The sequence below is a fragment of the Neolamprologus brichardi genome, chromosome 12 (assembly GCF_056152115.1).
Source record: "Neolamprologus brichardi isolate AB-2024 chromosome 12, ASM5615211v1, whole genome shotgun sequence".
NCBI lineage: Eukaryota > Metazoa > Chordata > Actinopteri > Cichliformes > Cichlidae > Neolamprologus > Neolamprologus brichardi.
In genome coordinates this window covers 28,279,764-28,347,126 of record NC_142115.1, presented here as the reverse complement: position 1 = coordinate 28,347,126, position 67,363 = coordinate 28,279,764, and the positions used below count along the sequence as shown (strand labels likewise).

At 38.5% G+C, this 67,363-nt stretch overlaps 3 protein-coding genes and 1 non-coding gene across 5 annotated transcripts; all 4 read left to right on the top strand.

Annotated features, from left to right (window-relative positions):
- Window positions 1-8,742: 8,742 nt before the first annotated feature.
- Window positions 8,743-8,815, top strand: trnar-ucg (transfer RNA arginine (anticodon UCG)). Its single transcript has one exon. It is a non-coding gene; the product is annotated as a tRNA-Arg (tRNA).
- Window positions 8,816-22,979: 14,164 nt separating this feature from the next.
- On the top strand, window positions 22,980-29,336 carry LOC102787253 (uncharacterized). 2 transcript variants are annotated; one of them, XM_087849287.1, is made up of 9 exons: window positions 22,980-23,364; window positions 25,346-25,375; window positions 25,464-25,613; window positions 25,727-25,847; window positions 25,936-26,148; window positions 26,315-26,398; window positions 28,054-28,195; window positions 28,395-28,557; window positions 28,687-29,334. In XM_087849287.1, coding segments are annotated over exons 2-9 (1,149 nt in total). In that variant the 5' UTR covers window positions 22,980-23,364; window positions 25,346-25,373; the 3' UTR covers window positions 28,961-29,334. The 2 variants fall into 2 exon arrangements, with proteins under 2 accessions (XP_087705413.1, XP_087705412.1); XM_087849286.1 differs by lacking the exons at window positions 22,980-23,364; window positions 25,346-25,375; window positions 25,464-25,613; window positions 25,936-26,148; window positions 26,315-26,398 and adding an exon at window positions 27,335-27,827 and having other exon boundaries at window positions 25,761-25,847; window positions 28,687-29,336.
- A 6,372-nt stretch (window positions 29,337-35,708) lies between these two features.
- si:dkey-193c22.1 (uncharacterized) lies at window positions 35,709-38,463 on the top strand. The gene is made up of 8 exons (XM_006790095.3): window positions 35,709-35,767; window positions 35,856-36,005; window positions 36,134-36,254; window positions 36,388-36,591; window positions 36,806-36,889; window positions 37,243-37,384; window positions 37,872-38,034; window positions 38,160-38,463. Coding segments are annotated over exons 1-8 (1,101 nt in total). The 5' UTR covers window positions 35,709-35,765; the 3' UTR covers window positions 38,395-38,463.
- A 1,434-nt stretch (window positions 38,464-39,897) lies between these two features.
- cspg4ba (chondroitin sulfate proteoglycan 4ba) lies at window positions 39,898-66,881 on the top strand. Its single transcript, XM_006789989.3, has 10 exons — window positions 39,898-40,143; window positions 43,688-43,851; window positions 47,169-50,738; window positions 51,012-51,485; window positions 51,987-52,163; window positions 58,978-59,176; window positions 60,266-60,397; window positions 63,223-63,395; window positions 63,812-63,995; window positions 64,603-66,881. The coding sequence occupies exons 1-10, from the start codon at window positions 40,053-40,055 to the stop codon at window positions 66,642-66,644; spliced, it is 7,206 nt and encodes a 2,401-aa protein (XP_006790052.2). The 5' UTR covers window positions 39,898-40,052; the 3' UTR covers window positions 66,645-66,881.
- The last annotated feature ends 482 nt before the right edge of the window (window positions 66,882-67,363 follow it).

The following is a 67,363-nucleotide window of genomic DNA, read 5'->3' as shown; positions in this document are numbered from 1 at the left end:
GTATGACATACACATCAAAAGTGAAAAGGAATAGGGATGAAACAGAAAATGTGGCAACTTCTGACTCCACCTCACCCTTACAACAACCCTCTGTATTTCTTCTTTCACTACATTCATTTCTCTCATCTGTGGTGTTTTTTTTCCTCCTGCCTGGCAACTCATCCACCTTCCTTACCTTTGCTGCTTCAGGGAAACTTTCATTTTGTCGTGTTTCTCCTGACTTTAATTGCTCTTCTCTCCAGAGTATATCTCCACCTCTCTGAGCCCTCTTCCAGCTGCTCTTACTACAGATCATCTGCAAACATCATAATCCACATAATCCACCCTGCCTGATCTCCCCAGTCAATTTTTCCATGATCATTGGAAATAAGCAGGGACTTAAGCTGACCCTCCCCTTGAACACATTCGTCACTCATACTGCACACCTAACCACTGTCTCAATGACCTCATACATGCCCTGCACATCCTCACAAGCTTCTCTGCAACTCGAGACTTCCTCATGCATTCCCACCGTTCCTCTCTTGGCACCCTATCAAATGCGCTCTCTAAACAGATACACAAAGTCACAGCATAACTCCCTTTGATCTTCTCTTACTTTACAATCAACACTCTCAACCCAAACATCACATCTATAGCATGAAGCCATACTGCTGCTTACTGCTTGTCAGCACTCTTCTTAGCCTAGTTTTAAAAAGTCTTCCCCTTATGGCCCATGGTATGGCTCATCAACTTTATCCTCTTGTAGTTACTACAGCTCTGCACATCTCTCTTGTTCTCAAAAACTGGTACCAGTACACTCCTTCTCCATTCCTCAAGCATTTTCTCACTGTCCCAGAATGTCTTAACCTCCTAGGATGTGGCGTCCACATATGTGGACATCACATTTTGGGATGTCTAGACCAAAATACTTAATTTTTCTCTACAAGGGCCTGATATCCACTTACGAGGACATTATACTGCCACTGTTCTATCAAAATTTAAAACAAATGTCTTCATATGTTGATCTAATTTTTCTCAGAAACAAAAAATTAGGTAAAAAAAAAAAAAATCTGGTAGTTCTTTGTTTTTTATTCATCAGGTCCCAATCAGCCCAGATAGCAAAGAAAAATTGAAAATGCATCAGAACTGACGTCTGAAGGCCAACAAAGATACCCAACGGATTTGCTTTACCAAGTGGATCATCCGTATTGGTCCATTTGATCGACCTTTGTTGTTGTTATATATTTTCGTTTATTTTAGTTTCAGTTCTTACATATGGGACAGGCATGGCTGGGGGATAGGAAAGGGAGAAAGAAAGATGAAGGAAAAGAAAAACAGAGGGGAAGAGGGACAGTGAGAAAGGGTGCTTAAAAAGAAAAAAGTCTCCCGGATCACCTGTTGAGAGAAAAAAAAAAGCAAAAAAGAGAAAACAAGCAAGAAAAGAGAGCAACATGATAAACACAACACCATTGAATTAATCTAGCTAAGTGTAAATAACAGTAAATACTTAATATTGAATGTTGTTGTGCAGCACGCAAGACTGACAGCGCACAATGTGCTTTGAGGTAGCAGCCAAGAAAAATGTAGGTTGTGTCTGTGAACAGTGAACACCTGTGTGCACACCCATGTGGATCAGCGCGCTTGTATTCAAAAGGTTTCTCCATGTAACTATCTGCTAGAGCAGGGGTAGGGAACTCCAGGCCTTGAGAGGTGGTGTCCTGCAGGTTTTAGATATCACCCTTGGTCAACACACCTAAATCAAATGATTAGTTCATTAACAGGCCTCTGGAGAACTTCAAGACATGTTGAGCAGGCAATTTAGCCATTTAAATCAGCTGTGTTGGATCAAGGACACATCTAAAACCTGCAGGACACCGGCTGTCGAGGCCTGGAGTTCCCTACCCCTGTGCCCCCAGGACATGAAGCATTAATGGAGGAGATCCAGTCCCCAGACATCCAGAGGCCCCAGAGTGTGAGAGCCCAAGGAGGACCACCAGAGGGGCATCCGTGCCACCCTCCTGGGAAGAGCTGAGGAAAGCCTCAGACGATGGGTCACCCAGCAGCCATGGGGCAGAAGCCAGAGGGGGCTGCAGTGACGTGCCTGCGGGCTCTGCCGGCAGCCAGCACATGCAGTTTTTTAATTAATGAGTTAATGAGATCGTGGTTGGAACTGCCAAGACAAAACAATACCCATCTGTCACTCAAAGATCAGACGCCTTCTATTATTATGCATAAATCAAAGCTGAAATACAGTTGAAACAGTGTATAAAAATTCATTTCACTAGCAGCAGTACAGTTGTCATGAAATGGAAATAAGATACAGAGACCAAAGACCTTTTTTTAAAATTACTATTATTATCAGATTTTGTTTATTTCTGCTGTAAAGCTTCTGTAACATGGGAACCTTCAATGCTTGACTAGCTTTGGAGAAAAACTACAAAGCCTGCATTTTTTGGCATTTTATTGCAGGCTTCAGTTTTCTACCCTGTAGCATTATCTCTTTCTCTACTGTGCTCATCCATGACCAGAGTATCCAACAGTGCATCCCGAGTTGAAGAATTTCATCAGATTAGATTTCACTTTAAAAAAAAAACTAAAATAAAAAAGAAATCACTCACCCAAGCAGTACACCAAGGTCATTATAGTTTACTAAAACTGCGGTAAAAAAATAAATAAATAAAAAGGTGTGGAAAAAACATTGTAATTAACTTAAATGAAAATAGGATGTAGACTTTTGGAAAAGTAATTGTGATCTTTTTGGAAAAGATCACAATTACCAAAGGTTACACAGCATGCTTAAAAAGTAAACTATGAATGAATACAAGCAAATGCAAGATGTATTTTTGAAATTGTAAAGCTTTAAGGCAAATGTATATCTTGCAAATCTCATTAAGTAAACCAGACTCGGCTTTTTCTTTGTTCTTATTTTTCCCCACCACAAGTTCTTGCATCTGTATCAGATTAAAATACTTATTACAAAAACATTATTTTATCCCAAAGAGCTCCTTCAACTAAAACAATGACTTATTATTAGGAGAAGCTCATCTTACAACATTCCCATCATCCTGACATATGGGAACAGACCACCTGAGCTTTCACTGCATGTTATGGTATTCTGTGGGAATCTGTGCAGAGTAAGAAGCAGTCTTGTCTTTACTTGACATGGTTTATGCAACGGCTGATGTCAGATGACGGTGTCCCAGCCTCAAATTACACCTTACTAAGGACGTCTGCACACATGCCTCTTTACACTCGCACTCACACACAGCTCCTAAACTTCTCCAAAAACGAAATGATCAAATGGAATAAATGTCTGTCCACTGAAAACACAGACATGGTCATCAGCAACAGACTTAGGGATTTCCCCTTTGTATTGTCTACTTTGTCAATGAATGAGTAGCAGAGACCATACAATGGCATGCAAGCTTAAGAGGCATAAGAACAAGGAGGAAAAAAACTGCCTGAGTGGCAGACACCAAAAAAATGGTAACGATTTCCGCTAGGGCGTTTAGTTGTTAGTCATAAAATACTATTTCTAAAAGAATGACAAAGAACCAGAGAAAAGTGGGAGAGAAAAAAACACAAGTGTGTTGATTGGCTGAGTGCAGGGTGCCTGATCCTAGACCCGCTGTGATTGGCTGAGAGGTATGGCCTCACCTTGAAAGAGGGTTACTCCAGTTCATTGACATTGAGATTTCGTGTGTGTTGGTGTGGCTGAGAACCTACATTCACTACAAAGACATGCCATTCTCATAAGCAACAATCATTGTGGCATGTGCAAACGTTGATCAGTTCATACCTGAATATTTACTCACTATTATATGCCCGTCTTGTTTCATCATACACCCAGTACAAACAGTTACTTATTTTCCTGAAAGTCTGATTAAGTAATAAAATAATAATAAAAAAAAATAAAAAATCACATTAATCTTTAGATTAAGGCAGTGTGATGCCCCCTGTTCTCTTGTTTCACAGACAACCTCTCTCTCATCTGCCCTATCAGGCACTCAAACGTGACTGACCATGTGTCAGAGAGATCAGCAATGGCAAGGAAGCTAATCACTAGGAAAACACTACCAAGGGACCATAAAAACAGCATTCAGGCTAAATTCATTTGTAGGCATATACGCATTCCTGCTCTGTGTAGTCGAGCCAACCCCCCATGCCAATTCTAACCTTAACCCCCTTAACCCTCTCGCTCCTCCATCCAACTTTTGAAATGACCCTAATCCGGGAGCTGTGACACCGTGCTCCCTCTGAATGTTAGCCATTGAATATGTGGCACTTGGTCAAACAAAGGGACTTTGTGTTATATCTAACTGGAGTGCGTGGTGGGAAAGTGGCTGTGATCAGTTATTTCCCCACCAAACCTTTTTTTTTTTATCTCAAAACTTACAGAAAAATGTAGCGTGACTGCTTGAAGAAGAAAAGAAGTTCAACAATGAATCACTGGGCACTGTTTCAGAGTAAAACCTTTGTCCTCGGCCGTTAAACTTTTAGCTCACATTGTGAACAGAGCATATAACAACAGCACAGCAGAATATGATTTAAAAAAAATGTGACTGAGAAAGACGTCAGCTGTTGTCAAGATGCTCTTGAGCGCATTGTTTTGTTGGTTTTGTGGGACCTTTTAACAATGGAAATATGATCATTTTATATTGCAGATGATGAACACTTGAGACCACAATGACTTGACTTTACTACGTATGAAAAACAGATGGTAAGCTAGTATCCAAATAACAACATAATGTTGTTTACTCTTTAAAAAATAATACTTTACATGTGCACTGAAAACTAAAATAAAAAACACATTTCAAACAAAAAATGTCCTGATATGTTGATATTGATGCCCATCAACCTGCCTGCCTTTTTATAAATATATAAATTATATGAAAATATATTTTTATTGTTTTATGAACTTTGTAAGGAATCTGTCGTCAGTCTTTTCATCCTTTTGAGAATTGCTTTATGATACGTGGACAATCAAAAAGGCTTCTTGCTGTGTTTGTTGTGTGGCTTTTTCTTTCTTCCTTGTTTTTCTGGTAGGGGTGGGTTTGGGGGTGGGTAGCAAAAGATTGCAGTCAGAAAAAAACTACACACACATCTAGATTACAGTAGTAGCTACTCAAACAGCGTTTTTCTGTTTTTTAAATTATCCTTGGCTAAAGGTGCCCTTAAAAAATGCCCAATTCTTATACAATATTTGGAAATCTGGTTTTCCTGCCAGTTGAAACCTGCATTGTTTACTTGCATGTGAACTAGCTTGTAGCCTTCTTCTGACCTACTTCTACTGGCACAGTGCTGTATTTTGATGCAGTGCCAGATGCCACAGGAATTGTGCGACACTATTGGTGAGAAACTGTGTTGCATCAGCTGTGTGCACATATACGTGCATTTGCAATGTGGGGGGCTTGAACAAGCAAAGCAAAATAGGAGCTCTACTGTTAAGCAACACCTCAGTGGTGTATTATAGGGTGAAGCTTTTGCCTTGCAAGGCAGCTACATTCTTCTGCAAATTGCGAGATCACCATTATCCAACAGCACATCTTTACCAAAGATGCCGTGCTATTCTACCCACAATTATCTCAGATCGGAACTATTAGTCAATAAATTTGCAGTTACAGGCATGTTTTAGATGTGACCATGTGGTGCTCATCAAATCGCTTTCACAATTCTTTTAACGTGACCGTTTGTAAAAACGTCTTATGCCATGTGTAAGCCATAGATAGTGGATCTCTTCCAAACACCTGTGCTGCATTCTAAACTGATTGGGTAACTTCAGGTTAGGGGAAGAACTTAAACCACAGGTTTGCAGATTTTCAGACTTCCTGACATGTCTATGAAGGCTTCAAATCCTTAAAAAGTGAAGCTTATCTGACCACGCTTCACACGTGAAGACTCTGAAGTGGACTATGTCTCAAAAGCAACAGGAACATAGTCCACTTCAGATGGATCTTCTCCAAGATGCTTGTAAGATGAGTCTGAAATAACACAATCTTCAATGCAAGTTGAATCATGCCAACAGTTGCAAAGAAAAAATTTACTTGCCTGAAGCCATAATATCAAACATCAATGTTTCCTTCAAAACTGAAAGCGAACACTGAAGCATAGGCTCAAATTTACCCAAGGCTTATTTTTATTCGATAATAAACACACCCTAATCCGAAAAGATAACCCTTGAAATAATCCATAATTTGGTTTATTGCCCCCCTCCTCAAGTTACCAGAGAAAATCACTGTTTTACACACATCTTGGTCTGGGGTATTTCCCATGAAACACAAGAAGCCCACACAAACAGGATGTCTTTACAAGGACTGGGCTCGTGCAGGCAAACGTGATCCTGTAGTGTAGCATGCTAGCACGCATACCCAGTGATTCAAACATCAACACACCTATGTGTGAAAATGCGAAGAGTGTTTGATGTCAGGATGTCATCTGAAGTTTAGAGAGAGCTGCAGGACCTTTCAGGGGGAGCTAGACAGCACAGTTAGACAGCCTGCTGCTGCCGATCTCTGCATATGAATGATCCCCACATTTCACACACGAACACACACTTCAACAAACAGATGGTGCTAAAAAAAAAAAAAAAAAAAAGCAGTACGAAAAGGATCAGCTATTTGCAGCTTTCCTCCTTGGCATGTGGAAAGGGGACTAGCTGAGCTTTCTGCATGCCCAGAAGGAAATGTTCTTACATGATTAAAGCATTACTTTAGCATTACATCCATCTTTACTGTGAAAGCCCCATGTATGCAACAAAAGAAACAGTAAGGAAATAAAGCTACACTCACAGCTGCTTAGGTGGGATAACGAGTCAGTGAACAGGAAACTGAACTTCATACAGCATTTTGTTCATTCATTTACAATGGGGAGACCCTTAAACACACTGAATGACGTCAGAACTTTTTTGTTTGAGAGCAATTCAGTCACAGACTTGGACTTCACAGCCCTTTGGATCCACTTCGGGAGCCAGTATTGCAGGAAGATGTCTTAACTTGTCCAAGAATGCAAACAAACACATAATAAGGTGTCAAAGCTCTATTCAAAAAAGCCTTTTGTCATGAAAGGGGCCACTTTAGTTTGAAGTTGCATCAGGTACTTAAACCCTGTCACTCCTATCTGCTAGTGTAGCTGTAGGTCAATACACAACCAGCGCTTCAGTCCTTATCATGCCGTTGAATGGCCATTAACAGTTCTAATCACTTCCACAGATACAGAAAATAAACACCCTTTTCTAATTAACGATTAACAGAAAGCTTCCCAGATAACGCAAATGAATACAGTTGTTGTGTGATATGTGTGAATATGGGGATTATTATAATTGATAATGGCCAATCAGTAAGTTGCTAACATTTTAAAACATTTTAAAGGGTTGGGGGGAAAAAGTAATAGGCATTACTGGAATGCCTACTGAATTAGACTAACTTTGCCATCTTCCTAGCTGCATGGAGAAGAAACAACAGTCAAAATACTCAAGTAATAACAACATGTAAAAAAAACTTGATTGTTATAAATGTTCTGGCTTCTTTGGAAATCCACAGAATGTAACTCATCCACCCTGTTTAGTGAAACACTACAAGTTTATATGTATAGAGAGTTTTATGTCATTTGAAACAGAAACAAACCAAAATAAAATGCAAATTTTTTAGACAGGCTGACTCACAGCAAGCCATATCAGACGTCAGATAATTCAAAGGAACTGCTCCAAAACGAGATGATCCGAAATGGGGATCCAGTTCAGTGACTCCAGTTATCAGAGATCAGGGCTAGCAGACCAGCTGCATCTGTTAGCATGCTTGAACACCTCTAGAGGAAGTAGTTTCTGGCATGTCCGCATTGGCTTCATTTTCCATTCCTATAGAGGTACTGCTTGTAAATGACAGAAATATCTCAAAGTCATGAGTAAAAAAAGTTAGCAAATGTTTAACTGGAACGAAAGACTAACTGAAATAGTGCCAGAGCGAGTAACACTGGATCTTCATGTGCAACAAAAAAAAAAAATCTTTCAGCACACATTCACATGTACAACCACAAACCTGTGAACATTCACAATGTTAAAGAATGTTACCAGTTACGTTTGAAGTATTATCATTTTAATCCATGTTGATTTTACAAATGTCACCACGTGTTTAAAAGTGAATGAGATAAACTGAGAGGGTTTATATGAAGTGTAGAGTTCATTCTTACATCATGCACTATCACATGCAGGTAGATCTAACCAAAATGCAAACATACAGGCGACAGACCTCATTAAGGTTAATGCATGCACTTTGAGCTCCTGGTGTTTTCTTCAGTGCTATAATACACAGGAGAGGAATTTCACAATAACTGCATGGTAAACAATGCCTGGCTACTTCCGCCTGAAGGAAAGGTGACATTTGCCATGTGGACCAAAGGACAGTCACTTTGGTTTTAGATCACCTGGAACACAGCTGAGAAAGCTCAAACATCCTTTTCCCCAATCAACTTCCTGTCCTCGTCCTGGGGAGACTAAAGACAAACAGGAAAAATGCAGCACTAAAGGGATGGAACAACCATGCTCAGGCTATCAGCTCAGCTCTTGCAGGAACTGACTTAGTTGCGCTAAAAAGAGAGCATTCAAATATAAAATATAAGACAGTGTATTAAAAAAAGAATTCTCTTGTAGAGGCATGAAATGCATAAATATATATAAACACACAATAGCTAGAGGTGTTAGAGTAAGCCGTCCTTTGTTTTTCCGTTAATGACCAACTGGTCTAATTGAAGAGCGTCTGGGCCAAAGAAGACCACGTGGCCTAATGGATAAGGCGTCTGACTTCGGATCAGAAGATTGAGGGTTCGAGTCCCTTCGTGGTTAGTTATATGTCTACAAATTTTCCCGGAGAAACCCACCCGACACATTATTAAAACTTTATCAAATTTAATGGGTTCATTTTCTTCTCTTTTCTCGTACTCTTCTATATCATTGTCTATAGTTCCTTGTTCTATTGTGTGATTAAATTGTTTAAAAACTTTGCTCATGCGTCTCCTTTCACAGTGAATGTAAATGAACAATGTAATTAATGGCGTAATCAGGTTAGAACATTCCACAATCCACAAACACTAAATATCTGCTAATTAGTGCTAAGTAACATACTAATGCAGCAGTAGAATTTCACCATGCAAAACGGAAACAGAAACTGACTCATTTTTAGATTCAGCCATGTATCCACTAGAGGAACTGCAGTTTTTGACACTTCCACTGAATGGCTTCACTTTTTCAGCCCCAGCAGCTGCTTGGTTCATTATTTGTTTAATATTCTGTGTTCTTATTCAGTGCTTACCTTGTTGCTCGTTATCGGTTTGTTCCTCCCTCACTGACCTCGTAACACATTCCTGTAGCATCCTCAGAGGTGTTATTCTTATAACACGTCGCTGAATAATCATCTGGTGAAATAAGTCAGCTTAACCTTCCATACACATGTTATTATCTATTCTGTACTTTAAAAAAAGAAAGCTTATCATTTTCCAACCTTGTAGTCACCCTTTTTTGTCTGCATTTGGGTTCTGCTTGAATTTCCGATAACAGTATGTCTCCATTATTAAAGATAAGCAAGATATATGTAGACAGAAAAAAAGATGATGAATTTAATATTTACACTGCTGAATTTTATAAGTTAATTTGTCCTCAGTAATACAATGAAGGCAGTAGCCGCAGCAGAAAGGAATGTACTCATCAGATCAGACTGTTCTGGCTTACACTTTTGTTCTGTGCGACAAAAAGTTTGGCTTCGGACGAGAGTTCCCAGGAGGCTGTTTATCAGAGCAAGCAAATGGGTGTGAGTGTGTTCACCCATCTGAAAGATAGGCTTGATATCACACCACTGTCTCTGTCTGCCCTTTAATTAGATAATGTAAAGCCCGCCTGAAAACTCCAGCTAACTCCAAACAAACACACAGACGCACACACACATACACACACTGCAGTCACCTCATCCACATCACGCCACCTCTCACCAGTTGGAAGTCAGGAAGTCCCCACCAACCGCTGCACCACTGTATTGAGCCGTTGTACTACAACACATATCAGAGATGAATAATTTCAAGCTCCTCCAGCATTTCTGAGATGTTATGTGTAGAAAAAACCCCATCTTGCTAGTATCACTGTTAAACTCTCAGAAATTGACTCAGTCTGTAACCACAGTTGAGACAACAGCGTCATCATTGTCCTCATGTGGTTGCAGACAATAGCTGGACTTAGAATTCCTTTTAACATAGTTGCAAGCGCTCGTGTCTATTGTCTGGAGGTAAACTTTTATATTCAAGTAAATTAAAGAAATTAAAAAAAAAAAAATCATCAGCCTAGCATCTCGTAGTTTTTCGAAACAACAATAACATTTCAAATTAGTTCTTTAAAATGTTCCCAGAACACAGATTACATAATTCAGAGGGGCCGACTGGAAATCAGTGACAGTTACTGTAAGAAACAAATAATTCAAAGGAAGGGAGTGGTGCACACATGGTGAAATAGAGAGAACGAGCGGCAGTTGGGCAAGAAGAAGGATCAGGTGATTGGCTGGGGCGGAGTTCTTCCAGACCGACGAGGTGTACTGTTTCTACCAACAAGAGATGACCTAATATGAATGACAATCTGATCACGTGATGCTGCCAAGAAAAGCCCCTTTTTTAAGTTTAAAACTTTGGGTTTGAAACAAGAAAAAAAGACCTAAAAAAAAAAAGGTGTTAAAAGCCTAATACAGTTATACAGGTTTTTCTAACACAACTTCATTGTGTTGATTGTTCTGGGTGAGTACACCTCTGCAGGAATGGAAAGGATGTAATGGTTGAGTAGGATGTAATGAAGCTAAAATCAAACTGAGGTAAATGTCTGTCATGTGCAGTCAGAACAAGAGGTGCAATCAAACATAATAATTGAAATCTTTTAGGGAGGTTTAGCATAGTCATGCAGACGCTTAATTTTTTTTTTTTTTTTTTTTGTGAAACAACATTTGGATTTGGGACACAGTGGTCTGGAAAGTTCATAATAAATGCAAAGTCAGAGTGGCAGTCACAAGCATGACATAATAAAAACAAAGGGCATATTGACTAATCGGAGAATAAGTGAACTACTGGGCTTGGCAAGCTAACAGTTGTCTGGACGGGTTCATATTTACTGTTCGTTCTGATCTGTCTGGACATCTTATCACTGTGAATCTGTCAGCAAAGTTCCCCAGAGTCCCCCAAAGTTTCTGTGTGGCAGGATCAAGCTTATAATGATGCTTTAAGATCCTTTAAGATCCTGCTGTGAAGGACAGCGACACTGTACTGTGTAGAGTGGTACAGTGGTGGGAATAGCCTAGAGTAGGACTGTAGTTACTTCTTTTGATTTGTTTTACAGTGTGTTTGTTCCTCTCCCCATGTTCACACTACCTCCACTGGCACTTCACAAGTGCACCTGTGATGGGGATGTGGAATCAGACTGAACGTTCCTGTCTTGTATATCACCTTTAAAAAAGAAATTAAAAACATTTTGGTTTCAGATCTTTGTTTTTCATTTATTTTTCCACCTGTGAAAAAACAACCCATTCTGCAGGTTTGTATTATGTGTAGTGATATATTTCCATCAGTTAAACTGGAAAGATTTCACTGACTGTGATAAAGGAATTGCTGAGAAAATGTTGCTATAACAGCAACAGTTAAGCCACATTGGCTATATTCATGGGAGAATTGAGACGACAGAGACATGGAGTTGATCCCATTTCACATTTACTTTTTAGTGGCCTTTAGCTGACACACATCCAGAACAGTTCAAGTGAGTGAAAGGTAAGTGGGGACCTCAAAATGGTCTCGTTAATGATCGAAGTTCAAAATTATAAATGGGGCAAAGGGGATATTTTATCAAAAGGCTAAGCTGTCCTGGATGTGTGTCAACTGAAGGCCAAAATAACTGGAGGCAAAGTTTAGAGAGGCAGAGTTGAGAGGGTTTGGACATTTGCAGAGGAAGGATAGTGGTTATACTAGACAAAAGATGTTAAAAATGGAAATGCCAGGCAGGGGGTACAAGACAAAAACCACAGAGGACCTTCATGGATGTGGTGATGGAGGACATGCAGAGGCCTGGTGTGACAGGAGGATGCTAAAGATGGGGTGAGACGCTGTGGTGACCCCTAAAGGGAGCATCCAAAGAAAGAAGACGGCCTTTGATAAAATAATAAATGAATCAAATGAATGGCAATGCAAACACCTCAAAGAAGCTTGTATAAATATTTCTTTTTTCATTTACATTTAATGTATAATTGATATTCAAATTTTGTTTTCACTGTATTATTTCTCCATATTTATCTTCCCAAGCTAATTTCTGTTTTGTTTTCCTTTTTCCTTATTCTTTATCCACATCATTCCCTTATAAGAAGAATAACTGCCCCCAGACAGGAACTGAGTCCCGTAATTCAGTAGACTAAACAACTAGTGAGTCATTCATTTGTTTATTTATCAATAAGGACGTCTTGGAATGTAAAGTTTAACCTGTGAGCTATTATCAGTCAAACATGTTTATCTCCCTGGACATGACTAATTTATACGAATCAAATAGTTTCTGCTGTGATATCTTCTAATACTATAGTGGCCATCGTGGTTTGTGGCGCGGCGGCAGGGGGAGGCCGATAGATAGATAGATAGATAGATAGATAGATAGATAGATAGATAGATAGATAGATAGATAGATAGATAGATAGATAGATAGATAGATAGATAGATAGATAGATAGATAGATAGATAGATGTGTCATCAGAGATCTGCAGGTGGCCTCTCTGATAGTGAGTGAGTTTGCTGCAGCAGACAGATAACAGCATCATCCATCCCCACAAGAGGCTTGTAAACAAACTGAAGAGGGTCGAGAGCATGTTTCACCTGCAAGCTGAACCAGGCAAAAACCAGTCTCTTCAGCATCCATCGTCAAACTCATCCTTAATTCTCATCTTAATCACATGCGATTATGTTTTCTTGACTGCCTGCAACTCCGTTTTGATTGACGATTGTGACATACCGCATAGACACACGTCAAAGTACTCAAACGTGCCTCAGTTCTTCGCACAGCAAGCATCTCCAATAAATATTTTGTTTCAGAGACACACACAGATATGCACAACACATAAACATTGTGTTTACACCCCAGATGGATTCACGGGGAGAAAAAAAAGTAGAAAGAAGCCACACATGCCTCTTTCTACCTTCCTGTCTTTACAAAAACACAGGTTACACCCATGTTTGATCTCTTCATTTTTTCTTCTTCACCACTTTTTTTTTTTTTTTTTTTGTACATTTGTGATTTTGTTATTTTTATAAAAACCTGCCTGTAAACATTTAAAAACATCCCAAAGAACTACAAGGAAAGTAGTGATACTTACCCGCAACCTCCAGATTAACATGCCTTTTAATCTTAGATAAGAATGTTGCAAAACATTTTAAAAAAAAACATGCAGGTAACTATTTAATCTGGGAAGTGAACTCGCTGTGACATTTCCAGAGGTTTCTCAGAGCTTCGGAATTTTACACAATTACTCAAGGCCACACATTAAAGGGAGCGTTATTGAGTCCTGTGCTTGGTAATGTTCTAGTTAATTAGGAGTGAGAATGTTACAGAGCTGCTTCTAAGTACCTTAATGTATTTCACATAGTTAATAACACAACAAGTGTACAATGGTGTTAACATGAATCGGGTTATGTCATTCTCTACAGTATGGGCAGTGCCTGCAGTGAGAATATCAGAGCAGTTCACAGACGGTGCTGTAGTGAAACTTGCTGGATTAATTAAAAACCGAAACATTCAGTGAGTCAGAAAATAGTCTTAATTGTTTAGTTTTATCTTTGTTAATAGAACTCAAAATGTTAACACAAAGGTGAAATGATCCAGTGGCTGATGTTTTGCATTATACTGATATTGAAGCATTTGCCCTTTGATCTGCTACACATTGTCTTTCTGTTAAATAAATGGTGTAGATTTGTTTTACCTACTAATCTGGAGAACTGGACCTCCATAGTAAAATGAAGCATCTATAATCTATTATCCCTCTTGCGAATTGGATCAATGTGTATTTTCTGACCTATAAGTACGCTAGTGCAGTAATCATTACTGCAGCATTACTAGAAGTTGCAGCTTACCTGGTATTGCTTTAACATCACAAGTCTGTGCATGTGTGCGTCACTGTAGCCTTGGGACATCTACAGTAGCAGGAACTGTTTCACAAGTAGGTTTATAAACATGCAGGTTTTCCTAAACAGACAGGAGTTATAGAACTATAACTAATGGGTAAACTGAGCCCTGGCCCTTTCATAGATGATCATCCACATCAGGAAAGTTGTGCACATGATGAGTCTGTTCTGGCATAAAATGCACCCAGACATGTTGGTCTGAGGTAGTATTGCTTATTTAATATCATATATTTCTAATTTATCTCAGTGTTTGGCCAACTTGGCTCATCATATATGCACAGTGGCACATTCACCACTGACATATTAGGTCCATAAGGGTGAGAAGTTGGGTTCATATTACATTTACAATGTATGCACAACACGAGCCGGTCTGATGTGTTGCCTAACAGTCATATCAGATACGGTCAGCTTGTGGAGCATAATTTATCCTGCAAATTGGTTTCCTATTATATCGAGATTGAACCCTCAGCTGACGATCAACAATGCAGTTCCTCCCATTTTGTAAATATCACCAAAGGTTCTTCACACCCACTTTCACACCTTCTAATTGCCACAAACGGCAGCCTGTCACTCACCAACCGACTATACAAACCTGCTTGCAAGAGCCACTTCTCGTTTCCCCGTTGTGCTATCGTTTTCTTCCAGTGCAGTGCAATTGCAAACATTCATACTTGTGGTTGCGGCTGTTTACATTTTTTTATCACTTGAAACTTTGATTAAAAGCTGTATCTTTTAATCAGAGTTGTTCATTTTTAATGAGTCACTGAAACAAAGTGAATTTCTTCTCTACTCTGAAGGGATTTCATATATCTAAATGTTGGCACACCTGAGGCAGTACACAGTCAGTGAATTGCTAGTGCTGCCTCTCATTGTTGACCTGCCTTTGCCATGGTGATGCACAGTTGATCAACGAGTACCGTGCTGGAGTCATTAACTTGCTCCTTCTGTGCACCTCCCTAATGTTTCTGTTCCTTTGTGGTTTAACAAGGAATCTACTTGACTGATCAACATTTAGTAATAATAACTTTATTTGTTTAGCACTTTAAAACGGTCACAAAGTGCTAGACAGTCTGGATAAAACACACATTAAAAATAAGTGTTCATATCTGAACATACAAACACACAGTCAGGCATATGGTACTGCATTCTTTTATTGAGACACACTTCCATATGCACATTTGCTATGAACTATATCCAGAAATAAGGAAAAGCCGGCAGCTATTTAAAATAAAACCACTGATTCAGCCAACCCGATGGGCTGACAGAGGCTGTTCCCAAGTTTAAGAGCCATGACCTCAAAGGCTCGATTGAGCCTGCAGGGTGACTGCAGCAGTGAAGCCTCAGCAGGTCTGCTACCATGTAGGGTTTTACACACAATAATACAACTTTCAAATTCATCTTAGCTGCTGCATTCTGAACCAAATGAAGACAGGCTAACGAGGACAGAGCGGTGCACACGAAGAGGTGTTTAAAGTAATTGAGACAGGAGAAAAGGTCTAACTTTATTGTTACTTAGATGAAAGAAACAAAGCTGGATGAGCTTAGAGAAGAGAGATTCAAAATTCAAATGCTGGTTGAAAATAATTGCAGATGATTTGATATTGCTGACGAGGAGGTCTAAGTAATTAGTCACTACCCCAGAGAAGCAGTCAGTATGGTTTGAAATAAATTACTGGATTTGAGGCCATTTGCTAGCCAAGCCCAAACTGTTTTTTCTGGACGTAAAACCGGCATTTAAAGAAAAATTATATTCACAAAAAAACTCTTAAATACATTAGCTTAGCTCAGAGTGAGAACCAATGTTTATATATTCCAGTCCAATAGGATCTGATACTGGTACAGGTTGTGGAAAGGATTATCGTAGCTTCACGCTGCATGGAGAGAAACAAAAGGTCCTGAATTGTAAACAAGCCAAGTTATCCTGTTGATTTTCTCAAATTATTATTAAACCCAGTGTGAGTGTGTAAAACCAAATCTCTCAGAAATGCTGGCAGTGTCTCGGTGGGTTGAGGAAAGGGGCTGGATTTATTCCCAGTATAATGAAGCAAGCAGCGGGGTCATCATTTTTTTTATTTTTACCCTCGGCAACCAGTTCAGTCTCCAAATACTTGGCTGTATGCAGTAACATGCTGCTGCTTCCATGTGAGGCTAGAGTTAATGGCCATATTCCTGTCACACAGAAAGGTGTTTTACTTTATAAACAGCTCGATGATGAACTATCATATTTCATATTGCAGCTATAATAAAGCTTTACACCAGTAAGTGAGCTCTTAAATGGGCAGTAGTCCTTAAATCTGGTTTGTGGTTCTGTTTATCCATCAGAATCATTATGGCGTGAGTTCCTCTGTGTTCAATACCTCAGCTGTAGAGAAATCTGCCTTCTCATTAAAATATTGGAGCTACATAGCCTCATCATATGATGCTCAAAATGCCAGCAAACTAGAAAAAACAAAACAAAACCCAGCAGTCTCTTATTGGAAACTGTGACCCAGATGCTTAAAAATATCCAGAAACCTTGATGTGAGTAGTTTCGTGCGGGAACAGTATTCTTCCTGCTGTCTACATCCAAAGTAAACATACAGGTTGATATCCTCACAGCTCAGTCAAGAGGGGATGCGTAAATGTCTACATCAAGTTAGGCTTTGACTAGCGTGACTTTATCATCACGGATGGGCGGAGGCTGTCTTCTTCAGTGTGATGCTTTTGCCACACGTAATTCAGAAGAAAGAAGTTCTTATATGAGCTGTTATATCTGCCTTTCATTTTCTAGTTTACAGGCTTTTGATCTTGTGAAAATACACATAGCTGTTTTGGGGGTTTTCTCAGTTTTATGTGGTTATGTCATCCAGAGAGAAACCACATGCAGAGCTGACTAACATTTCTCACAGGGGGTCAAGACAAATGCAATAGATATGTTTCAGTTTGAGCACAGAGCAGACCTGTGATCTTAAACCTATAAACAACCCAGCTGACTGTGGTGGCTTATTTATGGCGCGCAGTCACTGTTGCTTCACTGTTTTTACTTGCAGCAGCTTGACTTTTTCGTGAAGACTGTGAGAGTTTACAGTAAGTGAGGAAAACAGGTGTGAATGCAAGTGGACCATCACATTACACACTAATAAAGTTTCCCCTCAGCGCCTGAGTCAGGGCTTTGTCAGCCCAGCGTGTGCAAAATTATGTTTTTTGTTTTCATTTTTTTCATGTAATAACTTGACATCCATCTAGCTTGTTATGCAACAGATACTTCCATGGTTAAGATGCAGTGCTTTACAAGCAGTTTCTAAGGTTTTTTTTAACCTCCTGTTAGCTCAGTAGGTGAAGGAAAGAGGCATGACGCACTGACACTCGACTCTTCGGTCTCTACGCCGATCTGGGACTATATAAAGACCAAACTGTACAGGCAGAAGGACCAACTGAAGTTCCCCGAGGCTGTGCACACAGACACGTGCGTGGCCACACATCGTTTATTTTCTTTGCCAGTTTCCCCATCAAATACTTTTCTTTCTTTCTGGCAACCCTCGGCATTCTTTTTCTAAAGCAGTGGTTCCCAAACATTTTTTGCTAGGCCCCCCTTTGTTTTACAAGAAAACAAAGGGGCCCCCGCCCGCGTGCACGCACACGCACAAACACATCCTCCAACCACACAGACCCTTATTTTGCTCCAATGCGGTTTATTTCACACCTCAGACATTTAGTAAACAATTAAGCAAATACAAGTAATCTGCAATAAATTATGGGTAGTAAGAAAATAAACTACTAACTCTTTTACACTACGTCCGCACCTACAGGGGTATTTTTGACAACGCAGCTGTTTTGTCCACACGTAAACGGCGCTTTGAATCACCGAAAACGGAGATTTTTTTAAAACTCCTTTTTTGCGTTTATGTGTGGATGAGGAATACAGAGTTCGTCACCCAACGTCAAAGGTATGTTTTTTCACCTGTGCGCCACGTTATTGTTTCCGTGAGATGAATAGCAGAATGGCAGATAGAGACGAAATACTGTTACTGTTAATCTGACTATCTTCAGGTTTTACAAGCAGTTACTGTCCCTCCATTTAGAAAGGCAGAGGCATCCCGGTGTGATTATTTTACGTGTAGTTGTTTTTTTTCCTGTGTAATAATATTCAACATTGCTATCAATACATTTTTGCCAAAAAATGCCTCTCTGTACAAAATGGGTTCAAAAACATAAACAACTGTGGGATACTGTTTGTCCATGATTTAGACAGGGGAACAAATCCTGGCAGGATCAACCTGATATTATTTGTATCCTGTTTGTATCTTTACTGTATAGAGAGCTAACATCTCCAAAATGTCAGGAGTAGTTAGTCATTACAACAAGTGTTTGTGAACTAAAAATCAAGAATGTGGGATACTGTTTGTCCGTGATGTGTAGAGCAGCGTCTGCTCCTGACAGGGGACTCTAATTATGCAGGGGAGACCTACCTAGGCTCTTGTATAGGTGAAGCCAAAGGGAAGACCATATTTTCTAGTCTTTGGCTTAGAATGAAGTTGGTTTGGAAACATATTCAGCTATGCTTCATCTTCTGCTTTGCGTTTCTGTGGCCGCCCCGTGCTAGCAGTGTCCGAGGGTTTTGTTTTGTTTTTTCCCCCGCCTAACCCTGCAAAGGGGGCGGGCCCCACACTTTGGGAAGGTCTGTTCTAAAGAATGCTGTCTTGAGCATCCTCACAAACTTGTTAACATTCATCCGATGCATCTGACAAGAATGGTCACTCTGTTTCTCTCCAGTCAGTCAGAGGGCCCACTGAAAATGTGCATGAATGCCAGCACCTCTGTCTTCAGTGCTGGTCTGGCGTCTGTGGGATTCTGGGTGTATTTCCAGGTTCTGGGATACCTAGAAACTGGACCTTATGGTCAGTGCCAGTTTCCATGGTTGCCACTGTGAAAGGGATGTTCTTTTGGGGCCCTGGCATGTTTGTGAAATCCCAGTGAAAAGATGGCTCTGAGTCTGGAGGTCCTGAGCCCACTGAGAGCACGTTTCGGAAGGAAAAGCAAGGCGAAAGAAACACAGAAGTGGCACGTTTGGGTCCCGGCTCAGTGCTGCGCATCAGTTAGGAGCTCAAGGGACTGGGTCAGAGCAAGGGTTCACTGGCGGGATATAAACATACTGGTTTATCCAAAGTTACAGCAGTAAACACAAGTTCAGCTAAAGATATACACAGAGACACGCACATACAAACATTTAATGAGGAAAACTAAATGTTATCCCTAGTCTCCTTTTTTTTTTTTTTTTTTTACTGAATTTCACAAACAACATCCTGTTTTCATTATTAGAACTCACCCTAAGGTGATTTGCACACATTGAATGTTCCTATTTTCATATTTTAGACATAAGCTAAGAAATATGAAAGTGGCCTGTTTAGTTTACATGTTTCAGACACTTAGTTTACACGTGACTCATCTTTTGAAAATCCTCCCAACACTCCCTGTGGAAACAATCATATACACAAAGAAACATCTGTTTATTGAAGAACACCAACAATGACAAACACAATACTGATTTTGCTATGAAAATATGAAATTAGTTCAAATGTAACCGGTAAACTGAACTTCACGGCTGTGACACTGTGAGAAAAAGTAATTAGCTGTAGCCTTCCATCAAAACACAAAGTCAGTCATCAGTAATGAACATCAGTGTTAGCAATGTATGTGCTACAAATACAGAAGAGGGATTGGATGTATTTTTAGATTTGAAGTGAATAGACTGTGAGCACGTGTGAAAAGGACAGATGGGATTTCAAAGGTACATCCAGTACTACAAGCCTTTCCAGTTATAATGGGGACAAACCCTTCTGACTATGACTCAGCACCGGTAGCACTTGTCACAGTAATGAGCTGATCACGTCTTTTGAAATGCATGGGGTTATTATTTTCTCTATAAATCTGAAATGTTAGAGATTTATCTATCCTGCAGTTACAACAAGTTTAAAAACTGCTTGAGATTTTTGCGATGCTTTTGCGACACACTGGACAGGCACTCAAAAGCATAACGTCATAAATCCTCGGGTTGCTGATGGCAGGACAGATAGTCAATCAATCAATCAAGGCTTTATTTGCCACGTGCAGGTTGCCCTGCAGTGAAATAGTGCCTGAGACAGTGACAGTTACAGTGGAAATATCTGATGATCACATTTTTATTTTGGCATCCTGTCTCGGTGCTGTACCTGAGTTACCTGGAAACAGCACGTCTTCCTCTCCAGCATGGTCACGAAGCAGCTGTCTCCTCATTCCCTTTGGCGATTTCATTTACAGATAAACAAAAATGCGCCAATTATGTATTTCAAAAACAGCAATAGAAATATTTATGAAAATAAAAGCACTGATATAATTTAAAGGAAAAGAGGCAGACTACACATTCCTGCTGCAGAGCAGTTTCCATGCGGATGGTAGAGATTCAGCATTTTGCACTGAATTGTAATTCTGTGGCATGACAGGTGTGAGGTATGGATTTCTTGTGGAAGGAATGCAGTGAGATGGTCCATTGTGCCTCCCTGTGCCATCATAGGAATCACAGAGCTGGTTTGATCTGAAAAAAAAAGTGATGACTCTGGCATTTTGCAACTGGTTTCACCATTTTTATCCCCTTGAATTCAGGCCAGCAAAAATTTACAAAAATTAAAATATATCAAATCCAGCTTCTTCTCCTTTTCCCCCCACAGAATCAGGAATGAATGTCAGGTGTTATTATCTTAATATCGCTCTGCATGAAATAATTACTTTTTTGAGGATAATGCAATTGTTAACCAGTAAGAGGAAAATGTTGTGAATAGTTACCACAGCATCCAGAATGGGCTGACTGTGCTCTCAGTGCAGCTGAATGGCTCACATTCACTAAGTACCTTCATTTCCACTGCGGCTTTACAAAAAGCACCTGGGACTCCCCACATCGTGGCAGACGGAGCAACAACCACACGTCAACTCAAGGCTTGAGGCTCCGCTCTGTGTGGCCAACTATAACAATAACCCTCAGGCTGGACAGTACTCGTATGTAGCTCTGCTTTCCACGAATTGGCAGTGCTGAAGCCAAGGTTTTCCATGGTCAGGGCCAGCAAAACCCCTGAATTTATAGAATTTATGTTGGTTTAGATATGCTAGATGGACATTAATACAACACAGAGTTGTAACAATTGGTTGCATTTGTAGGGATAATTATACTGCTGGACTGCATGTTTTCAAACCATTTACTACAGACGTATTACATTAGCACAGAGCATTTCTGACAAAGCATAGCATGATCATATAAATGCATTTGGGGCTTCAGTTGGTTTCATTGATTTTATACATTGAATGCTGCAAGAACAGATAAATTATATCACTATCCGAGATTTGTGAAGTACTTAAAGGTTCAAACCACTAATATTGATCCTAAAAGCATTTTATCTTTGCATCTTAACTCACTGCTGTCTCGTAGCTTTAGAGTCCTTGAACAGATTTGATCATATCTGGGCGATAATTATCAGCAATATGTTAAAAATCAATGAAACAGTTCAGGATGGAAGTGACAGAATTCTTCCTCCCCCTGGTGGCCATACACTGCCAGTGCTACTATTTTATATACTATAAAATTACTCATGGACTGGTCTCTAATTGTTGTAATGTGATTATGAAGTGATGGCTCCGGAATAATGTATAGTCAAAAGCACTGCAGCGAGTTGGATAGCGTCCAATAAATACTGAAGTTATAAAACACTGTTTTAAAAAAATGTTTATAATGGACGTTCTTTAGTAATCTGAGAGCTGTGGGATTGCTGTGGGATTTGGTATTTTGGCCATAACACACAAACTGGAACTGGAACCAGGGGCATATCAGTTTTGAGCAAAGAATTACTTTTGTAAGCTTCATTTTCATTGTGAAAAACTCTCTAAGTCAAGATTTTAATGCCAGGCGCCCCATAATCATCCTATCAAAATCGTCGCAAATTATCAGTTCAAAAAACCGCCTAAGGGGAGTAAGTAATGCACTAAAATGATAAGGGCAGATTTTATCACTGTCACCGTATCTCGTATCTGAAATGGAGAGAAGAAACAATATATTTAGTTCTGTTAGATTTTAATGGGGAGTGTGTGTGGTGTTATGGGTTGAAGTATGGGTATCCACGAGTTACATTAATACAAACTATTTCAGCATATAACCCTGAAATCTGGTGAAACAGCTGACCGGAACCATCTGTAGAATAAAATCCGTATTTACCGTCAGATCATGAGTCTAATAAAATACCGTTACTCTGCCACACGCATGCGTAAATGCCCTCGCCGTTTTCCCTTTAGGTAGCATACTGTTGACTGTAATGGTCTGACATTAATCAATCACAGTAGCACCGCTCGATCACAGCTCAGCGAGCTTCTCAACAAATGGATTATGAAAAGATAAAATAAAATAAATCTATGAAAGGTCAACAAAGCCCTTACGCTGAATCACGGTTGAAAGCTTCGAGAAAATACATTTTATTGTATTGTATTGTATTTTATCACCAAACTATTTTAGCATGTGTTTCCGGAGTATCACTGCAGAGATGTTGACAATGAAGAGATAAAAATCCTCCATGTCCGCCATCGGTACGTCAAAAAATGTATGCATGCAAGAAGCTTCACGTGTAAGCAAATAAATAAATAATTAAAACGTTAGAGTAACAAATGACTTGCTATCTCTATTTTGCTGACATATAAAGTTATCAATGCCACAAATTAAATATAAAATGGTACTTTCAAACATCAACGGACGCTCTTTGGTTATCATCGCAAAACCGGAAGTTAATAGCAGACTATTTCCACTTCGCCGTATTTATCTTTGTGTGTTTGGTTGTCAGGACAAGCTCCAGGACAAGAGGGCAAGTTTGCATGTACAGGTCCTTTTGAGGCTCGCTTCATAAGCGGCTACACTGCACTTACATGATGTACATACAGCCCGGCCTTTGACAGAAAGTAAACTTTTGTTTGGTATGTTTGTTTTGATGGTCGTTTATTACGATTCTTCTTTTTTAAATAAAGATATACGCTAGCTTATTAGCGACCAACATACTATTGCTACAAAGAGTCAAACGGTAGGAAACCGTTGTCAGAACTGTTGTCTTCTAGCAACTTAAAGAAGTCCAGACGCTTTTCTTTGCAAGCTCCTTTGACTACGATGACCTGGATGACTGAGAACCTTCACAGACAAACCGTTGTCTTCATTATCTTCACGATTTAAGTTGAGTAAGTGGTACTGCTAACTTTATGTCAAAGCTCTCTCAGAAAGAAAAAAAAGGGAGCACAATTTTGCTTAGATGTCTGCACAACATTTTTTATTCCTTGTCCTCCTGCCCATCTCACATCTAAAGACAGTGTCACACATTTTGACTGTATCTGCAGGACAAGCACTTTGTAAAGTCTATTTTTTACCCAGAAGGAAAGGCTTTTTTTGTATTTATTGTAATTCTAGTCAGAACCAAGAAGACATTATCTTGAATACAGTAGAAACAACCACATAGAAATTGAAGCAGCCAGTATATTCTAAGAAACAGAGATTTTATTTTTTAATTTTGCACAGAGAGGGAAATATGGTGGTAACAAGGTATATAAAAATGTTAAAATTGTCAGATACAACAGGTATCTGACAATCAGGAAAACAGGTATGCCAATCCACCAGTACATATGAACTGAAAACCAAAAAACAATTAGCAGCTGCAACGATGGTGAAATTAAAAAGAATACGAAGTGTATAGACTGTCACATGAGACCATAAGAGCGACATTAAGCATCCTTTTATCTTCATCTTTTATCAAGAGAGTTGAAACTATAATATATTTAGCATATACATGATAAATGCCAGTGTTGTAAAATTGTTTTTTCCGTTTGTTCGTTTTTTTATTATTATCATTTTAAATTTAGATATGAACATTTCAAGCTACAAAGCTGACATGTCCCACTTTGTCCCACACAACAAACCCCGTGTCTGCCCAACAACCAGTTTGGCGGAATCTGGTCAACCAAAGTGCTGATATTTTTACTTATATAAAAATAATAATAATAAACTTATCTTCTGTTCAGGTATGTAAGTAAATAACTATAATTTGGAATCATAATAAAAAAAAAATAATACTATTTAATAGTAAACAGCAAATTTGTAAATTCATCGATAACATTGATAATTATATTTTAACATTAAAGTATAATTTTACTTAAATAGCTTGCACATGCTGGTGGATAAACCATTACAGAAACATAAAAACAATTATTTTGGTAATTACCAACACTGTTAATTTTGGATTGGCTGGTGGTCTAATAAATCTTTTAAGCAGTTTATATGTAAAACTCATTTGATAAATGAAGTATTTCTCAATTTATTTCTACCTACGATCTAATGTTAGTACATGGTCATATGATTTTAATGTTCCAGTGTGGGTGACACTCAATATATTTGATATACTGACTTATTAAATGGCTAAAAAAAGATTTTAAACAAGCCTTCTGAATGGTGGCGCTATTGCATAAACATGCCATTAGAGGGCGCTTTGGTAGAAATTCTTGGTACTCCGGCATGACATTGACGTTTTTTTTAATGTATTTATTAATGACCTACACGACCATGTGCTAATGTTCTATGTAGAAGTCATAAGCTATCGTTCTAAATGGCCAGTCTTGTCCAGAAATGTCGTAGTTTCAAACTGACTTTCAATAAGGCAATTATAAATTCTAATGTAGTTTATTACATAGGTGAGGAACATTAATCGTCTCATTACGACGTGGTTTTCTGCTGTCAAAATATGGGTCCTGGCACTCATGCGGACGTTATTTTGGCATGTATCACTCACTTAAATCTTGTTCAGAGCCACACAGATGAAGAACAGATCACTTTAATTGTGTGGGTGATGGGTGTAAGTGCAATGTTAGCGAGAAACTCGTTTTATCCAGATGTTCTGCACCATGTTTTTTCTCTAAAGCTGGAGCAGGATGAAGGCAGCCTTCCGACTTAACATTGTCAATTATTATTCACTTATACAAGTTCTAAAACAGTATTAAGCATAATTAAATTAGCCAGTGGTTACAACTGAAAGGGCTTTACAAAATGAGCCTTTATATGAAATGCTTCTGAAAACGACATAATCATATCTTTGTCCTGTTGTGTAACTGAAAACAATTTATGCTGTTTCCTGTTGCTTATATTATGTTACTTATAATCTTTCTATGCTTGCAGGTAAAACAGACAGACTGAGACTAAAAGAATGTAAGAGTCTGTCCAGTATATCCTCTTGAAGAACACTATCTGACATTACTTTTAATGAATTCTAACCTAATATATGTTCATTTTGAAGGTCTGATCTAAAATACTACATGTCACTGTCTGTGACTGTGGGTGTCATGTTGGTGGGCCTGCCGTACACAATCTGTTTAGCCTCCCAGTGGATTTATGGTTGGCCTAACAAGCCTGGGTATAAGAAGTACATAGAAGCTCTTAATCCAAGGTAACTTTTAAAATACTTTAGATGTGTTCTCTGTTTTTATTTTGCATTTTTGTCCCACTCATTGAGCAGAGTCTGTTTTTTATGTTCGTTTATGTGTTTGTGTTCTTAATCAGGCGACTATATCGTGTCAGCTTTGTTATGCTGGATCTTCTCAAATACCTGTGGTATGCCAGACTTTACTTTCAACTGAAGTCATGGTATAAGGATGAGAGGAACCTTAAGTATTACGAAAAGGTATTTTAAGGATAACTTGCTGAGAAAATCTACCTGTTTTGTTGAAAAATTTGTCAGTGTTCAGTTTGTGTGTGTGGACACTTAATAGGGCATCATGTTTGGCCGCAGAGGCAACAAGCTGGACTTGTACCACCCTCCAAATGTAGACAAGTTAGAAGATATGCCATCACCAGTTGTAATATTTATCTATGGAGGTGCTTGGAGTTCAGGAGAAAGGTCCACGTACTGTTTACTGAGCAGGCAGATGGCTGAAGAACTGAAAGCAACTGTAATTTGTCCTGATTACTGCACATATCCAAAGGTGAGAGCTTCTGAACAACACACAGTAATCTTAAGATTTATATTTTTCTCACATATTTAGCATATATCAGTGAATTTTACTGAGCGTAAAAGCGAGTGGGGGGGGAGGGGGGGAATTATTCAAATATTAAACTTCTAAACTACTCTTGGCTGACTCTCATCAACAGGGGAATGTTTTAGGGATGGTCCAAGATATCGCTGGCTGCTTGATTTGGGTCCACGAGAATGGAGAGAAATTCAACTTTGACAAAGTAAGACAGCTTAGTATTATTTAAGTATTCTTTGGAACATGAATAATAAGCTGCCTATATCTGTACAATCAAACAAACCTCCTGAAATATAATTAATCGATAACAATCACTACCATGACCCAAAATACTGACTTTTACAAATGTTACATATTCATATACATGTGTTTTTACAGATTAAGTAAATGTTTTATTTATTTTGTAGAATAATTCTGACAGCTTCTGCATCATGTCTTTTCCTAGTTTTTAATTTTTGACACTGTTTTGGATTGTGACTGGTGGTTGAAGTGAAGTAATGTAAATTATTTATCATTATTTATTCAACATAAACTGGAAACATATTTTTAGGTCTTGTTTAACCCTCTGAGCAGTAAAAATGTTCTTTTTGGTATCGTTTCCACATGTTGATTAAAAACTACATCATCATACAGAAGTAGTTTGAATGATTTCCCGACCCTAGAAACTGAGCCGTGTAAGGAGGATCCAGCAAAATCTCAGGAGGGACACTCAGACCTTTCTCTCCATGCAAACGGCCCCAGTACAAGCTGGAGACTGTGGCTTGATAAAGTTAACAGAACCAAATTAATCTGACACCGTCCACCCCTTGGCTGTGTCCAATACCTACTGGTAATGATTTATTGCCAGCAAACCAAACCAAACTCTCGATATGGTTGTAAAGGGTTTGGATAACCTGGGCCAGATACACCATACCCCCAAAACAAACCCAAGAAAGACACCATGAGGAATGTGGTTGAACATGGTGAAATCTCAAAGTTCATAAAACACTTCTAGGCTAGTTGGGCAAACTCCTAAATTACTTTCAGTCCTCAAGAGAATAAAGAGCTCTTCTAGTCTTAACAATCAGGATCAAAACCACATTGTTTCTGTAACCAAGGTCCACCTAACGAACTGGCTCTCCTCTCTAATACCCTGGGACAGTCCTTCCAAGAAGCCTGACGAGTGTGATCCAGCAAGACAATTGCATAACCTGCAAAGCCTTAGGGAATCGTGGGTGAATCTCTACCACCAAGGAGTTTTTTTTTTAACTACATCAGTGACCTTGCCCTCATTAATGTCTGAGTCCTCCTCTTCATTCCCAAACTCTGCTTTCAGCACCAAAGCAGTCAGTGGGATTGAGGAGGTCCCACAAGTCAACCAAGCTTCGGACTGCTTCTTCAGCTTGACTGGATTAAGGGTTATTCCTGTGACAGGTATCAGCCACCTTACAGCTGAAACCCTGTACTGCAGCTTCAGCAATGGTTTTGCAGAGCGTGGTTCACTTGGACTCAGTGTCCTTAGCATCTCTCAGAATGTTGTCAAAGTTCTGAAGATCTCGTTGGCCAGGGCCTCTGTCAGATTGCCCCCAACGCACCTTCACTACACAAAGCCTGTGCAGCATTCTCCTGCATCACCTGATCCTAGTCATCACCAGGTGATCAGCTGATAGCTCAGTTTCCCTCCTCACCTATACGGCATGCTGTGGCATGCTGCCACAGATCTGATGATACAATTACAAAATAAATCGCAGTGCGACTTAGGATGTCCTGGGACTAAGTGCATATATGAATGCTTTTATACTCCTTCACAAATTGCTTGTTATAAACATTAAAAAATACATATATCTAACCACATACAGCATGCTGTTCTGTTTTTTATAGGATAACATTGTATTAATTGGGCATTCAGCAGGTGCACATTTGTGTACACTCACCACACTGTTTCTTGTTGATACAAGAGAGGAGCTTTCCATAGAGCCAGACAAGCAACAGGAAGTCTTCCTGTTAATAAGAGGAATTATTGGTAAGAAATTAAGTTCATCATCTAAAGAAATGTTTTTTAATTTTATACTCAACTTTCAGGATGTAATATTTGCCACATACATAGCTAAATTATTGATGGAGATTATAAAACACATTTTGAGCATTTTTAGCTAATCTGTGGTTCCGCTTCCTTTATTTATACTTTATAAGTTAGGTTAACTGTTTTATATTCTGGACAGGTCTGAGTGGCGTCTACAACACTGTGGACCATTATGAACATGAACAGAAACGAGAAATCGAATACCTCTCTGACATGCACAGAGCAATGAATGGTGTGGAAAACCTTCCATTCTACTCACCAACACACTTACTGAAGAAGCTCAGCCAGGACAAAGTCAGCAGGTGAAGAGAAAAGGATGAAAAATTGCTTTAAAACTAATTATAATTCTATATTCTAGTGCATCAGTTATTTATTTGAAATGCAAACACACTACAGGCATTTATTTACTACAGTCCTTTTTATTCTGACAGATTGCCTCCATTCGCTTTGCTCCATGGGACCAATGACATTGTGGTTCCTGCTGAATCTACCATGAGATTCTCTGAGCTTCTCACTTCACGTTCTGTTAAGTTGTCATTGAATCTGCTTCCCAGAGTGAGCCACACTGATATCCCCGTTGACCTCATGGTGTCAAACAGACGCCTCTACCATCCAATCTATGGATACATCAAAGAAGAGTTCAGAAAACTTCTGGGTACTTGCACATCATTAGAAAAACATTCAAAAATCTGTAATACATACTGAATGATCCATGCATTTACGTTTTAGAGACTTGTTCTTATACCTCAAATGAACCATTTAACTTTGAGTTTGATTTAACACTTTCTGAGTTAATAACACTGTCATTATATTTTAACAATACTGTGATTGTGTGGGAGAGTTGTTCTCTACGCTGCTTTCAAATAAATAATCACAAAGAAAAATGAGTTGTGGAGAAATGTGCGCTATTAAGAATTGCACTGATACACAGTATTAAAAGTTGAATACAGTTAACAAATATGTAGCTGTTATTTAATTATCAAATTTGAGAATTTTTAAGTGTTTTATTTGATACTCTAAAAGTATGTGTATAATATATTGTAACAGCACATTAATAACCCAAGTTTTATTGACAAATGAAGTACAGTCATCATTTTTACACCTACTTGAAATTATTCTGCCTAATATTCCAAAATTCAATGTTGTTACATCTTGTGATAGTGTTAAAATCTAACCCGCCACTCTTTTTGATATACATGCATTTAAAGAGAGCAAAATATTCTGGGAAGTCTTGAATGATTAGCAATTTTTGAGCCAGTATAACTTTGAAATACTTAAATACCGTCAGATTTTCACTGCAGAACAATAGTAACCATGTTCTGTAAAACTTAATTGCTTTAAAATGTTTGAATTTTGAGCATTATTTACAAAAAATGTGTGTCAAATGTTTGTACTGCAAGTAAAATAGAATAAAACTTTGCTCTGTATCAACTGTGCAGGAAATCAAAATAGTAAGACAAGGGGAATAAATAACCAACAAGAGGAATATATACAAAACAAGGGGAAGGAGTTGGTTGGTGTATGGAGTCTGTGAGTGACCTGAGGGATGAGGCCACTCAGATCATGAATCAGACCATAGCTCAGGTGGGTGGGTGGGGGTGGAGGTGTGGGACTTGATTCACCTGAGGTATGAAATCTTTACACATCATATTCACTGTCTGGCCTTTGACAAGATAAACTGATCACTTTCTTGTGTTTGCAAAAAAACTACACAAAAAAAACACCTAAAGAAATAAAAGCTGTTGTGAGAAACTTCTGCCAAATCTCAATGTTCTATAGTTTCGGCTGGTTTGGGAATATCAGATGACCTCAGCAGCTGGCTTGATTAATCTCTTGTTGGAGGGAGTTAAGTAATGCCAGTACTGTGCCAAGCAAGCTAAAAGGGCAATTAAGAAACAAAAAGCACCTTTTGAGAAAGACCTTGCCTTCTTCAAAATAATAATAATAATAATTGCTGGATCCAAACCACCAGAGGCAGCAAGACTGTTTTCAGATTGTGTAAATGGAGGTAAGTTTTGGGCTAGTAGAGCGTAGCTCACAAAGATGGCTTCATCTGAAGTGCAATCTGAAAAAAAAACTTTCCAGGTTACATAGTATATTCCTGGTAGATATGAATAAAACTGTAACATATCAAATTTTTTGCCTCAAGGTGCTTTATATTGTAAGGTAGACCCTACAATAATAGATACAGAGAAAAACCCAACAATCAAATGACCCCCTATGAGCAAGCACTTTGGCGACAGCGGGAAGTTAAACCTCCCTTTCAACAGGAAGAAACCTCCAGCGGAACCAGGCTCAGGGAGGAGGGGCCATCTGCTGCAACCAGTTGGGGTGAGAGAAGGAAGACAGGATAAAAGACATGCTGTGGACGAGAGCCAGAAATTAACAACAAGTGTATCTTAATGCAGAGAGGTCTATTAATGTTGAGTGAGAAAGGTGACTGAAAAGGAACTACTCGATGCGTCATGGAAATCCCCCAGCAGTCTACACCTATTGCAGCATAACTAAGGGAGGATTCAGGGTCACCTGATCCAGCTCTAACTATATGCTTTAGCAAAAAGGAAAGTTTTAAGCCTAATCTTAAAAGTAGAGATAGTGTCTGTTTGCTGAATCCAAACTGGAAGCTGGTTCCATAGAAGAGGGGCCTGAATTCTAAATCAGTTGTGGTAATAGACTACATATAGTTCTACTATCATGAGCATTTTCCAGAATAATAATTATAAATCCTATTTTAGTTCATATAGATCCCTCAGGTTCCTGTATTTGGCTTCCTGTTATGTCATTCTGCTAATAATAAAAGACCAATAATTTTAATGGACTTAATGACAAAACGAAAGCTAATGTATTCAGCTTGCACCCACACAGAATCAGGAATGAATGTCAGGTGTTAATATGTTTATATCACTCTACATGACATAATTCAATTGATGATAGTGTTAAACTGTAAGTGACAAATGCTGTGAATAGTTACCACAGCATTCAGAATGGGCTGACTGTGCGCTCAGTGCAGCTGAATGGCTCTCATTCACTAAGTGGCTTCATTTCCACTGCAGCTTTACAAAAAACACCTGGGACTCCCCACATTGTGGCAGACGGAGGAAGAACCACACGCCAACTCAAGGCTTGAGGCTCCGCTCTGTGTGGCCAACTATAACAATAACCCTCAGGTTGGACAGTAGCTCTGCTTTCCTTGAATTGGCAGTGCTGAAGCGAAGGTTTTCCATGGTCAGGGCCAGCAAAACCCCTTAATTTATAGAGAATGTCTCTGATATGCTAGATGGACATTAATACAACACAGAGGTGTAATAATTAGTTGCATTTGTAGGGATAATTTACTACAAACATATTACATTAGCACCGAACATTTCTGACAAAGCACTTTTATACAAGTACCCCCCCCCCCCACGTCTAATTACTTCCTCTCTAACGGATCAGAGAGTAAGGCAGGGTTCAGTGTTTTGCCCGGTACTTTGGCTAGAATATCCCTGCTTTGTGTAGTCCTTAAAGCTTCAAACCACTAATAATAATACTTCATTTTATCTTTCCATCTTAACTCACTATTGTCTTCTAGCTTCAGTCTCTGAACAGATTTGACTGAAAAAAATTTGTTGCAAGTGACATAATTCTACCTCCCTCTAGTGGCCATACACTGCTAGTGCTCATATTTTATGTACTGATAAATTACTTATGGACAGTGGCCGATTAATGTAGGAAAGTTACCACAAATACCTCTAATCTTTATTATGAGTTATTGTATGGTTATTAAATGGCACCTGCAAGATAATTATACTTGTGCTCTCACTACTTTATTTTGGGATTTAGTATTTTGTCCAACAAACAAAGGACACATTTAGGATCATTAAAAGCTGTATCAGTTTTGAAGAAAGACCACAGATTTTTTTTTAAAAATTGTCAAATATATTCATTCAATTTAATTTCAATTTTATTTTATTTATAAAGTATACATACATCTTCATAGTAAACATTTGCCAGTCGTTTACGTGAATCAGCATTGATTCACACAGAAATGAAGAATGAAAGTTGATGAATGAATAAAAATCTGGAGAAATTAGCAAAACGTTACCAAACCAAAGCCAGCTCCAGCAGTTTGGAATGGTTGGAGCTGCAGATGGAAGAAAATTCATTAAAATTTGAAATGAAACACCCTTAATGAATTTCCAACAGCCTTTTAGGGAGGAACCAACCATTTAAAAGTGGCTGTTCTCACACCCCAAACAGCACTGGAAAAAACAACATTTTAGTGAACTAAAGTAAAAAATAAAAAATAGACCTTCGGAAAAAAATAACTGAAATAATTTTGAGAACTTAAGAAACTAACTAAAATAAAGTAAATTAAAATAAAGATGGCGTATCCTCAGTTTTGATATTTGTTCATTTGGAAAAATTTGTTATCACAAACTGCAAGGTTAGGGTTTTATTGATATTTCAAGTGAGGCTTTGGGTGTCTAAACGCCTGTGAGCCAACTGCTTTCTAAAATTCTGCTTAAACTGTAATATCTATGCTCATTTTCAATATCTTGCCTCTGGTATTTGTTATAAATAAAATAATAAGTGATAAAGACTAAAACTAAGTAAAGAAACAAAAAGTCAAAATAAAATTAAAATAATGGTAGGAACATGCAAAAACTATAATGCCTTTTGTTTTCTATATTAAAATAATTTAATTGTTGTCTGAAGATAATATTGATCCATTTGGGCAGGAGATGGGGACCTTTTTATTTATTTTTTTTAATGCCCAAGTCTTTAATCTTGTCAAACTGCATGACAGTCTGGCAGACAGACAGAGCTGACCGCTCGGTGAAAATGACGAATCTGCGGGCACGGAGAGTGGAATCTGTAAATAAATCTAACCACCTAAAACAGTTAACGTGGAACACCCTGCGTGAAAACGGGGCACAAACGTGGGGCAGGTCTGTAAATGTAAATATGAATTATAACACTTCCCATTTCCATAATCTGCTGATATGATATGATTGGGCTGTTAAACCTACAGGGGAACTACGAACATTATGGTGCTGTACTAAAATTGGCTTCTTATCGAGTTGTCTTGCATAAAGACCACAGATAAGCGCCATAAATCAAGCTCATGTCAGGTCTAATGGGTCGAAGTGCGTTTAAGGTTCGCTTACATTACCCTTTCTAATATCTGTTGCAATGTTGCGAGCCTTTTGAATTGTCTGAATTGATTTACACTTCGGGTAAGCTGGGACAAGAAATGGAATTTCATCTTTTACATTGAAGTTGTTTGTTTTTCTCCTGTGCTTCTCGTTTACTTGACCTGCATGAAACAACACAGTATGAACGTTGACGTGTGCTTCAGTCATCCGCAGTGACATTATTAAGTGCAGGTGGGTTCTCTTCACTGCTCTTCTTCTTTTATATATATATAGATATATATTTAGTTTTTGTTTGCATTTGTCCTCCACCTCTACTCATTCGCCCAACGAGGTCGTGACAGAGAAGACAAACGCACTTTGGCAACAAAACGTCCAACTGTAGGAGAACTGCGAAAATACGTGACAGAAAACTTATATTAAATTTCATACCAGAACTGTTTGATATACAGATCGCGTTTATCAGTCTATTATCAAGAGTTATTAAGTGCTTATATGATTTTTAAAATGATTATTGAGTGAAAGCGCCTTTCTGAATGCTGGTACGTCCTATAAAACCCCACCAGAGAGTGCTGTGGTACAACTTTAAGGACAACCATCACTAAGCTATTCCAATTCTTTATGAAAGCTATTCATAAGTAAAAAACCCCGTTTGCCTTCAAATGGACCAAGCAGCCAAGAACATCTAAGCACAGATATAATCTTCAAAATATGTTTTTTATTATATCCCAGAAAAGATAAGAGGTTATTTCAAAAATACACAATAATAGAAATAAGCTATTTTAAGAACTATGTGGGCCTATAAAAGAGGTAAACTAAATAGACTTCTACTCAAAAAATATCATAACTCAACAAACTGACCTATTTAGTAACTGAATAAACCTTCTTTTAACATCAGATTTTGTTTTGGGGTATTTCAGTGGGCCTATGTGAAATGTAGCTTCAGTTTCCTGTTCTTAACTTACTGTGGTCTGCTGCTGCTGTAGCTCATCTGCTTCAAGTTTCAACCTGCTGTGCTCTTCTGCATACCTTGGCTATAATGAGTGGCTATTTGAATTACTGTTGTCTTCCTATCAACTCAAAGCAGTCTGTCCATTCTTCTTTGACCTCTGACATCAAGTAGACATTTTCCCCCAGAGAAACTCAAGACTTTCAGTCTGCCTTGAAGCGATCCAAGGGTGTATAGTATACCCAGAACATGGTTGAGACACATCTCTCGGCTGGCCTGGGAACAACTCAGCGTTTCTCCGAATCAGCTGAAGAAGGTGGCTGGTGAGGGGGAAGTTTGTGCTCTCTGCTTAGGCTACTGTCCCCAAACCTAACCCTGACTAAACTATTCTCTGCAAACTCCAGAGAAACCTGAAAGATTGTTGTGTGGATAAATCCCAGTAAATCCCAGTGAGTCCCCGGAGTTTCTGAACTTCTCAGACCAGTCCTTCTGGCACCAATAACCAAGTCGCATTCAAAGTCACTTAAATCACTTTTCTTCTTCATTCTGATGCCCAGTTTGAACATCAGCAGGCTACCTTGACATGTCTGCATACCTACATGCACTGAGTTGCTGCCAAATAATTGGCTGATTAGATATTTGTATTGAAGTGCAGTTGAACAGGTGTCCTTCAGATTTAAATAGCCAATGAGTTTATGCATATCCAGGTTAAAAATCTTTCTTTCCAAATACAAAGTCTTGCCCATTAATGTCTTAAATGTTTCTAATTTGCCTTCAATAAGGCACTTAGTTATTAATTAATAACTAATTAAGTTATTATTAATTTAATACTTGGTTAAGGATTGCCTTGCTATTTAATAACCTACATATAATAAATATTGCTTGATTACTTCATGAGCCACAACATTAAAACCCTGTGAAAGATGTAGTAAAAAATGTCATCATCATCATCATCATCACATCACGATACAGTTTTCTGGTGTCAAAATTTTGGTCCTGTCATTTATGTGGATTTTTCTTTGAATGTCCACTCCACTCATCATGCACTCAAGCCTTTTTGCCTCTGATGCTTAGTTTGATCCTTTGTGCACAGAAGGAGGGTGAATGAAGCATCAAATAACTCATTTTATGTGCATGTGAAATGAGACTAAAGCAGAAAGCCTGGGTTAACAGAAAAAGACCTAATATTGTTAATAATTACGACTTAAGTAAAACATTATTAAACTTATAAATTAAATTAAATTTAGTTATAACTAAAAGTCTTTACAAAATGAGCTTTAATATGACAAACTTCTGAAAACTGCAATCGTAACTTTGTGCCATCATTTCTCTGAAAACAATTTATACTGTTTTTTATTACTTATGTTTTGTTACTCATAATTTATATTTTTTATGTTTGCAGATAGGAAAGATAAAGCCATAAAGAATGTAAGATCCTCTCAAGTATATCCTCTTGAAGATCACAAACTAAGTGTACTTTTAATCAATCTTAACATAATATATGTTGCTTTTAAAGGTCTGATATCAAATATTACATGTCACTATCTGTGACTGTGGGTGTCATGTTGGTGGGCCTTCTGTACTCCATCTGTTTAGCCTGTCAGTGGATTTATGGTTGGCCTGACAAGCCTGGGTATAAGAAGTACGTAGAAGCCCTTAATCCAAGGTAAATTTAAAATAATTTACACATGTTCCTTTTTTGTCTTTTGCTTTGTTTGATGTTTTTGTTTTATTGGCCCACTCATTGAGCAGTATGTTTGTAATTTTCATTTACGCTTTTGGCCTCTTCATCAGGCGAATATATCGTCTGACCCTCGCTACACTGGATCTTCTCAAATACCTGCAGTATTGGAAAGTTTATTTTCAGCTGAAGTCATGGTATAACAATGAGAGGAATCTAAAGTATTATGAAAAGGTATGTTAAGGATAACTCGCTGAGAAAAATCTACCTGTTTTCTTGATTATTATTTACAATCAATGACGTTATCAGTTGAGTCAGTGCTGAAGAATGTGTGAATAATCAGTTTGTTTGTGTGGACGCTTAACAGGGCATCATGTTTGGCCGCAGAGGCAACAAGCTGGACTTATACCACCCTCCAAATGTAGGGAAGCTGCCATCACCGGCAGTAGTATTTGTCTACGGAGGTGCATGGGGCACAGGAGAAAGGTCCACTTACTGTTTACTGGGGAGTCGGATGGCTGAAGAACTGAAAGCAACTGTAATTTGTCCTGATTACTGCACATATCCAAAGGTGAGAGATTTTAAACAACACACAGTAATCACAAGGATGTTATGAGTCATAACATCCTTGAATCATAACTTATGAATGATAATACTTTATCGCATATGTGTGTTAGTTGATAATATACATATTGAATTTAAATTAGGTAAACCAAAAATGTAAATTTTCATTTTAAATAATAAATTTGTTTCTAAACTGACTCTTGGTTGACTGTGATTGGCAGGGGAATGTTTTAGGGATGGTCCAAGATATTGCTGACTGCTTGATTTGGACCCACCAGAATGAAGAGAAATTCAACTTTGACAAAGTAAGACAGCTTAGTATTATTTAAGTATTCTTTATAAAAATTAATAATGAACCAGTTACCTCTGTGCTAGGCACAGAGCTAGGCATGCAAGGACTCCTGATATTCTGATATTCTATTCAACTTCCTCACTGCCCAGGGAAAACTCCAAAACACTGCTGCTCGGCTGTGTCGGTCTACAATTAAAGCAGTGCTAAGTTTTGAGCCCCTGTATACAGACTAATCATGCTTGTACTTCGTCAGAGCCTTTTTAAAAATAAAATCATTGTGTATCTGTGCATTAACTTAATCTTCAGTAGGTAAAAATGTATAATCACGTACAGCATGCTGTTCTGTGTTGTATTTTTTTTTTATAGGACAACATTGTATTAATTGGGCATTCAGCAGGTGCACATTTGTGTACACTCACCACACTGTTTCTTGTTGAAGAAAGAGAGGAGCTTTCCATAGAGCCAGGCAAGCAGCAGGAAGTCTTGCTCTCGATAAGAGGAATTATTGGTAAGAAATGAAGTTCATCATTTAATATTAGTATTTGTTTTCCATAATGGTCTTCTCCTACAGTGATTAAATATATACACATTTTCAATATTGTAATGTTTGTTTCACCCTTTGTTTATTACCGGATTGTATTATACTCTACCACTCGAAGGCTTTGTGTAACTTGCCTCATTCAAGCACTCCCACAAACATTATTTTTCTATGTCTAAGTGCTTTTTTATCTAATATTCACACTGTGATGAACGCATCAGAGATATTTGTGCAGACTGAGCCAACCAGGGATCAAACCACCAACTATCTGATTAGCAGATGACCTGTTCTGTCTCCTAAGCTACAGACACATTTACTCATATTACTATTTTATTATCAGTACTTCATATTTTCACATTTAAAAAATATGAAAATTAACAACTTAATCAAAAAATGACCTCTTTCTTTCCTGTTATTCTTAATAAGGTAGACTAATTGTTTTATATTCACCGGACAGGTCTGAGCGGCGTCTACAACATCGTGGACCATTATGAGCATGAACAGAAACGAGGAGTTGAACGAGTGTCCCCCATGCACAAAGCGATGAATGGTGTGAAAAACTTTCCATACTACTCACCAACACACTTACTGAAGAAGCTCAGCCAGGACAAAGTCAACAGGTGAGCGGAAAAGGATAAAGAAAATGGGTTTAACACCAATTCTAAAATCTAATACATCAATTCTTTATTGGAAACACAAACACACTACAGACATTTATTTACTACAGTCCTTTTTATTCTGACAGATTGCCTCCATTCGCTTTGCTCCATGGGACCAATGACATTATGGTTCCTGCTGAATCTACCATAAGATTCTCTGAGCTTCTCACTTTGCGCTCTGTTAAGATGTCATTGAATGTGCCTCATGGAGTCGCCCACACTGAGACTGCTGTTGATCTCATGGTGTCAAACAGACGCCTCTACCGTCCAATCTACAGATACATCAAAGAAGAGTTTAGAAAATTTCTGGGTACCTGCTGACTGCACGTGATTAGAAAAGTATTCACACAGCTCCAATATGTGCTGAATTGTACTGTACTGTAAATTAAAATCAACCATTTAATTATGAGTTTGACTTGATTCTCTGAAGCTCTGATTTTATAAAACTAATATGATATTTTTAACAGTACTTTAATTATTTTGGAGAGATGTTCTTTATAGTGCTGTCAAATAAGTAACCACAAAGTGAAATCAATTATAGAACAGTAGGGTTTATTAGGAAGCTACACACAATATTAAAATCCAGTTACAAAATACCTATTATTGAATTAAATATTACATTCAAATGTTATCTTGTGTTAACATGTCATTACTTATTATTATTGCTTCACAGGCAACTAAAAACATCATAAATGTCTTAAGATCTTCAATGCAGACTAAAAAACCCAAACTTGATTGCCTTAAAATGTAAAAGTTCTAAATCTTATTTACAAAGATTGAATGCTAGATGTATATTATGTGTGTATTTACATGTAAGGACAGTAACAAGCACTTGTTACATTCATGCTTAACAGCCTTACAAACAGTTGAATTTCACTGAGTAAAAACCGGGAAAGAAAACACAGAGATGATGTGTGCTAAACTGCACATTTTACAACATTCAAAGTTTTTTTTATATATGATTGGACTGCAGAAGGAATGGACTCATGCTTGGAATCCCAAATAGCCATAATTTCCCTCAATAGATTATAATGTTTAAGTGTGTCTGCCTAGTGTTATGTTAAGCTGAGTCTTGGACTCCTTATGGGCTAGTCAAACAAAGAAATGATTTAGAGTAGCTGTTCCCAAATACTGTGCCATAAGGCAAGTCCAGATGTTCTCTGGGATTCTTCTGTCAACCAAATATTATTATACATAGGGAAAAAAGTAATAACTGGCATTTAAACATACTATATTAGTACACCAGATTCCCTGACATATAACCAGGAGGTAAAACTGATCACCTCTTCCTGTCTGTAAACACGCACACAAGTAAAACACCTGAAAACTGTCAACAGAAAACACTTGGCCATATTAAGCTAATTTTCTTTAGATATTAAAACAGTTGTGCCTTGAAACTTTTAGCCCTTTAAGGTGGCTTGGGCACAAATGTTTAAAACAAACAAACAAACTGATTCCGAGCGCTTTGCTAATGCTTTCCCCGTTTTGGCAATGGTCATTTAATTCTTTAGTTCTCTTATCAGCAGCATTTTCCCCATTAATTAGTTTAAATTATGCTTTGGTTAAAATAGATTCCCAGATATTGGGTTAAACGTGATTGCATTTTAATAACGGCGAATGACTCTAATTCAGCTTCACTGTGTGCTCACCAAATGTCTGTTTACATTTTCAATCTTTGTTTCCACTTGCCGCCGTTTGCTTGAAAAACCCTGCAGCGTTTTCCCTCGCTCCTGGCTTTTATTTTGAAATTCCCCGTGCACGCACGCGCACGAGGCGGAGTTTGGCGAGGGTCGGTTGGAGCTTCAGTTCGGGATCTCCTGCTGACTGTCCGGGCAGTGCACACATTCTCTGACTGCTTGGACGACCAGCTTTTAGCCGCTTTAGGTCACGTTAGCGAAGCGCGAAGAAGTGAAAACCAGTCTGTAAATATGTGACTCCACTGCCGGCTAAACATTAGCGTTTCTACCGAGACGAGGAAGATGGACTCTGTTGGGAAAAACACCCAGAAGAAGAAGTTGTGGCTCTGTGGTCTGCTTTGGTGGTCGCTTCTTGTCCATTTGGCGTCAGGAGGTAACAACTGCAACTTATCTGACTTTATCAAATGAAAACGACAGACATACATTTATTTAATGATGCTTTCAGTGGCAGGGTGTTTTTAATCTTTCACTTGTTAAATTTGAAGAGTTGTTTCGCTGTTTTTAGTTTGTAGTCTCTGGCTGTGATTAACAGTTTATAAATACCTCGTACTTGTGCGTGCAGTTCACCATATTTGTTGGCTGTGATAAACTACAGCACTAATGCCTATTATCACTTAACAGTAGTTTGTTGACTGATACTTTTACTGTTACTCTGCATCACAGGTCCTAAAATGTTGACCTGAGTTTAACAGGATTAAACACGATGTGATAGGGGGTAGGCTGCAGGGTCTTTTGGCTGCAGTGTCACGATTCCTCCCAGCAACAATAGCAGTTCGTTTAGTCTTTAAACAGCACAACCCTGTGATTTCTTTTATATTAACTCAGCTGAAAACATCAGTATACCTCTCATTTAAGTAACCCCCACCCATTCTTATAATCTGTGCCTGTATGGACGTCCACAGTAGTCTGATATGATCAGAGACAGCAGCAGAAATAGGACTGTGATGCCCACTGCAGTGGAAGAACTATCAGACTGTGACAGTAGCACACTCAATTAAATTCAAAGAAATGGACAGTTGTTGCTGCCTTAGGAGACCTAAAGGGAGGGAGATGTGATTTTCAGTTTAGCTGTACATTATTTGCATTCATGTGAGCATTCCTTAGCCCATTTGAATAATTTGATCCTGGACATGTGTCATCTAAATTCAGAGTTCATCCAGGCTTTGGCCTCAGGAATTATTTCAGAGTGACTCTCACATACTATATCCTTCTTTGCATATGAGTACTGCATAGATATTTGCTTTACTTCAGTGGATTTCCGGATGTTTTCTATTTATTTATTTATTTTTTCATCTCTACTGTCTTTGCATTATGAAACAAGCAAGGGCAACAGAGAGTCCACAAAAAACCCAAACAGGCACTTCAGTCAAGTTGCATTTCTGATTTGTTGTATAAACTGAGCACACAGGCAGTGACAAGCACTGCTGTCGCCCCTAAAATTAACTGTTAGGTGTTCTCTGGCTTTGTTGTTGAAAAAGCAGTTTGTGAAATCTCTTAGAAAATGTCCTTAATGCACAGAAACTAACCCTGCTGAAATCTAGATTATAGAGCAACATTCAAAACCTCCTGTTTCAGGAGCACAGTCACATGGGTATTGTTTTCTGGTTAGTCTGCAGTGCTCTTTAATTAACATTCCCTCAAAAATTCCAACTTTTGGTCATGTCAAAATGCTTGTTTACTTTTTTTTTTTGGTTTGGGAGGGGGGGGGGGGGGGGGGGGGCATCATTCTTCATCTGATCAAGAATCCACTTCCTCACAAGCAAACTGGGAGATGCAGCGATGGGGAGGTTCTGACCCTTTTGTTTTAACCAAACACGACTTTCAGTCATATGACTTAAACGTCATCTTGATGACGCTAAAATACAATTGAGCATGCATGTCCATCCTTGTGAATTTAAGAGAAAAATGTTCATGCATTCCTCTTGAACAGTTTTGGGAAGTGCTTATTCCTTGTTATGTACACAGAACCATGAAGATGAATGGCACGGGACAAATAAATAGAGTTAAGTAAGGCTGGATGCCTTTGTGGGTATCAGTTGTTGTTTACTTCCAGCTACATTTAAGAGTTCCATCTAAACAGGGTTTCAAACTTAGGTTGGTTACTGGTCAGTTAATTTCATTTCAGCTTTGGAATTTGTTCGTGCTTTGGAGTTTGTAGGTGTTTTGGAGTTTTGTAGGTGTTTGGGATTTTGTATGTGTTTTGGAGTTTGTACATGCTTTGGAATTTCTACGTGCTTTGTAATTTGTAAGTGTTTTGGAGTTTGTACCTGCTATTTGGAAATTGTACGTGCTTTGTCTCTAGGGTCCACCGTAGTTCTGGCATCACAATAGGGACAATCATTTTAGTTTCCTTTGAGCTATTAAATAATAAGTAAGTATTTCGTGGTTGTTTGTGTTGGTTAAACGAAAAAGTGTTTTTTTTTTTATTACTAGACATTATATTAACCAGATGATTTAGCTCATGGTTGACAAAATAGCATTAGTTGACACTTAAAGTCTGGACTTTTGTTTGTGGGGAGTAAATAAGAGTTGGTTGTTAACATGTGAAGCAAGCCAAAATTGTATAAATTTAGGTTAACAAAATAAAAATGTGTACGATTTTAAATATATCTATGTATAGAATTTCTAAATGAAGCAACAGCACGTATTCCCTAGATGTGTTAAAACTCCATCTCAGTTATACAAACTAAGTTTTATTTTGTTTTCCTTTCTCTGGTTGTTTATATTTTAAATTCATTCTCATTGATTATTGTATGTGCCTCAAGGGCTTATTAACATGCTTAACTGATCTAATTGCTTAAAAGAAAAATATTGCACGGTCCACACAGAGTGGATCAGTTTAAGCAAACTGCACATTAGTGCATTAACCCTTTTAGGAGGCGGAGTAATCAACTTTATCTAGCTTCCCCCACTGAGCACTTTAGCTCATTAGCAGCAGGGGGTGGAAATCAAATGTAGAATGGGCACATTTCTTCAGTTTGTTAACCATTCAATATGCTGGGGACTCTGGAGCTCATTAAAAACTGAACTGGTGGTGCCCGGGCATGGAGGCTCAGACAAAAACGCTTCAGAGCATGTTAGCCCAGATTACAGGGTGATGTGAAATGGCAGGGAGGTGATGTAGAAGAAACAGCTGGGTCCGTCCACCACGCTGTTTCTGGAACATGGGGCCACAGACAATGTGGGGACGTCAGAGCCTTTCATGTTCAGGTTGAAGGTTCCTGTCAGGGCAGGGCATGCCCGAACATGACGGACTTCCCGCAAGCCTCCTCCTCATCCACTGCCTCAGTTTGTACACTGCTGTTATGGCATTAAAGTCAACATATGCAACTGCTATACATTTAAGAGAAACCATGAACAACTTTCTCCTACACCTACTAACGAGAGATAAACCTGCAGTTCTGCAGGCTTCAGTTTAGTTTCGTCTTAAAGGTGGTTATTATTCTATAGGTAAAGCTTTAAAGCTGCAATAATTGTATTCTTGTTGTAATTGAATGCATGGAGCCTTTTAAGTGCAACTAGCCCACCGCGAAGGCTAAACTCAGTAGATCCAGAGAATCTGACAAGTCTTTGAAATCAGGTGAGGTATAATTTGTGTGCAGCATGTGGTGTAAAGCTCTGTGTGTGCCCTTCCCACTTATACACAGTCTGCTCACTTGTAAAGAACAGCTTTGATGATAATTATGCTGGCTTTTATATCTAAATGTCACATGTCGACTGTATTAAGACCACAATGCTTGACTTGACTTGCTCTGTTTGTTGTAATCACTGCTACTCTACTTCCTGTCCCAGTTCTCTCTTGCACTCGGCTCAGTTTAAATAATTGTGAGTTAGCCTGAAAAAAGACACCAAAATTGAGGACATGTACTCTTCCTCTAAGTCTAGGGTTTTTTTTCCAATCCCTTTTCCTCTCACAGCTTCCTTCTATGGTGACGGCTTTGTACAGCTCAAGGCGAGACAGTCGTCCGACCGTAACGTGCTCCGCATTCGCTTCAGAACCTTGAGCACAAATGGCCTGCTGTTTCTCGCCGCTGGACAGACCCACTACTTTTTACTAGAGCTCCACATGGGTCGCCTGCAGGTGGGTACATCCATGGCTCCAGCACATGAGCATATGTGTTCAGGCATATAATTTCACACGTTCACGCACACATGCACACACACACAGTATGCTATATGCACAACATCCAGTTTTTACTTTTTGTGTCTGACTACATGTATGTGCATTATGGACAAACAAACATTCGTCACCTTTAGCTGTGGCTCTGTCTCTGTTGACAGTGTCAGTCTCTGAACGCGTTGACACAAGCTGACAAGCCTGTGTGGTGTGAGCTGAGTCTTAATGCCATACCAGTCACTTCTTGTCACAGTGAACACAACGAGATGATGAAAGATTTTTGAGATCATGGACAGATTAGTCACTCAAACCACATGATTGAGAGGCTGGATGACAGTGAAACACACGTCTGTTACAATTGTGTATGCTCATATTAAACATGGCCAAAGTAATGAGGCCAATATATGTGGAAGTAATCTCTGTGAGCCAAAAGTTCAGACTTCAGACTCCTTTAAATTCCCCATTTCAGACAGTTTTATTCCCTCTTCTTATAGCTCTTCATGATATACCCCCAAAAATCTACTTCCAACTGCTTCCGTGTAACAAAGGACCAAAGGCACCAAAGCCCAATATGTAATAAATACGGATTATTTTAAACCATCAATCATGCAGACCTATAGTAGAGTCCAAGAATAAAACATGAAATATCACAAAATTGTTTGTCATTGCAACTATTGAATGAGTTAGTCATCCCATCTCTAACTAGCGTATTGTTCTTTACCTGATGTTCTACAGTATAATAACTAATGTAATGTAATATAGAAGGTATGCACAGTTAAATGACCTTAACATTGTTGTTCAAATATTGTCATCAGTCTAATCTTAAACTTATATATCTACACTCCAGTGGCTTTTGTTCTGTTCAATCATGAGCTGTCCTCTTAAACTCAGCCTACAAAGCTTAGTCTGTTCAAAATCAAATGCTTTTATAAATAAATTTGTGTAAACTGTGAATGAAAGTCAAATGTATTCAAACATGTATCATACAGATTTTTTTTTCACTGATCTGTTATTGTAATAATGATTATTTCACAAAGCTTATTGGTTCCTGTTTCTCTGGGTTCTGAATTTCATACTGAGCTTTTAATTACTGGAGTGGAAAACAATGAAATATCATGTTTCAGCAACAGTTTTACATTAAAAGGAAGCTGTATGTGGTTAAATATAGCATTCACTGCCACCGTTTGGGATTTATTTTGTATTTATCAAAATGTAGGTGTACATTAGGTTTACACAGGAATTTAGTAATTAAAGATAAGCTTGTGCCACAAGCATTAAAGTCTTGTAACAGAAGCTTTGCAGGGAGAATTTAAAGGTAAATCAAAATGTCCATTGAAGATAGCTTCTAAAGCATCTTGGAAGCAGCCCTGCCAGGCTAAATCAGCATACAGAATGCACAGATATACTGTCAGAAGCCTTTTTGTAAGTAGACACATTCATAGGAAACATAGGAAGTCGTCAGATATGCATTAGAGCTTTTCTCCTTCAGACTAGAGAAATCCCTGTGACTAAGCATCTATTTGTGTTAGACTTTTGCTGCTGGGAATGAATCACACTGACAACTGTGTTGCAGAGTTGTACCTTAGTAAGCACGAGGAGCGAACTCCGTGTTCATAAACTGGCACTGGTTACCATTTAAGGGTTTTGTTTTGTTTTATTTCTTCCATCACACAAGTTTTCCTCTGGCTTGGGGTCTCATTTCGTGTGAGTCAGACATGAGCGTCGCTTCCCGGAAACCAGTCCATGAATAGTGGTGACTGAACAGCAAGCCTTGACAAGCACATCATCTAAATGGTGCATTCGTTTGAGAAGGTGATGTGATTCTCTGAGGACATAGCTGAAGGCAAAAAGATAATAGTGCTCTTCCTGCTTTAAACGACAGACAAAGCTCACTGTTATAATCACAGGTGACATCATGGAAAATAAGCAATTTAAATCTTGCTTCTCCTTCGGGGTTCTCTAATTTTGCTTATACAATGAAAATATTTCAAGAATTATTATTTTACATGTGTACCACTGTATAAACAATTTTAGATTGTATTAAAATATTATTTTCAATAACGACTGTATGATCATACCAAATAACATGTACTTGGGCACAAAAGTGGTTTTGCATTACTGGATAAAAATTTAAGGAGTCACTAAAGTTATCAAAGTTCATCCATGAATGTCTGTTTAATTTATGTTAAACTCCTGATGGTGTTCAATTTATCAAAGTATTCTGGATATCACTAAATATATCAAGATCCTTGTTTTAAGAACCAACAATGTCTATATCTGTTGTTGGGTCATTAAAGTTAAGACTATATATGCTGTAAGTGTTTGTGTCACAGTGATGTCAAACTGTGTTAAACTAAACAAACATAAAATAAAGTCCTTAGAGAAAAGTTGATAGGTCTTCACAGTCGCTGAAGTCAGTAGTGTCAACCTTCGGGGACCATAAACCAAATTTTCATGGCAGTGCATTCAGTATTTCCTGAGGTAATCGGTCTGGAGCCACATGCTGGACCTGCATACTACTACTAGCATTCCTAGCAATGAGTCATATTTAATGTGGGATTTTTTTTTTTTTTCAAAAGGGTATTGGAAAAAGTGAAAAGTTAGAAAAAGTATTTTATACCCATCCAACTTTCTTTTTGCATATTTGTCACACTTAGATGTTTGATGTCATCTAATATTAGATAAAGATAGCCTAAGTAAATCTAAAATAATGTCTTTAATTAATGGTTTTATTTAAAAAGCTATCCAAGCCATATGTGATAAAGTAAACGCCCCCTAAACCTAATAACTGGTTGTGCCACCCTTGCCAGCAAAAACTACAATCAAGCATTTGCAGTAACTGGCAATGAGTCACATCACTCTGGGGGAATTTTTGCCCACTTTTCTTTGCCAAATTGTGTTAATTCAGCCACATTGAAGAGGGTTTTTTTTTTTGTTTTCTTTAGCTATTTCTGAGGTAATATGCTTCCAATCATTGTCCTGCTATATTATGCAATTATTTTTTAACATACGCCCATGTAAGTTTGAATATTTTTTCCCCTTAAATTATCAAAATTTTCATTTAAAAACTGCATTCTATTTATCTAATAGAAAATACTGTTTGATCAGGAACATTAAAGTATAGCAAATATTTAAAAAAGAAATCAGGGTGGGAGCAAATACTTTTTTATTGTAATGTAATAATAAGCCCTAATTTCCTCCTTAAGTTGCTCTGTGCATTTGCATAATATTTCGTAAAATGTCATATTTTGTAATCCAGTTGTTTTTGTTCTTTCTCCCAGCTGAAATTGGATCTTGGATCGGGGGAGCAGATGTTAGAATCAGACCGGGGAACCCATCTCAACGATCTGGCCTGGCACCATGTGGAAGTCCATCATGTGCAGCTCAACATTACTCTCACCGTTGACTCAAACTCTCACAGCAGTGTAAAGGTGCCAGGTCCCTATTACAGTCTCAACACAGAGGGTCTCTATGTTGGAGGCTCAGGGGGCTTGGATAGACCTTACCTGCCCAGAGACCCAGTTGGCTTCCGAGGCTGCATGGATGATGTACTTTTCAATGAACGTGACTTGCTGTCATCACTGAGACCATATACCGGATACAAGAATGTTCATGAAGTGTCTTTAGGCTGCAGTCCCCAGTTCTTTGCCACTGAAGAGGATCCTATCAGTTTCTTCAGCTCGAGGGCTTACATTTCTGTTCCAACCTGGATTACTGAGCAGGAGGCTGTATTTGAGTGTGTTGTGCACACTTCAGCTAAAGAGGGAATTATCCTGTACAATGCAGCCAGAGAGGAGAAGTTTGTGGCTCTGGAGATTCAGGACGGTTTGCTTGTGGCTGTTGTTGGAACAGGTGGAACCAAAACTGAGCTTCGTTCACTCACGCTCATCAATGACAGAAAATGGCATTCCATCAAGTTATATTTCAGTTCCAAAAGCCTTGAACTAACTATTGATGGAGAGATGGTGAAAACTGGCATTATCCCTCACCCAAAAGCGCTCCAGCTTAAAGGTTATCTTTTTGTTGGAGGCATCGATGATGGCACAAGATCTGAAGTCAAAAAGATGGGGCTTGTCTCTGTATCTGGAAAGCGTGCCAGGGGAGGTTCCTTCAAAGGATGTCTAAAGAACATTGCAGTTAACAGAGTTAAGATAGGTCTCTCTAATGCTGTAGTCACCAAAGATATATCAGTTGGTTGTGAGCCGGAGAAAGAATCAGATCCACCAACTGCTTTGAATCCAACAAATACTCCAGGATCTCTTTTTCACTTGATAACACCAACACCATCGATTGATATGTCCACACTTGCATGGGGCTTGGACAGAAGGTATGGTTTCAATTTTGTGCAGCTTAAAAACCTTATAGTCCAAGAGGGTGGTCGAGCATCTCTTGAAGCCAAACACATCAAGGTTCTCTTGGACTTTAGAAAGCTTGGCATTCGACAGTCTCAAATTATGTTTCGGATAGAGGAGCAACCACTTCGAGGTCAGATAAGGCTTGATGTCGATCAGGACCAAGAGGAGAATACTTTCAGCATGTTGGACCTTTGGCATGAGCGAGTGATGTACATCCACGGAGGCTCAGAGGAACCGGATGATTTCTTCATGTTTTCAATTTTTTCTAGTAGTCGAAAGCAAGTTCCTGATTATTTAAAAGGCACCAAACTGTACCGCTACAATATTTCAGTGACATCCACTAATGATGCACCTGAGTTGAGTCTACCTCAAGGAAATCTCTTTGTTCTGCTGGAGAACTCAAAAAAACGCCTCACCACTGATGTTTTGATGGCAACAGACATTGACAGCAATTACACAGATCTTTTCTTTTCTGTACTTGGGAACTTGAATGCTGATGCAGGATACTTGGAAGTTGAAAGCAACCCAGGAAAGGCAGTGACCTCATTTTCATATACAGACTTAGACCAACTGAGGGTGTACTATGTTCACACAGGGGTTCGAAACTCAAGGATAGTTCTGAGAGTTAGTGATGGGGAAAAGGTCAGCAACACTGTAGTTTTAAGAATTATGGCGCTAGCACTCGAGTATAAGATTGCTAACAACACAGGCCTTGATATCATTCAAGGAGAAACTGCTATTATTGGCTCAAAGCAGCTGGCTGTGCAAACAAATGCTGTGAACCAGGTTGTAGACATTCGATACGATGTCATTGAACCACCTCAGTATGGAGAACTCCAGAGACTTCACTCAAGTGGTGAATGGAGGCATACTGATTCATTTTCACAAAGGCTTTTAGAAAAGGAGCGCTTGAGATATGTTAGTACTTTCCAAGACATCCAGACATCTAATCCCACTGATTACTTCAAGTGTAAAGTTAATGTGGCTGCAAGGGAAACCACTGAAATCTTGTTCCCAATCACTGTGAAGTGGGTAAAGTACCACCTGGTGAGAAACACTATGATAGACTTGGATAAAGTGAGGAAAGTGACACTAAACTCAGAGTGTCTTTTTGCCACAACTGAAGGTGTGACTCTCTCAGAGGATGACCTATATTTTCGGGTTCTCACTACACCAAAGAAAGGGAAATTACTTCTCAACACCACAGTCTTAAAGAAGAACTCCACCTTTAGCCAAAGAGATGTAACAGATCTAAAAGTGCATTACGAGCTAGTTGACAGACCTTACCAAGATACAACTGACAGATTCAAATTTCATCTGGTTTCCAAACATGCTCAGTCACAGAACTATGATTTTCAGTTTTCTATTAAGGCTGATGTTAACAGCGTGCTTATTAGAAATGCAGGACTCTCACTTCAGGAGGGAGAAAGTAAGCTTATCACCAAAGATGAGCTCTTTGCAGAGACTCTGAGCACAAAGGATATGTTTTATACAGTTATAAACAGCCCAAAACACGGAAAGCTAGTCCGTATAAGTCAGTCAAATTCCAATGCTAGCTATGACAACATCTTAACCTTTAGTAATAAAGATATTTTAGAGGAACGTATAATATATGTCCATGATGACAGTGAAACGACTCAAGATGAATTCACTTTCATAGCCTCCACCACCCAAGGATTCAAACCTTTTATTGTAGAAGATGAACCTGGCTCCAAGGAAAGTGTTTTTAACATATCCATTCAGCTGCTAAATGACCAAAAACCAGTACGTGTAATTGATAAAGTTTTCCACGTAGTAAGGGATGGACAGAAGTTACTCACTACAGAAGATCTGCAATATCAAGATGCCGACTCTGACTTTGATGACGGCCAATTGGTTTACACTCGACGTGGTATCCCAATGGGAGACCTCGTGCTGGTAAATGACACCACTTATCGGCTGTTCCAGTTTCGACAGAAGGATTTGGAAGAAAAGCGGGTGCTGTTCATTCACAAAGGTGTGAGCTCTGGCAGATTTGTACTTTTTGTCTCCGATGGAAAACATTTTGTGTCTGGCCTTTTACACATCAATGCACATGACCCTTTCTTGAAAATCGACAATAACACCGGCCTGCTGGTCCAGAAAGGTCATTCAGTGGTCTTTTCCACCAGCAATTATAGTGTAATGTCAAATCTGGACATCCGAGATGACAAGGAGGTTATCTTCAAGTTGGATGAAGGTCCAAAGTATGGAAGTCTTTACCGCAATGAAACAACCGTTGTGACATTCACACAAGCTGACTTAAAAGCAGGGCTGATCCGCTATCGGCACGATGACAGCAAATATCTGACAGACTATTTCAACATAACGGTGAAAGCTAAAAGTCTTCAGCTCACAAGCAGAGTCAATGTGAAGGTTTACCTGGAAAGTCATCAGAGACCTCCCATTGTACAGCATCATGATACTTTATTGGTGGAAGAGGGAAAACCAGCAAAGATTGATGAAACTAAACTAGAGGTGAGTATTTTCATTTAAAGAACTTTAATTTCTTTGAAGCATTCAATTAAAGTTTTTTTTTGATAAATGAGTGAAATAAGTAATCTGAATTGAAGGAAATATTACATCAACTGCTTGTATGCTGCTGAAAGGCTTAAAACAAATCTTTGACCAGTTTTTGTTTTTATGTTTTACTATTTTGCCAGTTTATGTTGAGAATCACATGACAACTAAACCTCAGTGACACAAGAAACATTTCAAATTTAAGGACCAAATGTTTTCTGATTCTTGCAGGTCACCCACGAGGACAACCTGCCATCTGAAATTGTGTTCACCATAAAGGTAGCCCCATCTTATGGCTTTCTTAGGCGTTTTGTTGAAGCGGAAGAGCGCTACATCGGAACCAAACAGTCCCCTGTCAACACATTTACCCAAAATGACATCAACAGCGGGAACATTCAGTATGTGCAGGTGGAGCCAAACAAAGTCAACGACACCTTCATCCTTGATGCCACCAACGGGGTCACTGATGTCACTAACATTAAAATGTTTGTTGACATCATCCCCCTGCTCATCCCACTTCAAGTCTCCAATATCACACTGAACGAAGGTGCAGCCAAAGCACTGACACAGGATGTGCTCAGAGTCACCAATCGACACTTTTCGGGAATCAACTTCTTTTATAATTTGACTCAGCCCCCGCAGCATGGTCACATCGAGCACTCACGACATCCCGGTGTGGCAATAACCACTTTCACCAGGAGGCAGGTGAGATATTCTGACAAACTCTCTTACAGTTACCACAGAAAATAGCATTAGACTGGCAGTTGGGTGGGTATAAAACTGCTTTGATTTAGTGTGGCAGTGACATTTATTTTATTTTTTTGTTTGGTTTGTTTGTTTGTTTGTTTGTTTTGTTTGCATCAAGTGTTTAGAATTTAGAGGATGCGTCCATCAATTACTCAATAATTGACTGGACTAATTATTTTAAGTAACCTTCATAACCTTCGATTTGGTTCTCATTAAATGCTTTAAAGAAAAATCTTTCTCACCCTATCCCAATAGGAATATCATCATTTTCCTATTTTTTTTTTAATCTTGTCATTATGCCCTTAAGTATTTTCTGAGAGGTTTCACATTATTATTATGTGGAAATTATATGCAAGAGAAGAGATTGTGACATAAGCATCACAAGGTAGTTTTATGCACTGCTATGTTTTGGAAGACCCTTTGCTATGCCAGTCTATCCTTTCTGTGATCATTATTCAGGTGGAGCACGAGTTTATTTACTACGTCCACGACAGCAGTGAAACCTTAGCTGACAATTTCACTTTGGTGGCCAATGACACGAGCTTGAGGAAGCAGAGTGCAGCTCAGATGGTGCACATCCAGGTTATACCCGCCAACGACGAGCCTCCTGTTATTATAACCAACAGGGTCCTCAGGGTGAGTCTGCTCTATATTTAAACTTCAGACACTTTTTTTTTTTACTAGGAGGTCTGGCACTAGAGCTTACTGTCATGTGGGCAGTGTTACAAGTTGCCATGGCTGGCTGGCAGGGTGGATGGGGGAAACTATGTTTGCTATGTGGAAGAGGGTCCATAGGGGTTTGCAGCATAGAATAGCAACTTAAATCAAGCATAAAAAGAACTTGCAGGAAAGTCTGGTATGATGTTCAGAAGTTACATTTTCAAACAACTCTAACCAGTATTGAGATATATCACAATGACTTGAACAATGAGCTGCTACTTTTGGGGGATCTGGAGTGGCTGGAAATGATTTCTTAGGCTTATTATAAAAACTTTTAATTAAGTCAAGGATTATTTCCAAACATTACAGAGACAGTAGATCCAATGGTGACAATAAATTTCCATAAATAAAATCTGTTCAACAATATTCAAGTGTTGAGTGTTTAAAAATGGTAAACATTGTGACCACACTGCCTCATTTTGGTCCACTTTTGCTCTACTTCACCTTTATTTTTGTCCTTTTCTTACCAAAGGAAAATGTTCTGGTTATTTAATATATGTTTAGTATATGTGAAAAGCAATCCCTACTCAGATATGTTATACGTATCTATACTTACTATACTATACTCTTATAAATTAAACAAGTTGTCTTTTGTGTATATTTGCTGAGCAGTGCTGTCTTGTGCTACTCTGTAATACAAATACAACTCTGGCTGGAGTTGGAGGAGGTCCAGCTGTAAGGAGAGTTTGAAATATAGGTCTTTGTAGTCTGTGCCCCAAATGCCTCAAATTCCTCTGGGATCCTGCAGACAGAGAGGAGTAACTTCTAACACTTACTGTGCTAAAGAGTAGCTGGCAAGTTTTACATTTTGGTGATGTTGACCATCAAACTGATCTGCATGTGTGCTCTGTTAAATTTAAATCAAATTAGCCATTTTTTCTTTTTCTTTTTTTTTTTTAATATGTGTTAAGTTGGAGGTCAAGGCTTTTAAGTCAAGGGAGCTGATTCATCAGTGGCCACAAGGTGGCCCTGTCTCACCTCTAATCATTGGTCTTAAAACTGCCCTGCACATGCTTTTAAGAGAGTGAACTTTTTTCTTGCAATCATGTGTGTATATGCATTTGAATTATTTTAGAAAAATCACTTTTTATGCAAATATTACATTCTCTGTTTCAGTTTTTTAAAAAGACTTGCTATATTTCTTTTTGCAAGCTGGAATTATCAGTGCACGTTACCTGCCCTTGGAAATACTCCAGTATTTCCAGAGAGAGAGATGGTGGCTGAGTGGTTAGGGCACATATCACATAGTAAATGTGTAGACGATGTGACATTAGGTGCTGGCTGTTTGCTACAGGTCATAGCCCCTACTCCTTTTGCCACATTTCATCTCTTTATTTACAGAAATAAAGACCAACAATTGTTTCTTGAAAATATCTTGTGTAACTGAAACCAGTATTGTTTAGTCAACAGGACTGTATGTTCATGGCGATGCTGCACTGAGTTGTGAGGACTCTTTCCCATAGTTCAGCATTCCACTTTTTGAACTTATGCCAAGAAAAAAAAAGGCTAAGACAGACACATGATTAAATAAAAGAAGACATCTTATTAAAAACATGTTAAAAAGAACATCAAGCAGTTTAGGTTTTGTAATAATGACTCAAATAAATTTGTCTAATCTGTCATCTCAACCTGTAGCCTGATAAGCAGCAGCATGAGGTCTATCATATCTCATGTGTGTTGTGTTTAAAAATGATGAGTCACATGCTGTTTATGAGTCCTGCTGTGACTTCCTGTTAAATAGGGGATTATTGGAGGTGGAGTCATTTCACACCAGAAGAACGCACACTCACTTAAGATGTTCTGCTGCAGGGCTGATGTGGAGTGTGTGTTGTCCCATTCCAGAGGCTTCTATTTGATTGGTATACATTATTATCCATTTAAATAATGTAAAAATGTAAAGTATAACGCCAGCTCATTGCTAATTATCATTTGAGCTTTTCAGGTCCATTCACCAGTGTTTAGTGTTTTATTTAAGTTCAGATCCAACTTGACATATTTAGTTCTATATTGTTAAAGTAAGGAATGCATTTTTTCTTTTTGTTTTTCTTTCTTTTTTTGTTTCACTCTTGTTCAAAATTCTCTCTTCTGCAAACTGTGATAATTGTTCACTTTGCCCACCTTTCACCAAGCACAAACCTGCCAATAAGCAAGAGTCTGCTTGGTAAGTGTGTGAAAACAACAGTGATCACACCTTCAACACAAAAAAGCTACACATGATGAAACTTAATTCTGTAAGACATACAAAAAATATTTTTTTAACAGGAAGTGTTTACTTGTTTTCTTTTTAGAACGTAACATCTGTTGATTAAGTAGAAACCTAACTTTTTTTTCTTTCTTTCTTTTTTTAAGCTCATTTAGAAATGCTGTGATCATGTAGTTTGTGTGATTTAAAAAAAACAATTTATAGAAACTCAAGTTTGGAAGAGTGTGCATCACGTGTAGCATTTTTTGCACCTCAGCTGAACAGACAGTAGTGCAAGGTGAAGTGATGTCTTCACAAAAAGTTGTTCACTGATTAATAATTACATGGTAAATAATGAATCCACTACTATCCACTGCCCCTAAAATTAAAATTTTTACTTTCTGGCTCAACTTTGGTTGTTTGGTTCTCAGCATTCATACCAAAAGCTAAAAGTATGAATCTTGGTCTGTATAGAGTTATGTAGATACTCACTGACAGCTTTCTAGTAGGGCTGGGTATCGTCACTGATTTCTAGAATCGATTCAATTCCGATTCACAAGGTCCTAAATCGATTCGATCCACGATTCGATTTAATTCCATTCGATTCGATTCACTTCGATTTGAATCTGGGAAATTTTGACAGTCAGAAATATTATAATTCAGATGAGTACATTTACATATTTTTGTATCTATAAAAAGGAAGCTGACACACGCAAGACTTTATCAAAGGTGTGAGCATCACAGCAGATGCCTTTGTGTCAAAGTAGCTGAAGATAAAACACAGAAAAACATGAAGGCGATTTTCCTGGCCTGGGATTTTATAAAAATATTCTGCAGCACATCAAAAACGAAAGAAAACCATTGATCAACACATGAACGTTACCTCTGAAGTTACAGCGGTTTTAGTAGAGACACGGCTAAGCGTTTTGCATTTTGCATAATTTTAAAAAGTTTAAATTTGTTCAGTATTGAACGGCAGAAATCAGGTTTTCTTTTCAGAAGTATATAAAACGAAAAAAAAAAAAGTCGGCCGACAGCGCTGTAAACAACGGTAGACTTGTGCGTAACAAGCAAGCAAATAATAAAGAAAACAGATTTTTAGATGGGAAACTGTTCTTGGAAGTACACAGAGAGAGAGAGAGAGAGAGCTGTGCATCGTGGTCGAAGCAAAACAGTAAAAGTAAGAGTGAATTCATGACGATGTTTATGTGAAGCGTAGTTTGGATCTTCTTTTGCTGCTGGTTCGGTCAATATTGTTTGGAGAGACATCAAACTAACAGCTTTAGAATCAGCGCATAAAGGGCGTGAACACAAAGCGCGGACCCGCCGACAGATCAGAGTCAGCGAGCTGTCGGCTTTCAGCCCCGACTGTGAGAAAGGCGACATCTAACTGATTCTGATCCGCGGGTTGCGCTGTGTGTTTAAGTCTCTGTGCAGAATCCGTGTTCCTGCTCTCATTTGCTGTCTTAGCTGTTTGGTGGTTGTTGAAATTTTGTGAGATTTCATCAGAGATTCTGGCATTTCGGGCAAAATAAATTTATATTAAAAAATCGATTCAGGATTTTAATGAATCGATTTTACGTTATCCAAGCCAGAATCGATTTTAATCGATAAATCGATTATAAAAACCCACCCCTACTTTCTAGTACTAGTAGTAATTTTCACATTTGATCCGATAGGAGCTTTGTGTCATGGTGCGTTATCCTGCTGGAAGCAGTCATGAGAAAATGGGTACACTGTAGCTATTAAGAGATGGACATGGTTAGCAACAGTACTCAGCTACCATGTGGTGTTTAAATGATGCTCATTTGTACCTAGCGAGTCCAAAGTGTGCCAAGAAAATATCCCCATTACCATTACAGCATCATCACCTACCATATTTGTTGGTACAAGTCAGAATGGATTCATTCTTTAATGACACCAAATTCTGGCCCTGTTATCTAAACGTCGCTGCAGAAATCAAGACTTATCACTCCAATCTTCTGAGATCAACATGGCCTTTCCACCCAGAGAACTGTTGCTCACTGAATATTTTCTTTCTTGATGACCATTCTCTGAGAAAATCCCAGTGTTCAACAGTTTTTGAAATACACATTTAGAGTCGCTTAAATCAGGTTTTCTTGACCATGTATAAATCTAAATGCAGAGTTGTTGCCGTATGATCAGTTTATTAAATATTTATGTTAGGGAGAAGTTGAGGAGGTGTCCCAAACAAAGTGGGCAGTGAGTTTGTCAGCACTGCTATTTACTGATTCTGTTGTTAATATACAGTTTAGCTATAATCTGTTTTTTGTTTTCTTTTTGAAACTGTTGTATTGGATGATTTTTGTCATTTTGTCTCGCCTATTTTTGTGCTCTGTCATTAAAGATTCGGCTCTGTAAACAAACAAGTTCAACACAATTTCCCAATAGCTCCATGGCACCCCAGTGTGTTGAGCTAAAGTAGATGGTTGGACACAGACACTGCTATGGAGATCTGGCATTTTAGAGTTGATGCTAGATATTATAGAACTGCAGTCCCCAACCTTTTTTGCGCCATGGACCAGTTTAATGTCAGACAATATTTTCACGGATCGGCCTTTAAGGCGTCACAGATAAATACAACAAAATAAAATGATACAGCCGAGACAAAAACTGTGGTATTTTGTAAATATAATAATAAATGTGAATTCACTGTGTAATTGTGTAACTTTATTAGCGGCATCCTCCTGAAATGCACCAACAACATTGAGAGTAGCATCCTCCTCTCTACTACTTAACGCTCTCTGGTCGGTATGGTAACGCATAAATATTTCTTTCAAAATAAGACACACAACTACAACACGGGAAAAAACCCAGGGAAACCAAGTTAATGATAAACACCCGAGCCTCAACTCTCGCGGCCCGGTACTGGTCTGTGGCCCGGGGGTTGAGGACTGCTGGTATAGAACAAAGCACCAACCTCTGACAAATTTCTGAGCTTGCAAGCTATCCTGAAACTTTGGATAAGCAAGCTTACTTACAAAGCACTAGTTTTTCCATCATTACCAAAAGATACAGGCTGTGCACCCTGGACACACCTACCCAGATGTATCAGCCACTGCTGGTTATTAGACTGAGAGTGGCCAGTGGAAAACTAATAAAAAAACACCCAACCCTAGTTTGTATCAGCGGAATGTTTAAACCTTTTACTTATAGGTATTCTATAGGGACTTTTAAAGTCGTGAATGTTTAGGGAATAACAAGATAACATTTAATTTCATAAAATCATTGTTTTATGATTTTTTTTGTAGCATTTGACACAAGACTAAATAAAAATAAAATTAATGTTTGTCCAAGGAAGTACACACAACACAATTATCATCTTACTTTATTATTGCTGGCATTGATCTTCACATCACAGAAGACAGGTTTGTGCCAATATAAAAAGCACAGATGTTAATAGAATTAATGATGGCTGTATTCCTTTAAGCTGCTTCAGTTTCAGGGATCTGTTATTGCTGCTGCTGGCGACCTGACATGTTATAAAAGAAGAGGTGTTGTTAATATCATATGTGACACGTGTTCTTTGACAGCTCAATATGTCTTACAAGGAAAAGGTTTGTGCAGTTCATTGCATTTTACAGGCCATACATTCACATCATTCTGATCACAACATTGCATTAATTACTGTGGAATGACAACCTGTCCTAACAACAATTGCTTGTTATGCAATCGTTCCTCTGGACTGGACTGTAGAAGCTCATCTTTTGTTGTCAAGTGTCTGCACGGTTCAGTAGTTTCGTGTTCTGTGTGTGAATGAGATCCTCTGTTTCTTCGTGTTAGCCTTGAGCTTTTGAATTTACATGGAAGCAATACTTCACTGTACCAAACCAACATTCTGCAGAACACCTAACTGTGTATAAAGTTTACATGGCTATATTTAGTCCTGAAATGTCCTTGGTTTGAGTGACAGTTTTCCTGAGGTTTTTATTGTATTACCACCTATATTTGCCTGCGTTAGAACATTTTTTTTTGTAGCAGTTCTTCTTCTGTGGATGTTATGTTGCACAGAAGCAAGACAAAAGAAAGAAGAAGAAAGCCCATGAAAAAGCCTTATAGCTGGATTCGCACTCAAAGCATCTTTGTCAGTTGCATTAGCTAATGAACGACAGGAACACATGAGCTATTTCTGTGGTCTTTTATGTGCCTGGCTTTTATTTCATTTGTATGCTATTATATTTTTGCAGAAAGTAGGTGTAGCTTAGCTGTGGTGCAGATACTTTTAATTCATAAAGTGGCACATAATTTTGCTCTACTGTACAGACTTTGTACTGCATACTTCTTCTACACTGCCTAGATTAAATGGGAAAAGATTGGCATTTACAAATGTAAATAAGCTTTATTTTAGCAAGTTTTGTGCCCCAGTTTCATGATCAGATGTGTCAGCCTTTTATTCCAAATACCACAATAAATGTCAAACCTGGGTTTAGCTGTCATGCACTGTAAGCCTCTGCATTATGAGCCCTGTCAAACAAAATCTTGTAGATCAGATGGTCTCTGCTCTGTCCTTGTCTGCCCCCTGTCCAGGTGTGGGTGTCCTCAGTGACAGAAATCACTTTGGATGATCTGAGTGTGCAGGACCAAGACACACCACCAGAGGAGCTCCACTTCATGGTGACTCCACCCAGCAATGGACACCTGGCCCTGAAGAGCGCCCCGATGAAGGCAGTGCTCAACTTCACCCAAGCCCACATAGACCAGGGGCAGCTGGTGTTTGTTCACAAAGGTAAATGTATTTTCAGTGCTATAACAGAGAGAGGACTACTGAGTTTAATATTTTAATTTGAATTATTTAAATATTTAACTAGAAATTGCAAACTTTGTCCAGCCAATTTCATATTAAAATAATTTTGATAAATGCTAACTACCAAACAGGAATGTAATTAATAATTATTCAGCCAGATTACTATCTTAATATTATTCAGTATGTGATTTGTTATAGTCTGCTGCCCAAATTAATTTGTATAGTCTTTAATCAGGTTCTATTTCATCGGATAAAAGGAACATTTTGTATTAAAATTGGGTTTTTAAACACAAACTCACACACAAATATAAACATCATACACTAAGAATGAGTGAACACAATATTTAGGCAATACAAGCTCAAGGTCAAAACAAGTACAGTTTCAGGGTATTCAGCAGATATACTGTGATATATTACATTCTTTTCATTCTCTTGCATGGTTTAAATGAAATAATTCCAAATATTTTTAAATCTTTTATTTTTGCCATTCCTCTTTGTACCCACTAGAAGGTGCTGTTAGCAATTGCTATAGTTTGATGTTCTCTCCAGTTTCTCTGTGAATTAGAGTAATCTGTAGGAACGGTGTGGAACATTCTTTCTTATCCATTGGCTTGATTGCATAAATGAGACCGGCCAAGTGGGCTGAAAGTCAGATTGGAGGTGATAATACTTGATAGTCTGGAACTGCTGTGACGTAGTGAATAACTTTTGTCAACATTTAATGGTAACTCAGATCAGGGTTCTGCTTACTGTTCTGATTTTTATCTACCTTTTTCTTTGTTTTGTGCCACCATGAAAGTTTGTCATAACAGCATGCAAGACTAAAAGAATGTGTTCTTTTTACATGTGTGTACCCACACGTACATTATAATATTTATGTTCTATACTCAGAGGTTACTTAGACGTTCGGAATTGTTACATTTTCTTGAGCTCTTTTATGTGTCTGTGCCAAGAATAAAGTAAAAACGTGTACATACAAAACTAAATCAAGGCTGTTTTTTCTTGAGTAAAGGAAATGCCACTTATTCTTTGATCTGTTAATATTAGTGTTTTGTTTAATGATGTTTCCAGGTGCTATGTCAGGAGGGTTCAACTTCCAGGCCAATGATGGTGTGAACTTCACTCCCAGACAAATCTTCAGTATTACTGCTAAAGCCCTAGCTCTCAGTTTGGAGAAAAGTCAACCGCTAAAGGTCTTTCCAGGTAAACCTGTTCTTTGAGAAGCTTGTGATTATTAAAGTCTAAAACTAGCTATATACTTTTAATAAGATAAGATAAGATAAGATGACCTTTATTAGTCCCACAGGTGGGAAATTTGTTTTGTTACAGCAAAAGTGCAAAGTTATGTAGCAGAAATTAGAAAACACTGGAATGCAATAAAATAAAATAAAATACTATATACAATAGAATAAAATAGAATAGAATAATATATACAATAGAATAAAATAGAAATACAATGCTATATACAACTGAGTAAGAAAATACAAAAATACAACTTCGTCAGAAGAAGAATTGCACATATAGCAGTCTTATTGCACATGTGTGGGTTTGTGTGTTTGATCAGCTGCAAAAGTCTTTGTTGTGGAGTCTGACAGCAGTGGGGAGGAAAGACCTGCGAAATCTCTCCGTCCCACACCGTGGGTAATACTGTTTAAAAAAAAAACCCTATTTGTTTATTTTTTAATATTTGTCCTCTTCCCTCTTCTTTGGTGCTCAGCTCTCAGACAAAGAGTATGAAATATCTGACTTTAAGATGTCCCTAAACTTACGAACAGTGCAATTCTAAAAGAAAAGCAGACCCAGATTTGTACATCAGTGCTGTGTTATTTTTGAGAGTAATAGAGCTCAGTGGAACAGTGAACCAGTATGTGGTCTGACTGCATACTTCCACCAAGCAAGAAAAGTCCCTTCACTCTTTACACGAAGCGACTCCCTTGATCCAGAAGCAAATCTGGATAGAGGTTATTTTGATATTTTCTTGAACTGAGCTGTTGTCCTATGTAACTTTGATGTGTTTTACAAAAATATTCAATTCTATTAAATTTTATGCTAAATGTTAAATTTTACCCTTCTTGCATCAGCAAGGAATTCTTCCAGAAATCCTTGGATCTGGATCTAGGTTTAGATCAAATCCATCCATAAGTTTCTGGGTCATCCTCCTAACAAACAAACCAAAACCAGCTGTATCACCTCCTTGACAAACGTAATGAGCTTCATCTGGCCGTGGTTAAAAACGAATAGCTTTTTTTTTCCCACATGATTTGTTGACAGCAAGAAACAAAAAGACTTGAGTCTAAACTACTAACTATGCTTCCCATTGTTTTATTTTCCCTTCTAATAATATGATGTTTTTTAAAAGCATTTGTGTCATGATCAAGTGTACAGCTGCTTCCTGAAAAGAACTGAAACGGCATATTTTTATTCGCCTCAGTCATCAACTCATACAAGTTTTCTGTGGTACTAGTAAGAACCATGAGCACAGTTTTGGTTTCCTCTTTTTATTTTAGGATTTTTTGGGGGTGGGGAATTTTTTTCTATGAAACATTAACTGTTTCTGACACCATCAGTCTCTCCTTAACTGTATTTTGCATTAAAATTTGCTTGTATGCTCAGCCTGACCGCTACCAAACACCACTGAATTCCTTTAGTTAAATAATTCAGCACATCTACAACAGCTGCAGAAAGCACTTTTATCCCCAAATACCAGACCAGTGAATCAGCTTTTGCCATGTCCTAATGTTTTGATATTTTTTACTGTTAATATTTTGGAGGTAAAAATAGGCCAGCTGGGTGTTAACGGTGTCTGCAAACATGTTTAGTTTTCTGAGATTTTCAGTGTGAATTAGAAGGAACGGATATGGTGAGGATAGAATACAGCCAACTGGCACGCTCTGCTGAGCTTCCCAGCCACAGGGTGAGTGGGTACTTGAAAAGCTGTGCCACTGTCTGCCTGAGACAGCCCTGTTTGTGCTTCGTGCCAGGCAAGCCGGAGAGAGAGAGTGAGATACAGAGAGGGCGGGATGGGAGCTTTAACTGACAATGAATGGTTTTGATGGGGTGAGGGGTGACATGAAACACTTTCACAGTGTGGAGGGAAGATAGATTTATTTATTTTTCCTCTTTCCTCACAGACACCTTAAATGTCTAGGTGCTTTCTGGGAAACTGTGCAAACGTTTCTTGCTAAATGGTTGCATATGCTGAATTTAGAAAACACATTTACCTGAAAGCATTCTTACGGATAGTCGTAGTGCCAGTAAAGACATTTACACTTTTATTTTAGTACACAAAGCTAATTATCTAATTGGCCGATACAGTTACTTAATGGTGGGAATACTGGATATTATTAGAAGCTTGTTTTTTGTCGTTAAAAGATAAGAAACTTGTTGCTCTCTCTTCTTCCAGGCAGGAAATTTCCCATGATAGATATGAATGGTGGGAGCACTGCTTAAAAAAGTGATGAATGGGTTACACTGTGCTTTCACCCCTCTGTCTCTCTATCTTTGATTTCCATCATTCATCACCAGACTTTTAGGATCCCAACAATATTCACAGTGACAGCAGGACTGTGGAAATCTATGTAATCCATCTTAAGAAGAAAAAATTCCTTAGAAGTCACCCATTACTCTCAGTGGACACTTCTTTTTACATTTTCCCCGAGTGGAAGATTTACGTCTGCAAGGAGCCGATCTACTTTTAAATTCTTGTTTGGATTTTATGTAACACCCGCACTGCAGTTGGATGTGCTGTAAAAATGTCTCTGATGTCTGCAGTGCTGCTTTAATTTGACACATCAAAGGAATCTCATCGGTCTATTCCAGACCTTGTTTTGCATAATTTGGAGTCAAAAAGATGTGGAACGCATTCAAAGGGGAAAACTTACGAAATGTAGAAAAAAAGGTTTTAACTGCGTGGTTTCAGCTAACTTGATACTCAATTCAATAAAACAATCTTTTTGTTGACGGATGCTGAAGCAGGCCACTTTATCAGTAAAGCTACTATTCTTATTTAATTTCTCATCTCTGTACAGGCTCTTCGAGACCAATCACAAATGAGTATTTACAAGCAGTGACCAATGACATGAGCAACACCTCAAACCGTGTAATAACATTCAGTGTGACACGGCATCCTAAACTGGGGCGTCTGGTGATGAGGCAGCCTAATAATTCAACAGCAGACATCTCCACTTTCACACAAGATATGGTAAGTGTGAGGAGCCAGAGGTCATGCCCATACTTATCACCCTTATGTGCTATGTAATATGAAACAGAGAAAGACTAAACAATAGACTTTCTCCGCTGTTGTGGAACGCTGCCAGATTTCCTCTGTATGAATAAAACATGTAATGCTTTTATGTAATCAATTATTACTGGTGGATTATTATGTGACACAGACACAGCTGTGATGGTTGTGCTATATTTACTGCTGAGCAGAGCAGATTTAAAGTAATGATTAAATATTATGCAGACTGCAGAAACATCTTTAAGAATGAGGCCGCTGCACAGATCACACAGTTGATTATGTTCATTTTGAGGATGGCTGATTTCAGTAACTTCATAGATGTACATTTCTTTTGTAACTTGGCTTGCCTGACTCTTTGGAGTGTTTGTGTACCACAGGTGGACAGGAAAGAGGTTTTTTACATTCAAACTCCTGTTGAGTCAGTTGGCTGGGAAGCCATGGACTCGATGACCTTCTCTGTAGCATCACCACCTGCTTCAATGGACAGTCAGACCTTCAGATTTGACATCTCATATGAGAATACTGGACCCGAACACAACACAATCCTGCTTGCAAACACAGGTATGAATATGACTCTACAGCTGTGTTAGCAGCTCTGGTCAGACACACTGCTGCTTTGAGGTAAAAAAAAAAAATTAACATCATAATGTGAGCATCCTTACAATATGTGTGTTCTGAACCGGTGTAAAATTCAGGCAGCATGGACAGGGTTATCCTATAATAACAATTAAGTTTAATTTTTTACCACAGCCTGAGATTAACAGATTTTGTTTTTATTTTTTTATTTTTTTTTTGGGGGGGGGGCAGGCAATGTATTTAACAAACTAATTAGCAGCTTACTCTGGTGACATAGATTTGTTTCTTTATTTCTTCTACAATGATATCATAAATATCTATAAATATTCAGTTATAGCTTCATGTGACAGTCCAGTATTGATCAGTGAAATTGTAATGGCTGTTAATAGCTTTGTAAATTTGTGTTTCTTTTTGTCCTGAAAAATGGTCATCAAAGGGATTACACATGATACTCAAAACGAATAAATAAATATGTAATAGTTTAAGGCAGCTTACTTAGTTGTAGAGTGGACATTTTATTTAAAACTGTAGATGATGGCACTAACATTAGCACATTGTTGGGACTGACTAATTGAAGTTTGCTTGGTGACAGGTGCTGAGGTGACAGAAGGGGAGAGTGTCATCATTGACGAATCCAAGCTCGATGCCACTAACCTGATGTCCAAGCTGCCTACACCTCAGCGTAGCTCCTATGAGGTGTGGTTTCAGGTAACATCTCTGCCTCAACATGGTGTCATCGTGGTTGGTGAGAGAAACCTAACCAAGGAGAAACCCAATTTCTCACAATTCATTATTAAAAAATATGGTATCACCTATAAACACGACAACTCGGAGACAACTCAGGATTCTTTTATATTCAGCGCTTGGCTTAATCCTAAGGGAAAAACTGCGCAACGCCCTGAAGACGACAGTGATGTTGTTGTGGAGCATTTTAATATTACAGTCATCCCTGTGAATGACCAGCCACCTTTGCTAAAAACCAAAGCTCCAAGTCTGAAGGTGGTACAAGGAGATACAATAGCCCTTGGGCCAGAAAATCTCAAAATTGAAGACTTGGACAATCCTCCTGATGATATTAAGTTCTCCGTGATAAGCAAGCCAAGCAATGGTTACTTGGCTCTCAAAGGAAGTTTGAATGAGTCAATAGTGGCCTTTACCCAAGCTCAAATCAATAACAGAAGTGTCTGTTTCGTCCATGATGGAAGTTCTGTCTCTGGAGCGTTCTACTTCAGTGTTACAGATGGTTATCATAAACCAATATACAAACTCTTTAACATAGAAGTTTCAGAAATTACCATCACTCTTGTCAAAAATACTGGATTAGAACTCCAGCAAGGTAGGACTTCAGTATCTCTGACCGAGGACAACCTTGCTGCTGAGACCAATGGGAAAAATGTCACAGTTTACTACCAGATTACAAGGCCTCCGAGATTTGGCAAACTTTTGAGAGACAACCGAGAGGTTACGCTGTTTGACCAGGAACATCTCCAGACAGGAAGGTTGTCCTACCATATGATCTCCCTTTCTTCTGTCGAAGACAGCTTTGAGTTCACTGCTTTCACTTCAGAGGCAAATCTGACTGACCAAGTGCTTAACATAACTGTGAAACCTTTACTCCAGACTGGTAAAGGTTTAAGGATTCCCAATGGGATTCCGGTCAAATTCAATGTAAACTTTCTCAATGCATCTGAACTGGCTAATATAAGTGACAGTGACCCCGTCTTTGAAGTATTATCCCATCCTAGGTATGGAAAAGTGGTTCGACCAAAATTAAAAATGACCATAAAAGCTATCCCAGTGGAGTCCTTCACCTTTCAAGAGATCATGCAGGGGAAGGTAGCCTTAGAGCTGAATGCTAACATGACTGGAGTTGAAGAGCTAAACGATTCAGTAGTATTTGTTCTGAAAGCTGATAGCGTCCAACCTGCTAAAGGGGAATTACATTTTACAGTTGTGCCATATGATCCAGCATTTTTTCCACCCACAAAGAGTCCTGTTTCAGCTACATCATCTGTGCCTCAGGCATCAATCAAGACTGCTTTTCCAGTCCTGTCTACAGTTTTCCTCTCCACCCAACAACCAAGCATAAACCAGCAAAAGTTCAGAGGACGCAACCGCTGGGGAAACTCCAACAGAACTAGCGTTTTTGGTACAACTCTGGGCAAACCATCTCAAACAGAGGAGTTTCTCTTGAAAAACACACCAGTTCGTGTCGAGTCCTACCCTCAAAAAACGTCTAATCCACTCCTGATTATCTTACCACTGCTTGCTCTGCTGCTGCTTGTAATCATCTTTGTCGTGCTGGTTGTCTTTCTTCGACACCACAGGCAAAGAAAGCAGAGCACTGCTACAGCACAGGAGCAAACATCCACCGGTCTTCCAAACAGTTCATCTTACCAAGGCCAAACCCAAAGGAGCCCAGCAGTTCCCTCTGTGACTGTCACTCCTCTAAACCATAACTGCCCAGGCAGCCCAGTGCTTGATCGGTTATTGACACCAAACCAGAGCACAACTTATAACACAATTGATTCAAACATGGTTGTAAGTTCTTGGAGTAATGGCTCCCCTGTTACATCATGCCAAATGATTAGAACCGCTACTCCCACTTTGCAGAAGAATCAATACTGGGTATGATCTTTTATAGCAGAAGTTGTCACTATTCAGGTTTTAGAGTTACATGACCACTGACGGTGTGACAATAACTTGTTTGCCATTTTGGATGTATGACGCAATATGATGAAATGGATAAGGCCCTAGTCACACAGGCTGCAAAGGAAAAATATTTGTTCCCTAGCTCATTGTCGAATGGTTGCTGGCTGTTACCTTGAATCCAATAGCTACAGTCCCAGTCACACGGGCCTAGAGACCAGTCAGCAACCATCTTGGGTTGGCAGAAGGAGAATAATTTAGCAAGGAAAATTTCAAGAGTTTTTGTAAAGAGCTAAACAAGAGTTAAAACATGATGATTTTTATGCCCTAAAACGCTGTCCCAACAAGGTGATAACAATATTCTGTGTCTGCTGGATGTGAAACGTCCTTTGCGATATATTTATCAGAAGCAGGACAGCTCATATTAACTCATTGTCCAACACCACAACCACTGCTACACATTCAGTTGGTGGAACAGAATCTGTTCACTAGAGCATTTGCAAAGTGGTAATTGTAGAGAATTATAAACAATGTTTGTGCCTCATGTATATGTAACCAACAATGTCCTCATGCATGTTGAAGTTTCTCCCATTAAGAGTTATGAACAGCAGAGTGGAAGATGATTCTAATAACTGTGAATTACTAAGACTGACACTGGCATTTCAACTGATTGTGCAGATTTTGTATAGATATTATAGTTTAGA

Bases quoted from the DNA above. Each gene is read 5' to 3' on its own strand.
- LOC102787253 (XM_087849287.1), top strand. The intron at 26,149-26,314 runs GTGAGAGCTTCT...TCTCATCAACAG, and splicing joins ATTACTGCACATATCCAAAG to GGGAATGTTTTAGGGATGGT. The intron at 26,399-28,053 runs GTAAGACAGCTT...TGTTTTTTATAG, and splicing joins AGAAATTCAACTTTGACAAA to GATAACATTGTATTAATTGG.
- si:dkey-193c22.1 (XM_006790095.3), top strand. The intron at 36,006-36,133 runs GTAAATTTAAAA...CCTCTTCATCAG, and splicing joins GTAGAAGCCCTTAATCCAAG to GCGAATATATCGTCTGACCC. The intron at 38,035-38,159 runs GTGAGCGGAAAA...TTATTCTGACAG, and splicing joins AGCCAGGACAAAGTCAACAG to ATTGCCTCCATTCGCTTTGC.
- cspg4ba (XM_006789989.3), top strand. From the start codon at position 40,053: ATGGACTCTGTTGGGAAAAACACCCAGAAGAAGAAGTTGTGGCTCTGT. The intron at 52,164-58,977 runs GTGAGTCTGCTC...CCCCCTGTCCAG, and splicing joins TAACCAACAGGGTCCTCAGG to GTGTGGGTGTCCTCAGTGAC. The intron at 63,996-64,602 runs GTATGAATATGA...GCTTGGTGACAG, and splicing joins AATCCTGCTTGCAAACACAG to GTGCTGAGGTGACAGAAGGG.